The 72,089-nt window shown below is 39.7% G+C and overlaps 1 long non-coding RNA gene across 1 annotated transcript; it reads right to left on the bottom strand.

Moving 5' to 3' along the window:
- Positions 1 to 17,243: 17,243 nt before the first annotated feature.
- LOC118914917 (uncharacterized) lies at positions 17,244 to 61,880 on the bottom strand. The gene is made up of 3 exons (XR_005025800.2): positions 61,563 to 61,880; positions 35,999 to 36,199; positions 17,244 to 17,422 (listed from the first exon to the last, which is right to left on the bottom strand). It is a non-coding gene; the product is annotated as an uncharacterized LOC118914917 (long non-coding RNA).
- Between the last annotated feature and the right edge of the window lie 10,209 nt (positions 61,881 to 72,089).

Here is a 72,089-nt window from a genome sequence, read left to right as displayed (position 1 = left end):
TTCAGGGACATCCCCAGGTGTTGTATTGTTCCAACCCAACCTGTATACTATCTATATGGCCTTTATTTTCTATAGAAAGTATAAAAGATGGGGTGAAAATATTTGCAAACTATTTATCTGATAAAAGATTAATCTCCAAAATATATAAGGAAACCCTACACTTCAGTAGCACCAAAACTAATAATCCAATTTTAAAATGGGCTAAGGAATTGAAGAGCCATTTCTCCAAAGAAGATACACAAATGGTATACACAGGTGTATGAAGAAATGTTCAATGTTAATTACAGAGGAAGTCAAAACCACAATGAAATATCACCTCACACCTGTAAGGATAGCTATAATCAAAAAAACAAAAGATAACAAATGAGGAGGTAGAGAAACTGGAACCCTTGCACACAATTGGCAAGAATGTAAAATGGTACAGCCACTATGTAAAGCAGTATGAATGTCCCTAAAAAAATTAAAAATAGAACTTCCATATGATCTAGATATCCCACCTCCAGATATCCATCCTAAAGAATTGAAATCAGACTCTCAAAGAGATATTAGTATTCTCATATTCATCACAGCACTGTTTGCAATAGCCAACATATGGAGACAACCTAAAGATTGACTGACAGATGAATGCATTAAAAAAGTATGATTTACACATACAATGGGATAGTATTCAGCCTTGAAAAAGAAGGAAATTATGCAATATGTGACAACATGGATGAATCATGAGGACACTATGCTAAGTGAAATTGGCCAGTCACAAAACAACAAAATACTCCATGAGTCCACTTACATGAGGTATCTAAAAATAGTCAAATTCATAGAATCAGAGAGCAAAATAGTGGTTGGGAGAAGGGAAAATGGGGGAGTTAATAATCAAAGGGCATAAAGTATCAGTTAAGAAAAATGAATAATCTCTAGATATCTGCCATACATTGTGGTGCCTATGGTCAATGATAATGTATTGTACAACTAAAAATTTGTTCAGAAGGTAGATCTTATGTTAAGTGTTATTAACACAATAATATAAAATGGAAAAAGGAAAAAGGAAAAGGAAAGTAACAACAAAAATCTTCCTGGGACCAGTGAGTTCTTTCAAACCTTTACAAAATCAGTCGCCTCTCTGCTATTTATACTGTTCTAGAGTTATAGAAGACAAGAGAAGTTTTATCAATTCATTTTATGAAGCTAGCATTCCTCCTAGGGTAGGAAGGAATCCTAAAATATGTAACATTAAAAACAGAAAAAAATATTAAATATTTAACCACTCAAATTTTTCAGCATGCTTAAAGCATAACCATAACCAAATTAATATCTATTTCCAAGAATAAAGATGGGTGCAAAAAATAACTCTATGATATTATAAATAATATATAATTTATCATCTTGAATATCCTAAGTCTTTTGCTTACTTGGTTGATTACGGGTCTGTTGATATCTCATTAAATTATAATCAGTACTGTGTTTTACATTGTGAAGTTACTAGGGCATAAATATTCATAACTGTCAAGCCTTTTTTTGGTGGCCTGTATCTTTGATCAGTATCTCATATATTGTATCAGTATCTTTGTCCCATTCATGATTTTACCTTTATTCTGTTTTATCCTTCATTAATATGTCATATAGCAACTAATCTAATTCAACATACATTCTACATTTTGATATAACTTTAAAAAGCTACAGCAAATAATACCCATCTAAAGATAAGAAATATATCTTACCTAACAAAAAATAAAGACATTCCCATCTAATATTGGTAATAAAAAGAGGGTATGTGTTATTACCGTTACTTTTAAATTCTGGAAATATTAGCTGACCATCAAAAAATAAACAAAAGATATAAATACTAGAAAAATAGATATAAAATTACAATTACTAGTAAATGCTATGACAGCAAATCAAATCCAGTTATACATTTGAAAAAATGACATCATGACCAACCATCGTTTTACTGCTAAATGAGAAGAAAATGTATGCAACTATTCTTAGAGGGAAAAGGTCTTTAAAGTCAAGCCAAAAGTTTTGAGGGTTTTTTTTTTATTAGAAAATCCTCACCTAAAATCAGTGTAAAACTTCTATACAATCAAAAACTCAATTAATATTGTGAGGGAGGGGGAGGAGGCAGGAATGAGAGAACCAAATATATATATCACCCAGAAATTCTTTTAAAATTTAAACAAAGCAGAACAAAAAATATATATACAAACAAGCCATCAGAAAAATTAAGGATGCTCATAGACAGGAAGCCTTTTGTCAAGAGGTCAGTTCTTACCAACTTTATCCATAGATTCAATGCAATCCCAATTAAAACTGTAGCAAGTTATTTTGTGGCTATTGACAAACCAATGTTAGAGTTTATATGGAGAAGGAAAAGATGCATAATAGCCAAACAATGTTGAAGGAGAAGAACTAAGACTGATGTTATCCAACTTCAAGATTTACTATAATGCCATAGTAATTAAGACGTGTGGTACTGGTGAACGAATAAACATATAGATCAATAGAACAGAATAGACAGCCCAGAGATAGACCCCTGTAAGTATAGCTAAGTGATATTTGACCAAGGAACAAAGACAATACAAAGGAGCAAAGATAGTGTCTTCAACAAATGGTGCTGGAATAACTGAACAACCACATGCAAAAAAAAAAAATGAATCTAGCCACAGACCTTACATCCTTCACAAAAATTAACTCAAAATAGATTACAGACCTAAATGTAAAGTAAAAAATGATAAAATTCCTAGAAGATAACATAGAAAACCTAGATGACCTTGGATATGGTGATGACTTTTTAGATAAAATACCAAAAACATGACCTATGAAAGAAGGTTTTTTTTTTATTAGAAAGCTGAACTCATTAAAATTAAAAACTTCTGCTCGACAAAAGACAAGTTATTAGAAGTAGAGATACAAGCTACAGACTGGAAGAAAATAGTCATAAAAGATACATTTGATAAAGGTCTGTTATCCAAAATATATAAAGATCTCTTAAAACTCAACAATAAGAAAATAACCCCATAAAAAATGGGTCAAAAACTTTAACAGATACCTCATCAAAGAAGATGTACAGATGGCAAATAAGCATGTAAAGATGTTTCACATCACATATCATCAGGAAAATGCAAATTCCACAGCGAGATTTAACTACATACCTATCAGAATAGCTGAAATGTAGACTACTGACAACACCAAATGCTGGTGAGGATGTGGAGCAACAGGAACTGCCATGCATTGCTTGTGGGATTGCAAAATGGGACAGCCCCTTTGGAAGACAGTTTGCTGGTTTCTTACAAAAATAAACATACTCTTAACCATACAATCCAGCAATTATCCTCCTTGAAATTTACCCACAGGAACTGAAAACATATTTACACAAAAACCTGAACACAGATGTTTATAGCAACTCCATTTATAATTGCCAAAACTTGGAAGCAACCAATAAATCCTTCAGTAGTGAATGAATAAACTGTGGTATATCTAAACAATGGAATATTATTCAGTGCTAAAAAGAAATAATCTATGAAGCAATGAAAAGACATAGAAGAATTTTAAACATGTTAGTAAGTGAAAGAAGCCAATCTGGAAAGTCTAGGTACTGTATGATTACATTTACATAACATCCTGAAATGGCAAATCTCTGGAGACAGTAAAAAAATAATCAGTGGTTGCCAGCAGTCAGAAGGAAGGAATGGATGAGTAGATGGAGTACAGAGGATTTTAGGGTAATAAAAATACTCTGTACAGTATTATAATGATGGTTATATGTCATTAGAAATTTGCCCAAATATATAGATGTACAACACCAAGAGTGAACTGTAAATTAAACTATGGACTTTGGTTGAACTTGATGTGCCATGTAGGTTAATCAGTTATAACAAATGTTCTAATCTGATGATTGATATTGATAACAGGGGAAGCTATGCATGTGTGAGGGCATGGGATTTGGAAAATCTCTGCACAAAAAAAAACTTAATTTTGTTGTGAACCTAAAATTACTAAAAAATTAAGTCTTTAAAAATATTTTTAAAACAATTCAAAAAATGAAAAAATGCAATACAAAAGATCAATAAGACAAAGTTTAATCTATTTTTTAATACAAAGTCAAATAACATTCCACTTTTGCCTCCAAGAGATTGAAAAGGTAAGGGAAGTGTACTGATGCAATATTCTTGGTGAGTGTATTGATGTAATATTTGGCAAGACATTAAGCAAGTTCTATAAAAAACCTGAAAAAGTTACACAATTTTTGACCCAGTGATTCTATTTCTAGGAATTTATCCTAAGTAAATAACTATACATATGCACAAAAATGCATATTCAAGGATGTTTGAATAACAATATATGTATATATACACACATACACAATGTAAAATGAAATAAATGAATTAAGCAGATCATACTACACCCATACAGTACTATGCAATCCTTAAAACTGATGTACTAGAAGAAAACTTAATTATTAAAATATTTATACTGATGTGTACTGAATATATAAATGAGAAAAATATCTACTAAAAGATTAACAATGTTGGGACTATGGAGATTTTTTTTTACTGAAGTATAATTGGTATACAATCTTACATTGGTTTTAAACATACAACACAGAGGTTCAACAGTTAGCTATATTATTAAATCCTCACCTCTCCTAGTGCAGTTACTGTCAACACAGAAAGATGTTACAGAATCACTGACTATATTCTCCATGCTGTACTACTATTCCTGTGACCAACATATATTGAGTGAGAATTTTTGTACCTTTTTATCCCCTTTGCCCTCCTCACATACCCACCCCAACCTCTTCCCCATGGTAACCACTAGTTCCTCTGAATCTACTGCTATTTTGTTCATTCTGTTTTGCTTTGTCTTCACATTCCACAAATAAATGAAATAATATGGTATTTTTCTTTCTCCACCTGGCTTATTTCACTGAGATATAATCCATGTTGTTGCAAATGGCAGGATTTCTTTTTTTATGGCTGAACAGTAGTCCACTTGTATGTGCACCACCTCTTCTTTATCCATTCATCTACTGATGGACACTCTGGTTGCTTCCATATCTTGGGTATTATAAATAATGTGGTGATGAACATAAGGGTGCATATATCTTTTTGAAACAGATATTTTGTTCCCTTTGGGTGAATTCCTAGCAGTGGAATTACTGGGTTGAATGTATTTCTATTTTCAGTTTTTTGAGGAACCTCCATACTGCTTTTCACAGTGGCTGCACCAGTTGACATTCCCACCAAGAGTGCACAAGGGTTAATGTGGTATATGATACTGATTGATTGATGAATATTATACCATCCTTGCATCCCTGGAATAAATCCCATTTGGTCATTACGGATGATCCTTTTGATGTAATTTTTAATTCTGTTTGCTAATATTTTGCTGAGAATTTCTGCATCTATGTTCATCAGGGATATTGGTCTATAATTTTTTTTTGTAGTGTCTTTGCCTGGTTTTGGTATTAGAGTGATGCTGGAAGGCCTCATATGAGTTTGGAAATATTACCTCCTCTTCTACCTTTTGTAATACTTTAAGAAGGATGTGTAATAGTGCTTCTTTAAATGTTTGTTAGAATTCAGCTATGAAGCCATCAGGTCCTGGAATTTGTTTTTTGGGAGCTTTCTGATTACCAGTTCAGTTTCTTTGCTGGTCATTGGTCTGTTAAGATTTTCTCTTTTTTAGATGCTCCACATCACTTGTCATCAGGGAAATGCAAATTAAAACCACAATGAGATATCACCTCACACCAGTAAGGATCACTACCATCCAAAGACAAACAACAACAAATGTTGGCAAGGTTGTGAAGAAAGGGGAACCCTCCTACACTGCTGGTGGGAATGTAAATTAGTTCAACCATTGTGGAAAGCATTATGGAGGTTCCTCAAAATGCTCAAAATAGAAATACCATTTGACCCAGGAATTCCACTTCTAGTAATTTACCCTAAGAATGCAGCACTCCAGTTTGAAAAAGACAGATCACCCCTATGTTTATCGCAGCACTATTTACAATAGCCAAGATATGGAAGCAACCTAAGCGTCCATCAGTAGATGAATGGATAAAGATGATGTGGTACATACAGAATGGAATATTATTCAGTCATAAGAAAAAAACAGATCCTACCATTTGCAACAACATGGATGGAGCTAGAGAGTATTATGCTCAGTGAAATAAGCCAGGCAGAGAAGGACAAGTACCAAATGATTTCACTCATATGTGGAGTATAAGAACAAAGGAAAACTGAAGGAACAAAATAGCAACAGAATCACAGAACCCAATAATGGACTAACAGTTACCAAAGGGAAAGGGACTGGGGAGGATGGGTGGGAAGGGAGGGATAAGGGCAGGGAAAAAGAAAGGGGGCATTACAATTAGCATGTATAATGTGGGGGGTGGGGCACGGGGAGGGCTGTGCAACACAGAGAAGACAAGTAGTGATTTTACAGCATCTTACAACACTGATGGACAGTGACTGTGAAGGGGTATGTGGGGGGAACTTGGTGAAGGGGGGAGCCTAGTAAACACAATGTCCTTCATGTAATTATAGATTAGTGATACCAAAATTAAAAAAAGATTTTCTCTTTTTTTTCCTGGGTCAGTTTTGGAAAGTGGTATTTTTCTAGGAATTTGCTTCTAGGTTGTCCAATTTATTGGCATATAATTTTTCATAGTATTCTCTAATGATACTTTGTATTTCTGTGGTATCTATTGTGACTAATGCTTCTCTGTTTCTGATTTTGTTTATTTGTGTATTCTATCATTTTTTCTTGGTTAGTCTGGCTAGGGGTTTATCTATTTTGTTTATATTCTCAAAGAACCAGCTCTTGGTTTCATTGATTTTTTTCTATTGTTTTATTCTTCTCTATCTTATTTATTTCTGCTCTTATCTTTATTATGTCCCTCCTACTACTAACTTTGGGTTTCATTTGTCCTTCTTTTCCAGTTTCTTTAATTGTGAGTTTAAACTTTTTATTGAGATTGTTCTTATTTTTTGAGGTAGGCCTGTATTGCTATGTACTTCCCTCTTGGTACCATTTTTGCAGTGTGCCAAAAATTTTGGACTGTTGAATTTTTGTTTTCAGTTTTCATTTGCCTCCATGTTTTGTCTGATTTCTGTTTTAATTTGGCCATTGATCCATTGATTATTTAGAAGCATGCAGTTTAGCCTCCGTGTGTTTATAGGATTTTTGTTTTCCCTGTGTAATTTATTTCTAGTATCATACCATTGTCATCTGAAAAGCTGCTTGTACAATTTCAATCTTTTTTAATTTATTGAGGCTCTTTTTTGTGGCCCAGTATGTGATCTACTATAGAGAACATTCCATGTGCACTTGAGAAAAATGTGTATCCTGCTGCTTTTGGGTGGGATGTTCTGTAAATATCTGTTAAGTCCATCTGATCTAATGTATTGTTCAGCGCATCTGTTCCCTTATTTATTTTCTGCCTGGTTGATCTGTTTATTGATATGAATCATGTGTTAAAGTCTCCTAAAATTAAGGTGTTGCAATCTTTTTCCCCCTTTAATTCTGTTAGTATTTGTTTTATGTATTTAAGTGCTCCTTTGTTGGGTGCATAGATATTTATATTAGTTATATCCTCTTGTTGGAGAGACCCCTTTATCATTACATAATGTCCTTCTTTGTCACTTGATACTTTTTTTGTCTTGAAATCTGTTTTGTCTGATATAAGTACTGCTACTCCTGTTTTTTTCTCCCTATTTTTTGCATGACATATTTTCCATCCCTTCACTTTTAGTCTGCATATGTCTTTGGGTCCAAAATGAGTCTCTTGTAAGCAGCATAAGTGGGCCTTATTTCTTTATCCATTCTGCCAGTCTGTGTCTTTTAATTGGTGCATTCAGTCCATTTACATTTAAAGTAATTATTAATAGGTACATACTAATTGCCATTTTATTATTTTCTGGTTGTTTTTATAGTTCCTCTCTGTTGCTTTCTTCCTCTCTTATACTCTACTCTTGTTATTTGATAGTTTTCTTTAGTGTTATGATTGGATTCCTCTTTTTAATTTTTTGTGTATCTAATGTAGGCTTTAGGTTTGTGGTTAACTTAAGGTTCAAGGATAGCTTCCTGACTATATAACAGCCTATATTAAGTTGCTTATTGCTCTATTTCAAACACAATTTAAAAATACTTCTTTTTTATTCTTCCTCCTCCACACTTTATGTATGAGATGTCATCATCTGCACTTTTTTGTGTATCCCTTGACTAATTTTGTATATTGTTGGTTTTACTACTTTTGTTTTGTGTTAATTTTGTACTTACTTGGTAATTAATTGGTCTACTACATTTACTGTGAGTTTATTTTCACTGGTGAAAACTCTTTAGCCTTAGGAATATTTTCATCTACAACAGTGTCTTTAACATAACATATCTTGGTTTAGAGGTTATAAATTCCATGAGCTTTCATTTATCTGGGAATTATTTCATCTCTGCTTCAAATGTGAATGATAATCTTGCTGGGTAGAGGATTCTTGGTTGAAGGCCCTTCTGTCTCAATATATTAAATATTTCATGCCACTCCCTTCTGGCCTGTAAAGTTTCTGCTCAGAAATCTGCTGATAGCCTGATGGGGTTTCCCTTATAAGTAATATTTTGTCTCTCTCTGGCTGCTTTCAATATTATATCCTGATCCTTAATCTTTGTCATTTTAATTATTATATGTCTTGGTGTTGTCTTGGGATTCCTTTTGTTAGGGCTTTCTGTGCTTCTATGACCTGAGTGTCTATTTCCTTCCCCAAATTGGAGACGTTTTCAACAATTATTTCCTCAAAGAGACTTTCTATCCCTCTGTCTCTCTCATCTCCTTCCAGTACCCCATTATGTGAATATTGTTCCATTTGGATTGGTATCACAGCTCTTTTTTCATTATTTCATTCCTAGAAATTCCTTTTCCTTTCTGTTCTTCAGCTTCATTGTGTTCCTGTTCTCTAATTTCCATCTCATTATCTCCTCTACTTGCAACAATATATTATTCAATCCCTCCATTGTATATTTCATTTCAATTACTGTATTCTTCAGCTTTGAGTAGCTCTATTTCAGCTGTTGTGCCTCTTTGTTGAAGTCCTTCCTGAGATCTTCAATACTTTTCTGGAAATCAATGAGCATATATATGACTTTTACTTTGAAATTTTTATCTATAAGATTGGTAATCTCCATTTCATTTAGCACTCTTTCTGGTGTCTTATCCTATAGTTTTATTTGCACATGGAAATTGTAAGTCTCTATGGCCAGGATATTCACCTGACCCTAATCTACTTGATGATATGTAAGTTAACACTTACACACCCATTGGCAATCAGCCATTATTGCCTGTGTTGCTATATAAAGACCTCCACCCAGTGCCAGGCACAGAACCTGGAGCAGAGGCAGAGACGGAGATGGACTTTCTGCATGCAGACTTGCCAGAGGTAGACGTGATTCTAGCATTCAACCTGCCATCATGAGAATAAAGCTTTGTATAAGACCTTTTACCCATACCACAATGTTGCATTGTCTTTATTCACTCTCCCCAAATCCAGAGTGAACTTTCCCAGAGCTAGGAACTCCTTCAGCCCTGAGTTACAGTTTGGAACAAATTTCTCTGCCTCTTCATTTTGTTCAGATTTCTCTTTCTTCCTTTGTATTAGATGTATCTGCTATGCTTCCTGGTGTAGAGAGTAATGACTTTATGAAGAAGGCATCCTGTGGTGCCCCAGACTCTTTACTGGTTCTCCTTTGAAGTGGAGACCCAGGTGTTGTTGGTGGGCAATGGGAAAGTCTTCTGCCTTTCTGTCTGCCAGCAGTGGTCTCAGTCCACTGAAGCTGGCAGTTTGCCTGAGCTGGCCCTTTGTAAGCAGAGCAGTGGCTTCTGCTGGGATCATTGTGGACAAGGCCACCCTCTGTCTGCCCTGATGCAATGGTGGGAATATGCTGTAGCAAGGTTGAGTTGGTTACATGGCTCTGAGACAGGGCAGGTCATGGCAAGTCACCAGGTGGCAGGGTCACTGGGGCAGCCAGTCACACGGGTGCCCCCTGGCAGAGCGAGAAACTGCAGCACCAGGCTTGATCACCCAAGAAAGGAAGGAGCTCTCATAGCTGGCTCCTGCAGGCACATCCCCAGTTGGGCTGAGACAGGGCCAAGAAAGCCGACAGACCCTCCCTCTGCCTGCCAGGCAGCAAAGCCTGACACTTCTGGGAGAATTAGGCTGGTGCACCCACAGCACACAGGGAAGAACCTCAGGGCTGAGCCACCAGTGGGGGGGATGGAACATCTGGGGCTCCTGAGAGTTCCTGAACTGTTGAGCCAAGGGAGGGATGGGAAGGTCTGTTCACCTGCACTTTCTCCTGCAGACAGAGCTCCATCAAGCCCTCGCCCCTCTGGCACCTCTCCCATCGTTAGCAAGTCTTTCAAACTGCCACCTCTGCTTTGGGTCTCAGTGGGACCAGAAGAGTATGCCTGTCCTCCACAAGGGGCAAGAGTCTCAGCCTCCCAGAGTGTCTCTAGTGTCCAGCCCTGCTAATCATGTTCCCAGAGCAGATCTCCAGGGCCAGGAAAATTCCCTGGTGGGTAAGACCAGTGGTCTGCCCTGCAAGTCTGCTGACAGTGAAACCTGTCCTCTGTAGGTCATCCTTCACATTACCACCTTCGGAAGCTTTGGGACTTAGCTCAAATCGTCAGCTTTCCTCAATAATTTCATTAGGGCATCTTAACTGTATTCATATATTCAACTTTGAAGTAATGAGTTCCATAAGTTATCACCTGCTGAGAAGGCAGAATTAGCCTGAAATATTTTTTTTCAAGCTATAATAAAGGGTTTCCTTTTATTCCAGTGTAGACAGAATTGTAGGAAAAGTCTTTATTTTGTGTTATCCTTTACTTCAAACTTCATTTATCCTTAGCTTTATTCTTTATAGATTCCTCAACCAAAAGAAATTCTCATTACAATACAACCTGGCAGGCAATCTATGTTGCTTCTTAAACTGCTCTCAGCAAATGGCATACAGATACATCATCTCATCAACTTGACATCAGAAGCCTAAAAAATGTTACAAGAAAATATGTAAATGAGAAAGAGGAACACAAAAGCAAGTATCCTCAGATGAATTTCCCAAAAATCATGTAAGTTGTTCCATATCTCTATAAAACCTTTCTCAAAAACATCTACCAAATCTCACTGCAAGAGATTCCAAATTTGAGATGATTTTCTATCTCCTTCTAATTTGATGTAGAGAAAAGAATAGAGAAATTAAATAAAAATATATGTAAACTAGACTATAATCCTGCATTATATTAAATCAACTCCTTTAAGACTGGTTATAGAGAATGCCTAGTCTACTTGGTTTACTTAGAGCTTAGAAAACTCCACAAAGTAAAAGTGTATGTCTCATTTCACATGGATTAGATATGGCATAAAATTTGTGGTCATCTGATACTGGAAGCAAGTCCATTGTCAGGATGCTAACCTTCTGTTGTAAAATATGCATATTTCAACATTTTGGTTTTCATCCTCATTTTACCAGGACAGCAATCTATACCAGCAGTATCACGTATACTAGTTCCACTTCCATTTTCTCTTTCCTATCCTTCAGTTCATAAAAGTTAACTAGGTTCCCCTTCAAAGAGAAGAGATTCTAACACAAGAAAAAAATGATCTCACCCTGTAAAAACCCTCATATTAAAAAAAGTTAAAGAACTTTCCATTGTAAAAGATACCCACAGCTGCTCTGTTTCTTAACACAGGACGCTGTTCTTGTGTAAAAGCCTGGATGAGAGTCCAGGAAGCATCTATGGTGATAAACATCTGTGTTGATGGGAAATTAAGACATATACACACAGCTGTATTCAAAAGCTTCATAATTCCCAAGTGAAGCCTTGGAATTCCATTGGCTTTTATGAAAAAAAAAAAATCTCCTAAACTTTGTAAAATACTGGATAACAGTAGCCAAATTCAACTATTCCAGACTATGTCTTCTGCATGTTTTGGGAAACAGGAAAATTAGAACATCTTTTTTTAGGTTTTCTTTTAAATGAGCATCTTCAACAGTCCCTACATCAAACCTGTGTGCCACTGATGCCAGCAGTGGTGTTTGTCCATGATGAAGGACAAATAGACCTCTTTCCTAGTCACTGATTTTTCCATTCTACAAAACACTTAGTCATAAATGTTGTGTTCATATGCCCTGTTATAGAAACATTCCTGTACACCACGAGAAGCAGGGCTGTCAGTCATGTGCCACTACCTTGAAAAAATACATTTTCCTCTCTCCCATTCCCATTCTCCCTTCCAAGGATGGCTCACAATGGAAAGATTACTTCACTAGTCTTATAAAAGGCACTAGAGCAATCCCACTTCCTAAAAGAACCACACCCTTGTCATCGGAAAAAAAATACTACAGAAACACAAAAATAAGAAAACGATGTATGTGAGCCCATCCTGTCCCCTTTTCAATGTCAACCCCTTGAAAGCAGGGAACGTTTTTAGTGTTCCTTAGAGTACCAAGGGTCCTCTACAGACAAATGAATTTATAAAAGAAACTAATGATGAAATCCAAAAAGCTTTTCTCACTGTTTCCTTTGTTTATTTTTAGTGTCTTTCTGCAAAACTACATTTTACAAAGGAAAGGAGCAAGGATAAATGGAGAGAATATGAATAAGTAGAGTAACACTATATATATCCCATCTCCAAGCCCCCGAGACCTATTATGCCCCTTTTGAAAATGAAGAACTTGACGTACATATGGTGGTAAGTTGTCTGTGGCACATAACTAATAAATTTTTTGATGAGTACCTAGAATTCAGTGTTTCTATATTGCCAGGTAAGTGCAAGGCTTTTGACAAATCAATTGAGCTACAAGCCTGAATGAAGAAAACATACTACTGTGATCTTGAAATCTGATTAAGCTGGTGTAGTCAAAAGCTCCTCTTGGCCAGGAAGCAATCTTAGAAAAGCATCCATAAAATTTCTAGTTTTAAGCAATGTAACTTCCTGATGAGTCCTCTGTAATAAAGTAGCTACAAAATGTTTATATAATGAGGCAACTTGTTTTATGGGATTACTGTCTACAAACTAGCAAAGAGTTGGGGGACTGTATTACTCTTCTGTTGCTAAGTAACAAATTACCACAAATTTAGCAGCTTAAAAAAACACCACTACTAAATGCACAGTTTTGTAGCTCAGAAGGCCAGCAAGGCATGCCTGGGTTCTCTGTCCCTGACTTAAGGCTGAAATCAAGATGTTGGTCACCTTGTCTGGGGCTTAAGGGGAAAATCCACCTCCAAGTTCATTTTTATTGTTGGCGGAATTCAGTTCCTTGCAGTTGTAGGACTGAGTTTCCCATTTTTAGATAGCTTGTGCCACCCAGGGAAGACTCTCCATTTAACGGTGTGGTGTGATTAGGTCAGGCCACCTGGATACTCCCTGTCTAAAGTCTCCTGTGCCATATAATGTAATGTAATCACAGGAGTAAAACCCATCAAACTCCCAGTCTGGGGAATCAGGCAGAACATGTGCAGCAGAGGAGGGGGCTGAGAAACGCTGGGAGTTGTTCGAGAATTCTGGTAGGAAATAACATAGTATACATGATATGTTGAACAAGAGCCAAAATACAAAAGAATACTTACTGTTTGATTCCATTTACATGAAGCTCAAAATAGACAAAACTAATCAGTGCTGACAGAAGTCAAGACTCTCCTTCGGGTCAAGGAGAGATAGAAGCAATAGCATACAGAGGAAAGGATTTATTCATTCAACAAGTACACACTGAATTCCTACAGATGCTAAATAAAGGTGATCCCATGGCATTCTCATGGAGATCAAAAGTCTACCAGAGAAGACAGACTAGTAAATAAACATCTACTCTAAACTCTGATAAGCATCACACTTGGGAAAGCAGAAGGTGCTCTGAGAACATACAGTGGGGGAACTTAAATGGGGGATTAGGGAGCCAAAAGTGATATTTAAACTGAGACCTGAAAGAATAATAGGCAGGCAAAGGGATACTAGTTGACTTAGGGGCATTGGTTGATTGTGAGCTGATTATTACTTGCTGGTGAGACATGAGTACATAAAGGCCATGTGGTTCTGTCCCCATCCTTGTGAGAATGGCCTCTGGAACAATGCAGACACTAGTCTTCTTCTAAACTGCACTGGCCAAACCCCTTTGATGCTGTCATTATTAATTCTGGACATTCTTCAACAAAATGTATATTGTGGAAGCAAGAGAGTAACCTGAAGTCACCAGGACGGTGGCACAGGGGCCTGAATCTATGTAAAAGGAACGGCCGAATGTCACACAGGTCTCACCCCCAGGCTCTGGAATCAGAAGGCCTGGCCTGCAATCCTGACTCTACCATTTGCTGTGTGTCCTTGGTCATTTACCTTTGGTAAGTCTCAGTCTCCTTATCTCTAAAATAGGGGCAATAATGCTATACTGCTAAGTCATTAAAGGGGAGCTTCTTTTAGTAAACAGAGGGAACAATACAAATATCTTCAGGTAGAAGGCACATTTTCAGTGCAGGTATGGTGTGGATAGATTTTGAATGCAGTGCATCTCCTGTCACTCTCTCAGATTCAGTCATATACCAAATTGTCATTGCCCAAAGACAGCAAATTTTCTTAAATGCCTGTGCATTTGCCCACCCAGTCCTCTCCTCTACTACATTCTGCACACCCTTGCCTGCCTAGAGTTCCTACATCCTCCAGCTCTCCACTCGTGCATTGCTCACTGGGAAAGATTTTCCTGTCTACACAAGACAGAGTTGGGTGATCTTGGCTGTACTCTCATAACATTGTGAATAGTAAAACATATCATGTACCAAAGTAATGTGTAACAACGTTACTAAAGTAAAGCATATCACATACCAAAATTGCTTATTCACACATTTATCCCCTCGTTGTTATGAGCCTGTTGAGAAGTGAGACCATACACAGCACTTGGCAAATGGTAGGTAGCAAAAATGTTCACTGAATGAATGGATATTGATGCCTTAAGAGGCAGTGAATACCTGCCACCAGAAATATTTAAACAAAGACTAGCAGATTGTTTCACAGACATGTACAGAGAGCACTGTGCATCTGATACTGAACTACTTAATCACTAAATAGGACCCACTAACCCTTGAGGCTACATGGAGAAAACCAGCAGTCACAGAGGCCCAGAGAAGGAAAAGTTTTATGTCTGGGGAACAGCAGTGCCTCTGTTTGCCTGAGCAAGAGAGGTCAGGACAGAGCTAGGACTGCAGCAAGAAAGAGGGCACACTCAAAAGAGCAAACGAAAAGCATTTAATAAAGACACTATTTTAGAGGAGTGGGCAAGGTAAGGTATCCATCATGGGATGGGGAAGCCTGCAGGGCCTAGAAATGGCAGGCAGCCATTCCCCGCTGTGGTTCCAGAGAGGCCGGCGAAAGCAAGTGGAGTTACCACAACCCTGTGAAAGAGGAATGGCTTGATATGAGCCATGGCCTGTGTAGAGCAATAGGACTTAGCCACTGTACAGTCACAGTCAGGGACCTACAGGAAGAGAGGGCATTGCATCCCCCTCTGCTGTCACCCTCCAAGAGCCTGCGGGTGCAGGTGCCAAACCCTGTGAAAAGCCAGGCAGCACGGGAGCCTGGGGGAGCACCTGAGGAAGTCAGCCTCCTGAACCCCAGCACAGGGCAGACAATGAGTGGCAGACTAATTGCTCTGTGTAGGCTTCTCTTTCTGCAGGAACAGATTCGGGTTCCTTGCTCCATTCACATAACACCCTGTCTCACCAGCATGCATCCCACCGGGTCAGCTGCCCCACCTTCAGGCAGGGCCAGAGTGGCTGCCTGATATTTCCTTTTACCAGATGGATGGGAAATAGCTCTGGCTGTATTTCTTGTTTTCTGTTCAATACGAAACTTTGTTTTCATTACTATTGTAATGTGAAGTTCCCTGAAATAAAAAGAGCAGCCACTGTTTGAGTCCTTAGCTGTTTGCTTACATTATGCAACAAGGCCTCACTGGACTGGGATTTAGTTCTTTTTCCAGAGCCTCATCAGAAGCTTCCCACGAAAAAGAGGATTACTTACAATATAGTATCACTGAGCACAAGGAGAGCCTTTAAAGATTTGTCTCTCAACAAACTCCTTGTCAGGCTTTTCAAAACCAAGGTGGAGGGAAAGAATGTCTGAAAAAGAAAAAGGCTGAGCAACCACACACTGAGAAGCTTTCCCCTCCCTGAGGCAATACCATGTATCATCAGCAACAGGAGTCAACAAATCCTGATAGATTTCTGTTTTCTTACTGAAGGGTGAAAAATGATGCAGAGCAGCAGCACCACGTGTGTGTGCATATGAACGCCACACACTAACACACACGTGTGCATATGACACGCTAACACACGTGTGTGATCCACACTAACACATGTGTGCATGATCCACACTAACACACATGTGTGCATATGATCTCCACACTAACACATGTGCACATGTGATCCCACACACTAACACACATGTGTGCATGATTCCCATGCTGACGCACATGTGTGCATATGATCCACACTAACACACGTGTGTGCGTATGACCCACACACACTAACACACGTGCCAACACACACTGACACATGTGTGTGTGCATATGATCCACACACACACTAACACATGCCATCATTCTTGCTGACCTGTCCTAAAGCAATCCCATTTTCATGATTAGAGGTTGAAGTTCCTATAGAAACTGAAGTGCTGATGGACATCTTCCCCACGGCCTCTGGCCCACCAGTGCGTCTACTCCCGAGAAGAGCAAGAGCTTCAGTTGGTCATCCATGGGCTTTTGCATAGACTCAGGGCTTTGATGGAGACAGTCAGGCGCTCCTTGTGGAAAAGGGCAAGGCCAACTGAAGGCCAGCGTGGCAAGAAACCATTTGGAAACCCCCTGAGCCTCTGAAGCAGTAAATAATTGTGTGGATTTAACAACTCACTCTGTTGATGAAGCCAGCACATAATTATCTACCTTGCTACAAATTCTTTTTCTGACATTTTTAAAACCAATTTTGATGGCAAAAAACACTTTCTTTAATCTTTTTTGTACCCAGATCTGTTTTCTATACTAAGCACTGCACAAATAAACTACCCAAATCATTATTCTGATGCATTCTAAGTATTTTATGAAACTGCGCTGTTTTCTGGTCTTTCAATTAGACATACTCTAGCTGCCTTCCTTGTGGAGCCCAGTGTGAAAGGGGGAGTTGTGGCCCAAAGAGGGCCGCTGGGGGGAAGCTGCCTCGGTGTGGGTAAGAGAACTCACCAAAAGCAGGAGAGTGGCAGTGAGGGCCACATGCATCTGCACAGCTGCGTTTTCCTTTATCTTCAGAGAGGTGGCTCTTAGCTGCTGGCTCAACTTTCAGAAAGCTCCCCACTTTCCCAAGCCACCTGGATCAGCTCCTATTTCTGCATCTTGTTTCCTTTAGCAAAAAGGAAAGGAATCAATGTTGAAAAGCTGAAAATCAGGGTGAGTTGTTTTTTATCCTCAATGGAACATATCCTTCTGCTTTTGAGGGCAGAAGCAGAGGCTCTTAGATGCTTCATTATGAACCATTAATTTACTAAATTAAGCCAAAGGAGTGTTTGGGCTTCTTTCCAAATCAGACCCTGGCTCTGTTGAGGAGGAGGAAGATATGTGGGGTCTGGACTTTTTTGGCTTTTCAACAAAACATTGTTTTGTTTTTCAAAGAAATATCATTTTCCTGGCTATGATACAGAACACCTTATTTTATCAGTCTGGGTCAAGCAGCTCACCTTATGACCATTAATGGTCTCTGGCTTTTGCCATTAGAATGAATTGTTCAAGCAACAGTACTCAAAGATGAGGTCCTCAAACTATCACGAGCAACATTCTTTCATTCTTATTCAAAGAAACATGTCTTAAGTCTAGCATGAGCAAGGGTATTCTCTTAGGGTGATTTTCCAAATAGAAATCCATAGTTCTCTCTTTGTCTTACCCTAACAGTTCATAATGGCCTGTGCTTGAGAGGAGGCCAGCCACACTCTGCATCAGGAAAAGCTAATGGGGATTAAGGCAAGTGGGGGAAGCCATGTAGCTCAGTAGTTATTTCACACTGGCCCTGAAGTTTGCCCGTTCCCACATCTGCCAGTTTTGAGGTCAAGGAAGACAAATAATTTAACCTCAGAGTAATAAATACAAAGGATTTAGATATATATATATTTAGATATATAGTAATAAATACAAAGGACTTAGAACACAGTAAATGCTATAATAAGTATTAGTTTATTATTATTACAACCCTGGCTTTAACATGGATCTAAGCCAACATCAAGAGGAATAAACAGAGATCCAAGATCTAGCCTTCCTCCAGCTGAAGTGGCTGAGTCATTCCCCACACTGTTCACAGCCCACAATGCTGCTGCCTTCTTGCCAGCAATGCCACCACAGCAACATGAACACCCTTCGCCACCGCCCCCTCCAGCCTCTCTCCGTGTGCCCTCCATTGTCCTGGGGGGATCTGTTGCTCTCACAAATCAAAGGGAGGATTCTCTTTCCATCATTGTTGCCAAGTGTGGCCTTGCCCTCATCATTCTTTAGTAAATTTCCCATAAGTTTAGTCAAATAACTTGATAAAAGCTACCACCTGGCAGTCAGAAAACATTTGAGTGGCAGCACAAATAGACTGCTAAAAAGTCCTTTCCCACTGATTATAAATTACTGTTTCAGGAAAGGAATCAAGGCATCTTTTTATAAAATAGAAGCATGGTTGATATACAATATTATATTGGTTTCAAGTGTACAATATAGTGACTCAACAATCATATGCATTGTGAAATTCTCACCATTCGTTACCATCTGCCACCATACAAAGGTAACAATATTACTGACTATATTCACTATGCTGTACTCTTCATCTCTGTGACTTTGTTTTGTTATTAGAAGTTTGGACCTCTTAGTTCCCTTCACCCATGTAAGATAAATTCTAACCGAAATGAGCAGGCGACGAGAGGCAACAAAAGGCCAGGCAGTTTATTTGAGCACAATCCCAGGCAAGGTTCACCGGTCTGCACAGACACAGGTTGGAGAAGTTGTGCCCAGCAGGGCAGGCAGTGAGTTTTTAAAAACAGTAGGGGGAGGCAGAGCATAGATTTACAGCAGCATGAGGATTGGCTAGCCTAAGGCACCTTTTTCAGGTTGGGAAGGGGCAGCAGCCAGGGACTTTGGCACGTCATCAGTGTCCAACATGCTCACCCCTCCCTCTGGTGCCTCCAACCTTACCTTCCAGCCTTTTGGTTATAATGGGTGCCAACTCGATCTGGCTACTTCCAGCTGAGGAGGGGCAGCGTGGGTAGGGTTGAGGTTGGTGGGAGGCCAGAGAAGGCTTGGAAGGAATGGGTGAGTACTGATGTACCCACATGGTCTTGTGCACTTCTGTCCTACCTCTCTATTGGTGGCTGCAGGTTCTAGCAGATATGTTGTCTTCATCTCTCTGGACAGATATATCTAGCATGATCACCTAGGTTTTTCCCTGACTAGTACTGTTGTCCAGACGATGAGAGACAGACTGAGGCTTGTTTGTAGCAGGCAGCCTGGAGGAAAGAATGGAAAGATGAGCATTGGGCAGGACAAGGGGGTATCTTTCTTAGGAGTGAGAAGGTAGGTAGGTAGGAGAGGTGTCCAGGGGAACTTGAGATAAGAGAGTATAAGGGTTAGGGATGACCGGTTGAAGAGGGACTACAACTTTGTTGATTATCCACAGGTCTTGAACAAGCTGGTAGGCCCCCGATGGCTTCTTGACTGGAAGGATTGGAGTGTTACAGGGAGAATTAGTTGGTACCAGAAGCCTTTGGGAAAGAAGATGGTTAATGATAGGTTGGATGCTCTTGTGATGGACATGGGAAATAGGAAATTGGGGTCTAGAAGGAGAGGAGGATGGGTCCTTGAGGCAGATGAGGACTGGAGCATGATGGCTCGATACTACAGGAGTAGAGGTGTCTCAGTCTACCAGGTTAACGCCAGTCGACTGTACAGGAGGGTCTGTGGAGGCCTCAGGGCTACAAGTTATATTGGCTAAGACGATGAGTGAGCTTGGTTGGGGATGACTAAGAGGCAGGGAGATAGAGGCACCAAGCTTGGAGAGGAGATCTCTCTCTAACAAAGGGATGGGACATGACGGGATGACTATAAATGAGTGGGTAAGAGGTTGGCTCTCAAAAGTGTAGGATACCGGACCTGTTTCTAGAGGCTTAGAGGGGGTTCCTGTGACACTCACAACCAAGACCTGGGAAGGATATAAACGCCTGTGAAAGGAAAGTAAAACAGAGTAGGCAGCCTCCATGTCTACCATAAAGGAGATGGACTTACCGGCTACCCACAGCATGGCCCTGGGCTCAGCAAGGGTGATAGGGGTGTTTGAGTCTAGGCACCTTCAGTCTTCAAGTAGGCCCAGCAGGTCCAGAGGGGAGTCCTTCAGGGGCCTGCCTCCCACAAGACTCTGTCACAGGGGGATGACCTTCCCCAACTGGGCACTCTACTTTCCAATGACTTCTCTTACCACAAACTGGGCAGGGTTTAGTCAGCTTGTTGGTTGGGTTGGGGCATCTCTTTGCCCAGTGGCCTTCTTGGCCACACCGGAAGCAGGGTTACGAGCTCCGGACCGGTCTTTGGTGTGATGAGACCCCTGTCCTGCCGGCCGCAGGGCCACCGCAAAGGCTCGGGTTCAGGACACTGTCCTCTTCTCATGTTCTTTATCACAGGTATTAAAGACTTTAAAGGCCATGGTTACGAGGTCACAGAGTGGAGTCTGGCGTCCCTCTTCTGCCTTTTTAACTTACATCTTATGTAATTAATGCTTGTTCTGGTGAAATCTAGTTCTTTACTAGTTTAGGAGTAATAAAACAGTGACTATAAATGACAAAAGACTTACAAATGACAATAGGTAAAGATCTGATGAGAGCTTACTGTAAGACAGTTGACATAAGGAAATTCAGATATTTCTGTAACATAAAACATTCAGTAACAAAGTTTAGCATCATTCCCTTTGACAGTGCTTTTTAGGTAATTAAGCAGGTAATTTTATTTCAGATAAATAAGCCAAATTGGCCAAATATTTTCTCTAATGAGAAGAAATTCCTCTGCCATGTTCCAGGGCTCTCTGGAAAATATCAGAGCTGACTAGAGGTAAAAGCACCTTTTTGAATTTGATTTTGGGAAGCTGTTAAAGTTTTCTAAGGCATTTGCTAAATAGAATCATAAGTCACTATGAAACAATACTTATCTATTTAACTAGAATGACAATTAAAGATTTTAAAAGCAAATACAGAAGGTTACGCAGTTACTATCAAAGCTTAGCTTTTAGTTTTTTCATATTAAGATTTCATTATCTTAAATATTCAGACAACTCATTGAGATTTTAAGCATGAGAAACTGTTTTGACAAAACAATTAGAGAACACCTTGCAATCTTTCAACATTAAGAGCAGATGAACAATTAAGAAAACTTTGTCTTTTTAACTGAAAACAAAATTTTAATTTTGCTGTGTACTTGATACTGAGACTTATTTGCTTTAATTTTATATAGCATGACCATATTAAATTTTTCCACAACCTTTCTACAACTTTCTTTTTACATTGTGTTCTCCCTCTTAAATAAATAGCTGTACTTTAGAGCAATTTCTTTCTTTTACCCTCAACCAAATGAATTTCTATTCTTTATACTTTCTCTTATTAAAACACATCTTTTTAGCAAGTAGAGATGTTTTCTTCTTTAAGTAGCTTTAATTAGACCTCAAAACCATTAGGAACTTTAATTTTCAGTGAACACTGAGAAGTGGGCTATTGTAAACTATTGCACTAGCATTTTGTAGATTAACAAATTCATGAACACACTTTATAATTCCTGATACCATGTGCTTTACAGCATAATCTCTAAGCAAAAAATATGTCTACTTAACTTAGCAAGATTTCAAGATCCTAGGTCACTACAAAAATTTTCAGGCTGCAGGCAGGCACACACACTACAATACACAATTACTAAGATGTTCACTTGCTACGCCCAGCTCATCCACTCCCAACAACCATGCCAGACCACTTACAAAATGGCAGGTGTGGGGAGGGGTGTAGGGTTGGGAGAGAAAGGAGGCAGATCTGTGCTGGGAGGAGTCTTGTCCGTGGCTTCCAGAACCAGAGGGTGGAAGGAGCCTGTTCCAGTGAGGGAAGAGGGCAGTGAAGGCGGAAGGAGAGGGAGAGGGGGAGGGGGAGGTGCAGACACCGGAAGAGGAGAGGGGCAGGAAGGCGGCATGGCTGGGAACAAAAGACCTGAAGATGGCAGCGACACGGGGAGGACAAAGAACTTAAAGATGGTGGTGGAGAGGGGTGGGGGTAGTGAGCTGAGAGAGGTGGGAGGAGAAGGGGAACAAGATGGTGGAGAGACTGGAAGAGAAGGGGAACAAGATGGACATTGAGGAAGGGAGCTGGCCCCTGTGGTGGGCCTGGAAGAGCGGGAAGGGGGGTAGCCGAGATCCTCCGCCAAGTCCGTCAGAGAAGAGCCTCCCAGTAATAGGAGGGGTAGAGATCGGTGGTCCTTGGCGGAGGCCTGGGCTAACAAAACTTGGGAAGGAGTACACTTAACACACAGATCTGGGCAGGCACGCAAAGTCCAAAAAGCCTGCACATACGGGATTTCACTTCACTTTCCACTTCAATGGCAATAATTAGTTAAGTCAGCGAGGAGGCCAAAATCGAAAGTTCCCTCAGGGAGCCAGCAAGATTGGTTGTCCAAGGGATACTGAGGCCCAGCCTCAGAGCAAAGGAAGACTAGCTTCCATTTGCAAACTTCCCGGGACAAATATAGAGTAGCCATATTAGAAATGAGACACCGCAGCAGGGTCTGGGCCTCTGCTTTCAAGGGCTGGTTCCCCATGTCTGCATCACCCCCCAACTAATCCCACTGAGAGGAGCGCCCAGCAACCCAAGCCCACCAAGTCAGGGGAGACGTCCTGGGGCCTGGGTTAGAGATGTCTCCCCCACCACAGGGCCAGGGGCGGGCCGGATGCCCACAGAGGGTGGGCCAGATGCCCCAACCTGGATGTAGCTACGATTTCGGACAGACCAGGTGAAATGGAGTTAGGAAGGAAGACAGACCAGGGGAAACTGAGGGACTCACCAGAAAATAGTCCATGCAGCAGAGAGCAGGCTGAGGTCCTGGGTCGGGGAAGGAGGGGGCGGGGCTGCCAATGGCTGGTCAGGGCCCAGTGCTCATGCTCTTTCCCGGATTTTTCGGCACCAAATATAAGATAAATTCTAACCGAAATGAGCAGGCAATGAGAGGCAACAAAAGGCCAGGCAATTTATTTGAGCGCAATCCCGGGCACGGTTCACCAGTCTGCACAGACACAGGCCGGAGAAATCGCACCCAGCAGGGCAGGCAGTGAGTTTTTAAAGACAGTAGGGGTAGGCAGAGCATAGATTTAAAGCGGCGCGAGGATTGGCTAGCCCAAGGCACCTTTCTCAGGTTAGGAGGGGGCAGCAGCCAGAGACTTTGACACGTCATCAGTGTCCAACATTCTCACCCCTCCCTCCAGTGCCTCCAGCCTTACAACCCACTTTCCTCTCTCACCCACCTTCCCCATGGTAACCACCAGTTTGTTCTCTGTATCTTGATTTCTTGCTACACATCAGTATCATTAGGATTTATGTCTGCCCCCTAACATCACCACACTTTCATAAGTGTACACATGCACATACACACAGTCTTGAACACCTTACTAGAATTTTGGTCTCCTTAAGGACCAGTCAACAATTCCAAATTCTCTTTATGATATTCTCAGGGCACCTATCTAGTTCACAATGCAGAGAGCTCTGGAAACTGTTTGAGACATGCTAAGACTCTTGAGGTTGATGTTATAAATTATCCCCTTTCAGGAGCTACATGTAGATTTACTCAATTCTGAATTTTTTCTGATGTTTCCATGTTAGTTTCTTAAATTGTGGTCAAGGACCATTGGTATCAAAATCACCTGACTTGTTAAAAATTCACATTCCCCACATCAGCAGAGTCAGAATCTCTGGGAGTAAGGCTCAAATTTTTGAATTTTTATGAGCTCTTCTTTCTACAGACTGAAGTTTGAGAGCTAATGTTCTGCATCATTTTGAAATAAACATTAACTACATTACCAAGCATTATGTCTCTATCTGACCATTTAAATTGTTGGAAGCTATTACAGGGATCTTTAACATAAAATCCCATATACTATACTTTATTATTTAAAATATGCTCTTGTTATCCCTAGGGTAAAAAATGCCTGCAAGCAATGATGCTGGTCTCATCAGTCAATGAAAGTAAGTCTGTTTGCCTCCTCTAAGACCAAAGAATTGGTACAAATACACAACTGAAGCCCCTAACAGCAAGCCCAAACAGCCCATAGGGGTAGCCTAGTGGTTGGTTCATGAACCTTGCAGTCAGCAAAACTGGGATTCAAATCCCAGTATGGATGCTAATTAGCCTTATGACCTTCAATTTTCTTAATCTATGCCTCCATTTTCCCACCTGTAAGATGTAGATGCTAAAACTGACCTTACAGATTTCTTGTAAGAATTAAGTGATAAAATGTACATAAGTCATTTGATATAGTACATAGTGAGCACGTGTTAAAAAGCTGTTATTTCCAGATAAGGAACATTCCTGATGGATTCTGAAATAAACCAAACAGCTCTCACATGAACAAAGTCTTCAAAATAGTTAGTGAGTTACTTGGCCAGATGTTACTTTGCCTTCTTTCCAAAGAGGGTTATTTGCAAAGCACCATGGAACAAGGCAACATAAACCAAAATATCCAGATATTTTACCAAACAGCTCTAGCCCTAGGGAAGAGTCGAAGGTAAGGATGGCAAAGCCAAGGTATGAGATGGAACCTTCAAGGATGGGGTAGATTCATTCAACAAATAGTTATTGTCCAGTGCCAGTGACTTTTCAGAGATGGAAGTACAGCACAGAGCAAAATGGACAAAAATGTTTCCCTTATGGGGCTCCTACTCTAATGCAGGGAAGCAGACAATAAAGTTAAATGAAGTATAAAATATGTCTGATGGTGAAATGTGCTATAGAGAAGAATCAAGCAAGGAATGAGAAGAAACAGATTAGCTAATAAGCAGGTGGTTTGTCAAGGTAAAGCAGAAAAACCTATGCATTACTCCATCAAGAGCACCTCCCCTTGCCTAGATCCACAAATGAAAACAGGCAACACCACCGTTAATTCTCCATGACTATTTCTTGAATGAATGACATGCCTCAAAAGAAAACTAAAATCTCAGAAAATAAAGCACATTTTCCACAACTGTTTCAACTGGGTAAAGTCAGTATCTGGTCCATTTAAACTCAAAAGTCATTTTTGCATAATTCAGTGGCTCAGTGAGTGAAAGGATTAGAGCCTTTCAGGAAGAATGAATACCGCTCCATCCACAAAAGCTGACTACTCTAACACCTGCACCCTCTATAACAAGAGTCACAGTAGTGCCTGATTGCTCACCCATACCCAGCATTCTCCTGTGCACTTTATACTCATTTGAACCTTTTGGCAATACTGGAGATCCAGGAGATGAACTGCCCAGTAATGGGCCTTCTCTTTTAAATAGTGCCCTTCTCTGTTGAGAAGTCCATCCTTATCACAATTGCTGGGTCCTAAGTAGACTTCGGAGCAGTGACTCTGATTACCAATCAATCAGGTGCTCTTCAAATTGTCAAACACGGATGTTCACATCTTTCCACCCAGCTGCCAGTCTTTCCTCAGCAAAGCACTGTTTCTGAAAAACCCCCATCCAGATCCAGGACTTTTTATATCTTTCTCTGTCAGTCATTCTACCGATGTTTTCCAACATTCACTGTGTCCAAAAGTCTACATGCTATAAGAGGCCTCTATCCTCCAGGAGTTTATGGTCAGACCCTGAAAGAAGGCTCAACCCTTTAGAGTGAAACAAAGCAAGCACTGTGCTGCCACGTGCCCTGGGGTGCAAACAACAGGTGCAAGAGGGGACTGCAGCCCCAGGCACACATTTAAAGGCTGACTTTGGTTTCCAGCTTGGAGAACCTTCAAAAGGAGTGAGGACAGAGAAACCTGTGGTCAGGTGGGCAGCTGCTCGCCTCCGAGAAGAGTGAGGGGGAACTGTGCTCTGGCTACACAAACAGACACAAGAGGCAAGGGCCCAGAGTGAGCCCCGTCAGCAGCTGCTCGCCACAGGAAAACCCGTCACACACAAGGCCTGTTGGGCCCATGTTTACCCTACTGGATCTCCTTTTGGAGATTGTGGGTAAATTTGGGTTCCTATGGCCAGGATCCTCACTGAACTTAAACCACCTGATAATGTAACTGGCCTGTTGCTACGCTACCACTTCCACACCTTTAGGCGAAAAGCTATTTTTGCACTGTATAGAGAGAGAGCTCAGCCCAGTGCTCTGGGCAGAGGCAGAGACGCTAGTGCTCAACCTACCACCAGGAGAACAAGCCAGGTAATAAACCCTTTCACCCCAAAGAACACTTTACTGTCATTTTCTTTGGTCACACTGAATCCACAGTGAACTTGGTGGGGGCTGAAACCTATTGGTAAAACAAAATTTAAGAGCTGGAAATCAGTGATTCCAGAAAGTCATAACTAATGAAAACCCAAACCATAATTAAGAAAAATGATTAGATTTACCAGGAAAAACAAATTTCTGCAAAAGTAGTACTGTAGGGGTGGAGCCAAGATGGTGGCGTGAGTAAAGCAGCAGAAATCTCCTCCCAAAACCATATATATCTATGAAAATATAACAAAGACAACTCTTCCTAGAATAGAGACCAGAGGACACAGGACAACATCCAGACCACATCCACACCTGCGAGAACCCAGCGCCTAGCTAAGGGGGGAAGATACAAGCCCCAGCCCAACGGGACCCAAACTCCCCTCCCCCCAGCTCCCAGTAGGAGAAGAGAAGTCAGAGCGGGGAGGGAGAGGGAGCCCAGGACTGCTGAACACACAGCCCCAGCCATCCAGACCAGAGCGCAGACACAGTGCATGTGTGAGGTGCTGGATACTAGGGAAACAGGGCAGCAAGACCGGTGAGCGAGTGCCTGAGGCCGGCGCCGGAGAACAAACAAAAACGAGCAGCCATTTTTTTGTTGTTGTTCTTCGCGAGTGCTTTCTGGAAGTCTTAAAAGGACAGGGACCCCAATACTAGGGAAACAGGGCAGCAAGACCGGTGAGCGGGTGCCTGAGGCCGGTGCCAGAGGACAAAGAAAAGTGAGCGGTGTTTTTTTTTTTAATTATTTATTTAATTTACTTTTTGTTGTTGTTGTTGTTGTTCTTGTTCATGTTTTGTTTTGGCGAGTGCTTTTTGGAAGTGTTAAAGGGGCAGGGCAGGACACTTAGTCCAGAGGTAGGGAATCGGGGGATCTCTGGGCACTCTAACCCCCTGGGCAGCAGGTAGCACGGAGGCCCCTTACGGAGATAAATAGCCTCCCGGCTGCTCCACCTCCAAAAGGGCTCCACCATTTTGGAGCAACTGCCCAAGTCACACCACACCCACAGCAACAGTGGAGATAAACTCCATAGCAGCTGGGCAGGAATCAGAAGCCCTGTCTGCACGCAGCTGCCCAGCACAAGCCACTAGAGGTCGCTGTTCTCCCAGGAGAGGAAGGCCACAAACCAACAAGAAGGAAAGCTTTTCCAGCCGTCACTCGTCCCAGCTCTGCAAACTATTTCTATCACTGTGAAAAGGCAAAATTACAGGCAAACCAAGATCACAGAGGCAACGCCAGAGAAGGAGACAGACTTCACCAGTCTTCCTGAAAAAGAATTCAAAATAAAAATCATAAACATGCTGACAGAGATGCAGAGAAAAATGCAAGAGCAACGGGATGAAGTCCGGAGGGAGATCACAGATGCCAGGAAGGAGATTACAGAAGTGAAACAAATTCTGGAAGGATTTGTCAGCAGAATGGATAAGATGCAAGAGGACATTGAAGGAATTGAAACCAGAGAACAGGAACGCATAGAAGCTGACATAGAGAGAGATAAAAGGATCTCCAGGAATGAAACAATATTAAGAGAACTGTGTGACCAATCCAAAAGGAACAATACCTGTATTATAGGGGTACCAGAAGAAGAAGAGAGAGGAAAAGGGATAGAAAGTGTCTTTGAAGAAATAATTGGTGAACATTTCCCCAAACTGGGGGAGGAAATAATTGAACAGACCACAGAAATACACAGAACCCCCAAGAGAAAGGATTCAAGGAGAACAACACCAAGACATAATAATTAAAATGGCAAAGATCAAGGACAAGGAAAGAGTTCTAAAGGCAGCTAGGGAGAAAAAGGTCACCTATAAAGGAAAACCCAACAGGCTATCATCAGACTTCTCGATAGAAACCCTACAGGCCAGAAGAGAATAGCATGATACATTTAATGCAATGACACAGAAGGGCCTTGAACCAAGGATACTGTATCCAGCTTGATTATCATTTAAATATGATGGAGGGATTAAACAATTCCAAGACAAGCGAAAGCTGACGGAATTTGCTTCCCACAAACCACCTCTACAGGGTATCTTACAGGGACTGCTCTAGATGGGAGCACTCCTAAAAAGAGCACAGAACAAAACACCCAACATATGAAGAATGGAAGAGGAGGAATAAGAAGGGAGAGAAGAAAAGAATCTCTAGACAGTGTATATAACAGCTCAATAAGCGAGCTAAGTTAGGCAGTAAGGTACTAAAGAGGCTAACCTTGAACCTTTGGTAACCACGAATTTAAAGCCTGCAATGGCAATAAGTACATATCTCTCAATAGTCACCGTAAATGTGAATGGACTTAATGCACCAATCAAAAGACACAGAGTAATAGAATGGATAAAAAAGTAAGACCCATCTATATGCTGCTTACAAGAAACTCACCTCAAACCCAAAGACATGCAAGGACTAAAGGTCAAGGGATGGAAAAACATATTTCAGGCAAACAACAGTGAGAAGAAAGCAGGTGTTGCAGTACTAATATCTGACAAAATAGACTTCAAAACAAAGAAAGTAACAAGAGATAAAGAAGGACACTACATAATGATAAAGGGCTCAGTCCAACAAGAGGATATAACCATTATAAACATATATGCACCCAAGAGAGGAGCACAAGCATATGTGAAACAAATACTAACAGAACTAAAGGGGGAAATAGACTGCAATGCATTCATTTTAGGAGACTTCAACACACCACTCACACCAAAGGATAGATCCACCGGGCAGAAAATAAGTAAGGACACGGAGGCACTGAACAACACAGTAGAACAGATGGACCTAAAAGACATCTATGGAACTCTACATCCAAAAGGAACAGGATATACATTCTTCTCAAGTGCACATGGAACATTCTCCAGAATAGACCACATACTAGCCCACAAAAAAGAGCCTCAGTAAATTCCAAAATATTGAAATTCTACCAACCAATTTTTCAGACCACAAAGGTATAAATCTAGAAATAAATTCTACAAAGAAAACAGAAAGGCTCACAAATACATGGAGGCTTAACAACATGTTCCTAAATAATCAATGGATCAACGAACAAATTAAAATAGAGATCAAAGAATATATAGAAACAAATGACAACAATAACACAAAGCCCCAACTTCTGTGGGACGCAGCGAAAGCAGTCTTAAGAGGAAAGTATATAGCGATCCAGGTACACTTGAAGAAGTGAGAACAATCTCAAATGAATAGTCTAACATCACAATTATGGAAACTGAAAAAAGAAGAACAAATGAGGCCTAATGTCAGCAGAAGGAGGGACATAATAAAGATCAGAGAAGAAATAAACAAAATTGAGAAGAATAAAACAATAGCAAAAATCAACAAAACCAAGAGCTGATTCTTTGAGAAAATAAACAAAATAGGTAAGCCTCTAGCCAAACTTATTAAAAGAATCAACAAAAATCAACAGAATCACAAATGAGAACAGAAAAATCATGACAGACTCCACAGAAATACAAAGAATTATTGAAGACTACTATGAAAACCTATATGCTAACAAGCTGGAAAACCTAGAAGAAATGCACAACTTCCTAGAAAAATACAACCTTCCAAGACTGACCAATGAAGAAACACAAAAGTTAAACAAACCAATGCGATCAAAGAAATTGAAACAGTAATCAAAAAACTACCCAAGAACAAACCCCCGGGGCCAGACGGATTTACCTCAGAATTTTATCAGACACACAGAGAAGACATAATACCCATTCTTCTTAAGGTTTTCCAAAAAATAGAAAAGGAGGGGATACTCCCAAACTCATTCTATGAAGCTAACATCACCCTAATACCAAAAACAGGCAAAGACCCCACCAAAAAAGAAAACTACAGACCAATATCCCTGATGAACGTAGATGCAAAAATACTCAACAAAATATTAGCAACCCGAATTCAAAAATACATCAAAAGGATCATATACCATGATCAAGTGGGATTCATCTCAGGAATGCAAGGATGGTACAACATTAGAAAATCCATCAACATCATCCACCACATCAACAAAAAGAAAGACAAAAACCACATGATCATCTCCATAGACGCTGAAAAAGCATTTGACAAAATTCAACAACCATTCATGATAAAAACTCTCAGCAAAATGGGAATAGAGGGCAAGTACCTCAACATAATAAAGGTATATGATAAACCCAAAGCCAACATTATACTGAACAGTGAGAAGCTGAAAGCTTTTCCTCTGAGATCGGGAACTAGACAGGGATGCCCACTCTCCCCACTGTTATTTAACATAGTACTGGAGGTCCTAGCCATGGCAATCAGACAAAACAAAGAAATACAAGGAATCCAGATTGGTAAAGAAGAAGTTAAACTGTCACTATTTGCAGATGACATGATATTGTACATAAAAAACCCTAAAGACTCCACTCTAAAACTACTAGAACTGATATTGGAATACAGCAAAGTGGCAGGATACAAAATTAACACACAGAATCTGTAGCTTTCCTATACACTAACAATGAACCAGTAGAAAGAGAAATCAGGAAAACAATTCCATTCACAATTGCATCAAAAAGAATAAAATACCTAGGAATAAACCTAACCAAAGAAGTGAAAGACCTATACCCTGAAAACTACAAGTCACTCTTAAGAGAAATTAAAGGGGACACTAACAGATGGAAACGCATCCCATGCTTGTGGTTAGGAAGAATTAATATAGTCAAAATGGCCACTCTGCCCAAAGCAATATACAGATTTGATGCAATCCCTATGAAACTACCAGCAACATTCTTCAATGAACTGGAACAAATAATTCAAAAATTCATATGGAAACACCAAAGACCCCAAATAGTCAAAGCAATTCTGAGAAAGAAGAATAAAGTAGGGGGGATCTCACTCCCCAATTTCAAGCTCTACTGTAAAGCCATAGTAATCAAAACAGTTTGGTACTGGCACAAGAACAGAGCCACAGACCAGTGGAACAGACTAGAGACTCCAGACATTAACCCAAATATATATGGTCAATTAATATTTGATAAAGGAGCCATGGACATACAATGGTGAAATGACAGTCTCTTCAACAGATGGTGCTGGCAAAACTGGACAGCTACATGTAGGAGAATGAAACTGGACCATTGTCTAACCCCATATACAAAAGTAAACTCAAAATGGATCAAAGACCTGAATGTAAGTCACGAAACCATTAAACTCTTGGAAGAAAACAGGCAAAAGCTTCTTAGACATAAACATGAGTGACCTCTTCTTGAACATATCTCCCCGGGCAAGGAAAACAACAGCAAAAATGAACAAGTGGGACTATAATAAGCTGAAAAGCTTCTGTACAGCAAAAGACACCATCAATAGAACAAAAAGGAACCCTACAGTATGGGAGAATATACTTGAAAATGACAGATCCGATAAAGGCTTGACGTCCAAAATATATAAAGAGCTCACCCACCTCAACAAACAAAAAACAAACAATCCACTTAAAAAATGGGCAGAGGAACTGAACAGACAGTTCTCCAAAAAAGAAATACAGATGGCCAACAGACACATGAAAAGATGCTCCACATCGCTAATTATCAGAGAAATGCAAATTAAAACTACAATGAGGTATCACCTCACACCAGTAAGGATGGCTGCCATCCAAAAGACAAACAACAACAAATGTTGGCGAGGCTGTGGAGAAAGGGGAACCCTCCTACACTGCTGATGGGAATGTAAATTAGTTCAACCATTGTGGAAAGCATTATGGAGGTTCCTCAAAATGCTCAAAATAAACTTACCATTTGACCCAGGAATTCCACTCCTAGGAATTTACCCTAAGAATGCAGCACTCAAGTTTGAAAAAGACAGATGCACCCCTATGTTTATTGCAGCACTATTTACAATAGACAAGAATTGGAAGCAACCTAAGTGTCCATCAGTAGATGATTGGATAAAGAAGATGTGGTACATATACACAATGGAATATTATTCAGCCATAAGAAGAAAACAAACCCTACCATTTGCAACAATATGGATGGAGCTAGAGGATATTATGCTCAGTGAAATAAACCAAGAGGAGAAAGAGAAATACCAAATGATTTCACTCATCTGAGGAGTATAAGAACAAAGGAAAAACTGAAGGAACAAAACAGCAGCAGAATCACAGAACCCAAGAATTGTCTAACAGGTACCAAAGGGAAAGGGACTGGGGAGGATGGGTGGGTATGGAGGGATAACGGGGTGGGAAGACGAAGGGGGGTATTAAGATTAGCGTGCATAAAGGGGGGGTGGGAGAAAGGGGAGGGCTGTGCAACACAGAGAAGACAAGTAGTAATTCTACAGCATTTTGCTATGCTGATGGACAGTGACTGTAAAGGGGTTTATATGGGGGACCTGGTATAGGGGAGAGCCTAGTAAACATAATATTCTTCATGTAATTGTAGATTAATGATAAAAAAAAAAAGCAGTTCCTGTGTGGTGACCTCCACTAAGTTCTTAACAGTGGTATGAAGGGCATATCAAAGTGTGGGCAAAGGGTCTGTTTGTGTTTATACAGAAGGTCAAAGCCTAATTTGGCTACCCAGAAAATGAACTAAGATACGATATGAAGAAGAAGTTCCAACATCAACATACTCTGGAAGAGTCATTCCAGAAGATGATCATCAAAAAACGTCAACAAAGATCCTGGTGCTCTTGCAGTTGTAGCTGTATTCATCCCACTGGTTCCTGGAATTGCCATTGGAATGAAGAAGGAGATATCTAAGCTGGCCTGTGCATACAGTAAAGCAACAAATTTGACTGCATCTATACTGTTGGAACTCAACCAAAAATTAGGAGAAGTGCAAGTTGCAGCGCTCCAAAATCTTGAGACTACAGACTATCTGCTGTTAAAAGAACATATGGGATGTGAACAGTTCCCAGGAATGTGTTGTTTTAAATTGTCTGATTTTTCTCAAACTATTCAAATTCAGTTAGACAATATCCATCATATCATAGATAAGTTTTCACAAATGCTTAGGGTGCCTAACTGGTTTTCTTGGTTTCACTGGAGATGCCTGGTAATTGTAGGTCTGCTTTGGTTATGTAACTGTATTCCTATTATGTTAATGTGGGTGCGCAATTTAATTAGTAGTTTAAAACCTATACATGCTTAAGTTACTCTATAAGAAGTTATGTCAAAGAAATAACCAATCTTCCCATGTTTTCTTCCGTCTGCTACCTCTATAGCTTTTCTTCTTCCTTCCTAATTACAACCCTTAAATAGAATTCGTGCCTCATATCCAATTTACCGAGTATCATAATTCTTCCAAGTGGTAGAGATACCTCAAGACAAATGTTGGGCATAAAACCCACAAGGCATAAATCTGCAAAGAAATAAAAAGCTAACCTTTTCAAACAATATTGCTTCTCTCTCACTTACCAACTTTACATCTCCCTGTATGGCCCCGGAAGATGACTGGTTAGCCAGAGACGGGTAAGATTCCTCAAGGGAGAAACAACCTAAGATAGGCACAGTTGCAGGGGGGCCATCAGGTGAGAAATTGGGGATCAACAGAGGTGAGGCTTAGAACCTCACCCCCCCCCCTGTTTTGAGAGAAATCTTCTGCATCTGTGGATGTTTTGTTGCCCTTGTCTAGCTTGGATTAATACTTAGCCTATAGGCACACACCTGATCATCTACATTTGCTTTCTTACAGCACTAAACTATGTTTTCTACCTTTATCTTACATCTACCTACCACTTCAGCATTTTATTGAAGAAGAAGAACGAAGAAAAAAAGAAGGAAGAAGGAGGAAGGAGGAAGGAAGAAGAAGGAAGGAAGAAGAAGGAAGGAAGGAAGAAGAAGGAAGAAGAAGGGAGAAGAAGGGAGAAATGTGGGATTCACATATAAATCAAGTATAAAAATCAAACAAATATTCATATTTGACCTGATTGTTTATAGTTCATAATGCATGATCAAAACTGAAAGTTTCTGTGATGACTGCCCTTGTACTATTCACCATGTAAGAACTTATTCACTATGTAAGAATTTGTTCACCATGTAAGAACTTGTTCTTTGTGCTTCAGAAGATCGGAGACTGATGAGAATTAGGATTGGGGTAGATTAATGATTGTGCATCGAGTCCCCTGTACAGAATTTTATTGTTGTTAACTGTTAACAATCATTGGATCAATAAATATGAGAGATGCCCTCTCAAAAAAAAAAAGTAGTACTGTAACCAGTTCTGGGAACAAACAGTGCCTGTGTCATATTTTTTTCAGTGTTTTAAAAGGAAAGCAGCAGCAGTTAGTGAGGGAATGGAGACACAATGCAAACGCAGAGAGCAAAACTTCAGGCAGGGGCCTCAGGTATGGGCCCAGTTGCTGATCTGTGTTGCTCCCTGGCTTAAACCCTGCTGTGGGCTCCCCATTTTCCCTTAAATAAAGTAGGAAGTCCTTCACCTGGCCTATAAAGACTTGCAAAATCTGGTCCTCTCCTTGGCTTTATCTCATCATTCACCTACTCCCTTCATCCCTTCTGAGCTTCTCTCAGGTCCTCACAGATGCCTTATCCCCACGGCCAAATGGGTCATTGCGTGGAAAGCACTTCTCCCCCACTCTATCTTCATCTGACTGGTACCTACTCATTCTTCAGATCTCAGCTTAAATATCTGGCCCTCTAAGAGGCTTTCCTTACCCTGGTCTAGATTAGAGCTGCTTGCTCTGGTCTCATAACTCCCACATTCCTTCTCTCATAATACTCATCAGCTTTGTAATTAGTATTGATTTATTTATCAGTCTTTCCTCTTAAATAGAGACCTTTGTAGGTACTCATAAATACCTGTTAATCAGTTGAAGCAATACTTATTTTGTTACCTTGGTTCCTTCTTTCTTTCTGAATTATAAATTGCAAGAAAAATAACATTAGGCAACACATGAAGAGGGAAGAGAAAGGTCAGTTCTCGCCAGTGGTAGCCCAGCAACTGAGGCTTTATGATCACTCCATACCTTTCCTCTTTACTGTGTGCCCCTCCCAAAAAAATCTATATAACTATTTTCCTCCTCACATACTCCTACACCCAGGAAACATTATCTTTCCCTTTTTAAATTTATTCTCACTTTATTCATTTGACAAACATTTATAAAGCAACTTCTGTGTGCCAGGCACTGACTCTTTCAAATGTTTGTCATTTTCAACATCTTAAAACTGATGATTTGGGAGCTGACTATACTAAAAATGCAGAAATAAGCAAGAATTTTATTTCAGGAGGTACAAACATTGTTAAGTCTATAAAAATATATTTAGTGAAACCTTAAAAGAAAGTTAGAAATCCTTGAGTTGATGGCAACGGAAAAACCAATTCAAATTGACTTAAGCCCATGACTTCACTGGCTCATAAATGTCTTAAAGGCCAGAGGTTGTTTCAGGTGTGGTTTATTCCAGAGCTTCATAGGTCACCAGGCTCCAGCTCCTGTGGGATTCTCTGGGCTCTGTACAGCTTCCCTAGTGGAGGCAGGAATTCCAGATCTCATTCTCCCACCATTCCAGAACAGGAGAAGCTCTTTACTCACCTCTCATAAAAGAGAAAGGAAGGCTTCTTCCCAGGACCCAGGGCTAAAGGAGTCTTCTCCCCTCGTGGCCTGAATGGAGCCAGATGCCCATCCTGAAGCAGTTGCCTCATCAAGGGAAGGGTTCAGCCAGTCAGGATCCACCTCTGGAGCCAGAAATGGTGTCCATTCCAGCTGCAGAGCTGAGCAAAGTAGAACCTATCCCTAGAGGAAAAAAACAAAGGCTGTTGGAGAAATGAAAAAAGTAGAAACCAAATGTCTCGCCTGAGGGTTTCAGCTCCGGGCAAGTTCACTATGGATTCAGTGAGACCAAGAAATGACAATAGAATGTTTTTGGGGTGAAAGGGTTTATACCTGGCTTTATTCTCCCAGCAGTAGGTTGAGCAACTAGAATTATGCCTGCATTCAGCAGTTTGCAGCTCTGCAATCCTCCTTGCTCTCTGCCTCTGCTCAGAGTACTGGGGAGATCTCTTTATATAGTGACTCGGTCAGTAATAGCTTATTGCCTACCGGTGTGTAAGCATTAGCCTAGGAGTAAGCCAATTACATTATCAAGTAGTTTAGGGTCAGGTGAGGGTCCTGGCCATAGAACTTCTATTTTCCCCACACCAAAGAAAAAATCAGCAAGTGCCTGTTACACAGCTGAATAGACTTTTCCAAAGCAACACACAAGTTTTTCTACCACTATAGAATCCCCAATTCTTAGAGAGGAGGAATTAGAGAGCCCAGTCCAAGTCCCTCATATTGTAGCAATTAAGGCTGGGAAAAATGAAGTAACCTAACTCAGTTTACAAAAAGTTAATGCCATGGAAAACAATATAACCCAGGTGTTTTCATTTTTTATCTAAGATTTCTTCTCGCATGTCAGTACTATACAATCAGGGAAAAATCGGACTATATGATGTGTCATTTCTGTTTCAGAAACCTCAACTCTCTTTCCAGAATGAGACCTTGCAATCCTACTGCCAGGACAAAAGCCTGTTCCAAGAATTCTTTTCTACGTAACCAGACCTTCTGCAAACCACTCTCCATACAGTGAAGAGAAGCTAACTTCTTCACAGAGTCACTGATCCTTCATTTCAGGACTCTGACCTGCCTCTCAAGTCTGGCATCAATATGAATTATCCAGTGTTCTTTAATTTTAAAGTATGTAAGATTCTCAGTGTATCGTATTTAAAAATGAATATCCCTGGGATCCATCCCCCAGATATACTGATTATCTTTATTTATTATGAGCCTCTTGAGTGATTTTGAAACAGAAGATACAGGGACTTTGAGAAGCACTCTCCTAAGATCCACATGTTCATTTAAGTGTTAGAACTATCTACACTGTCTATATCTCACCTCAGCACCAGTTTTGGACTCTACAAACCTTCATGCTTGGGCTAATTCCTCAAGCCTCCTGACAAAGGAAGTTGGAATTCAGACAGCAGAGGATCTACTGTGCATGATTGTTCGCTTTAACTTTTGAATGTGCCATCCCCAGAGGCCCCATCCCTGGGTACTGCATACCTAGTGGAACATCTTAGATGCTTTACCTTGGCCTTTTGGCCAACTACTTGCTCAGACTCTGATTTATTTACATTACCACTGGGACACCATGTTTGCCCACCAATATCTGGAATTCAATCATTCTGTTATCCTCCTATTTAATGTCCCTACTCAGCCAGGTTTGGCTCCCAGTTCAATCCCTCCTCACCTAGTCCATCCAAGTATAAATTACTGACTGGGTCTCCTCCAGTCCTCTGAAATCCCAGTCCATGGCCATATTTTCTTTATCTAAAATCCTATAGCACCAAGTGTCCACATTACTCATTGACACTTGCTATGTGTAGCCCTGTTACCAATATCCTATTGCCCCAGCAAGATTGTAAATTAATATTACTGAGTATCTGTGGGTTAAATAATCATATAGACCCTAACTTTGGGAGCACAAAACAAGAAATTTATAGTAGTAAAGGTGAAGGTCCAGAGAAACCAGTATTGCCAGAAACATCAGGCTTGGAAGAGATGCTAGAATTTGCATTGAGTTCTCAAAAAGAAAGAGGTATTAACCATCAAAATAGTATTTCCCATTTATTAAGGACCAATTATGTGCCAGACACCAAAATGTCTATATTATGTCTGTCCTGCCAACGGGTTTCAGCCCCTGGCAAGTTCACTATGGATTCAATGAGACCAAAGAAATGACAATGAAACGTTCTTGGGGTGAAAGGGTTATACTCAACTTTATTCCCATGGTGGCAGGTCAATCACTAGAATCCCGTCCATTCGGAGTCTACATGCAGCAAGCTAGTGTCTGCGTCTGGGCTTCTCTGTCCCCACAGCAGTCTCAGTCTCTGTCCTCGGTGCTGCCACCATTCCAGCCTCATCTTTTCTCTGCTCTCCCACAGCCTTGCAGCCATACCACCATGTCGCCCAGAGCACTGGATGGAGCTCTTTTTATAGAGTCAGTAAAAAAGTATTGCCCACGCGTGTATAGTGAATTAGCCAACCAGGGCCAGGTGAGAATCCTGGCCACAGGAACCTTCACTTTATCCACAATGTCTTTCTTCTAATCTTCACAACCATCCTTTGAAGAAACTGAGGCTCAAGGAAGTCCAGAAACTTTTCCAAATTGAAAATAGCTAGAAAGTGAAAGAGTTGAGATAATAATTCAGGCTGACTCCAAAGCCCATGGTCTTTCTACTAAGTCAAAAATTGAGGAAATAATTATCACCACCTCCTTAATTTTAAAAGAGCTATTAATGGAGCACACTATCCCCTCAAAATCTTTATCACTTGGAAATTTCCAACAGGTTCAAAAATTTGTAAGAAAGGTGAAGTTTCTCGGGAATCATCTGTAGAGTTGGGTATACAGAGCAATAAGGGAAAAATTTCTTCCCAACAGCAGTGTTCATTCCTCTGTTCAACTCAGTGGTACTAAACATAGATCCAAATGAACTCTAGACATTTTTATGTTGTTTTCTCTTTGGAGAATCTGACTTATGCTTAATAGGACAGGAAAACAGACCACTGAACAGACTGCTGCATGGAGGTTCATCCTAATAAGGATTTATGGTTGAGCTTCTGTAGTTTCTGTGTCTGCTTAAAAGATTCCCGCAGCCCCTTTCCTAATTGCAGGGATTGTTCCCAGCATGAACACAGGATGACCAGCCCTAGTTAAAGAGTACTTAAGGTCATGCTGGCCAGAATGCTCACTTGGCATCCAGGCAGCTTCAATGGATGCCAAGCATAATTAATTGATGCCAATGGGAGTTGTGAGCTTGTGGTAAGGGCACCACAAAGGCTGGAAATGGACCCAGCATAGCTGCAGACCTCACACTCTCTGGTGCTCCAGCTGCTACATGGAACTGTGAAGAAAGCTTTGGGTTTGGTCTCACAAGCCCAGGTCCACGTCTATGGGCACTTGGGTCTTGCTAATCTTTCTGAGACCAATCCCTTATCTGTAATTGAGAAGAATAATCCCAATACTCATTATAGAGGGTTTTGTGAGGCTCAAATGAGGCAGTAGTATGGGCACACTCCATAAAGACTGGAACTAGGTTAAACACCCCCTCATGCCCTCCTGTAGCCATCTGCACTTGCCCTACAAGCATCTAGCATATTTTAGTTATTAGCTCTTCATCTGTCTTTCTTTCCTGGGCTGTACTTACCCTAAGAACAGGGACTACTATCAATATTGCTTACCACTGTTTCTTAATATCTACCACAGTTCTGGGCACATGGTTGGTGCTCAATAAATACATGTGAGATGAGTGGATAGAGGAGAAACAGTCCTATCTAGTGTTCATTTCTTTTGTGAAAATTTTATACCACAAATCCCATATCATCATTGCTGTCTTAATTTATGTCAGCTATTGGCAACTTTGTTTCACTTTATAACTGTTATTTCAGACACAGAGGTGGCCCTCAAGAAGTGTATAGTCCAAAGAAAATAAGACATCTATAAATGAAAATTCAAATAACAACAAACACAGTAAATACCATGTCTAACAAATTCTCCTTCTAATTTCAGCTTTCTCAAAGAATTAACCTCTGGGGTAATTCCCAATATCTTAAAACTGCCAGTTTCAATATTTGTAGACTATGAGCTGCTTATATGACCTGATGGACTATTTTAAAAGAAAATTCAATTGTGTAGAAATCCCAGACTTTTCTTCTCAGAGGAGTAACTATTTCCTGATAGCTCTAAGAACTAGAAGTAAACATGTCTGGGAAGGTATGGAGGAGGGGGCAGAAGTTGGTCAGAGGATGCTTCTGTAGTTCCCAATGAAATATCTCATGGAAATAAAGATCCATAGTCAAAACTTAAACGTAGGCTCTATCACAACTGATCTGGACACAGTGAAAATAAATTGGGAAGTATAGGTTCAATGCACCACATTTTTAGTACTTTGAAATTTCAAGTGTTCTGTCATCTACTTTTTTTTTTATGTGGAACAAATATGCAGACTAACCTAATAATGTAAGCAAGCCAGCAGGGGTTTCTTTTGAAAGGTATTTTTCTCTGTGATAGGTCTACAGGGTAGACCTGAGGACAAGGGCAACATGTGGCTCATGGAAGCTTGGGGACACTTCTGGCAGAAAAGAGTTGAATAGAATCTTTGTCACTATTGGGAAGGGTAAGCAAGAAAAGTTGAATGGTGAAAACAAGAGCTAGGAGGTCTAATAAAAAAGGATTTAAAAGTTCACCTGCATTCATTATCCAAAAAATAATTTGGAGATTGGAGTTCAGTATTGCCTACCTGCTAAAAGTTAATTTTAAGCCTTTAGGAATTAGTGCCTATGGCAGACACCTTGCGGAGTATACCAGATGCTGAAACTTGTCCCTCAATGGTTAGTCTCCCCTTTGTCCACAGTGGAGCACAAGACCACCAAATATAAAGACTACATTTCCCAGGCTTCCCTGTAGCTATATGCTCACATGACTAAGTTCTATCAATGGGGTATAAATAGAAGAGCCACCTTAGCAGCTTCTAGGAACCTTCCTTAAGAAAGACCTGGTGCGTATTGTTAGCCTCGTCATCTTTGTTTCTCCCTCCTTTCTTCCTCCTGAAACAAAGATGCTTCCATCTGGAGGCTGTGGACCACATTCTTGGAAGGGAGGAGCAGTGAGCTAAAAAGAGCCTGCAGCTCTAAAGACTTAAAATCAGTACTCCAGCCCTGGACTGCCCACCTTCTGACTTATCTGAGAAACAACACACTTCGATCTCAATGAAACCAGTATTATTTAGAGGTTTTCTGTCATTGCTGAACCGAAGCATCATTTATATTCAAGGTTAATAAGAAACAGTTCCCAACTTTAAGAAGTTTCATAAGCTTTGAGAAAGATATGCATGGTATTTACATAACTAAATTTGTGTAAAGCATAAAATTATGAGTGTCACAAGATCAAAATATTGTCAGTAAGTATAGGAACAATAAAGAAGATAAATCACACTGAAGAGAATGAGAGAAGGAATCACGGTTCAAGTGACACTTGAGATGGGCCCTGAGAAAAAGAATAGTATTTTTATAAATGAAAATGGGGAGAAAAACAAAACAGACAAAAAGAAGAGCATTACAAAGGCATGGATGTAGAAAACCATGGACTTTATTCAAGCAAGTTTAGGTGATTCAGTGTCATGAGAGCACAGGCTGTAGATAGTGCTCCTTACTGACCACCTAAATGCTCTCTTTCTTTTTCCTACTTCATTTTTTCCATGACATTTGTCACTATCTTATTAACACTCTATTATTATATTGACTCTACATTATCTGCTGATTTCACTATCTTATTAACACTGTATTACTATACTGACTATGTTATCTGTTGATTTTCTAGAAGTAGAATTGCAATTCTCAAACTTTTTGGTCTCAGGACCCATTTACATTCTCAAAAATTAAGGGCCTCAAAGAGCTTTACTTTACATAGGATAAATCTATAAGTATTTATTGAAATGGGTATAAAGTTTCAGTTATGTAAGATGAATAAGATCTAGACATCTGCTATACAACATAGTGCCAATGGTTAAGAACATTATATTGTGCACTTAAAATTTTTGTGAAGAAAGTAGATTTCATGTTAAGTGTTCTTACCATAAAAAAGGGGGCAGGAGGACATTAGAAACTTTTGGAAGTGATAGATATGTTTATTACCTTGATTGTGGTGCTGGTTTCATGGGTGTATGCATGTATCCAAACTCATTATATACATTAAACATATGAACTATATTTTATATCAGTTATACCTCCACAAAGCTGTTTTTTTTAAAACCAAAAAATTTTAAGTTGATAAGTGTTTAAATATTTATTAACTTATTTTAAAATAACAAAAGTAAACCCATTACATGTTAATGTAAGTAACATTCTTATGGATAAAACTTTTTCAAACAAAATAATGAAAAGTGTAGCTTATCTTTATATTTTTGCAGTCCTCCTTAAACCTGGCCCAGTAGAGGTCAGCTGGATTCCCACATCTGTTTTCACATTCAATCTGTTCTGATATCACATGTCAGGTAGCCTCTGGAAAACTTCACTGTACACACATAAGAAAAGAAAGTGAGTATGAAAATGACAACATCTTAGTATTATTATGAAAATAAATTTTACTTTGCAGTCACCCTGAGAGGTTTTGGGAGCTCCTTAGTGTTGCCTGATTACATTTTGAGAACCACTGAACTAGAATGTAAACACAGTGAGAGCAGATACTATGTTTATTTCACTGTTATATTCATAGCACCTAGACCTGGCACATAGGAAGCACTCAATACTACTCGTGGAATAAATGTATGAACATAAGGACATATTGTGAAAGACACTTAGTGCCAAGAATTGACTTAGTAGACAGTGGAGAACCAGTAGAAGTATTTGGGCAGGAGAACGCAACAACTGATTAACTGGCCACACCAAGGAGGAAGGGTTGGAAAGCAGGGCAACTCAGAGCCAGAGGAACCAAATAGGACACTCTTGACCCTACTTGTGGCCAGAAATAGTGGAGTTCTGAAGTAGGGTGGAAACTGTACAAGTGGAAAGAAAACAGAAGTGAGAAATCACTGGATGCAGTGTACTAGCCCTCAACTAGAAATCCATGAATCTAACCAGACTTAACTGTCCATGTGATGTTCACTAAGTCAGTCAACTACTTGTACTATTATACTTTCCTCATCTGTAAATAGAATATTGTATTAAATGTGAATTTAATACAATAAGTTTAATAACTATCTTTCCAATGACTCTTAAAGTAATTTGCAGATGACAGTTATGTCACCAAAATATTAATTTTAAATGTTACAAAATCTTAATTCTCTATTGTTAATTATTCCTGCATTTACTGGTGCTAAAACTAGTCATTAACTTTTTTTTAAGTAATATTAGAGAATCAGTATTAAATTTCAGTGTTAGAGTACTTGCTTCAGGGTAAAAATATTATTTATTAAGGAGACCTTTTAACTTATTTATATCTCAAGCAATTCCTATGATGTAGTTGTTGTTTTCCATAATTTGCCAATCAGGAGATATTAAGAAATACACTCAAGGTTGCACATCTTGGAGTAAATAACAAAGTCAGGAGTCAAACTGATACCTGATTCTAAGACCTAATACATATGGTCTTCCCAATGTATAAACACTACCTCAAAGAAATTGAGATACCATTCAAATCTGAGTATGTTATCAGTTTGGAAGTCTAGACTGACAAGAAGAAAAACATGGCACATGTAGATCGATACCCAAAATATATAAAGACCTCATAAAACTGAACACCAAAAAAAATAATAATCTGACCTAAAAATGTGCAGAGGACCTGAATAGACATTTTTTCAAGACCCACTGATGGCCAACAGGCACATGAAAAGATGCTCAACATCACTAATCATCAGGGAAATGCAAAATCAAAACCACAATGAGATACCATCTCATACCTGTCAGAATGGCTAATACCAAAAAAACAAGAAATAACAATATAGGTGAGGATGTGAGGAAACCCATGTGCACTGTTGGGGGGACTGTAAGCTGGTATAGCCACTAAGGAAGACTGTGGAGTTTCCTTAAAAAATTAAAAATAAAAATACCATACACTTTAGTAACTCCACTTTTAGGTCATTTCCCTGAAGAAAACAAAAACCTTAATTCAAAAAGATACATGCACCCCTATGTTTATGGCCACATTATTTATAATAGCCAAGTTATGGAAGCAAACTAAGTGTCCATCAGTAGATAAATGAATTAAGAAGATGTGAAACATATACATAATGGACTATTATTCAGCCATAAAAAAAGAATGAAATCCGCCATTTGTGACAACATGGATGGACCCAGAGGGTATTATGCTAAGTGAAATAAGACAGAGAAAAACAACTACAATTTGATTTCAATTATTGTGGTATCTAAACAACAAATCAAATGAACAAATAAACAACCCAGAAACAAAGACTCATAAATACGAGAACAAACTAGTGGTTGCCAGAGGGGAAAGAAAAGTGGGTGGGTGAAACAGGTGAAGGGGATTAAGAAGTACAGACTTTCATTTATAAAATAAATAAGTCATGGGGATGAAAGGTACAACATGGGGAATATAGTCATTAATATTGTAATAATATGTAATAATATGTAATAATATGGTGCTAAATGGTAACTACACTTATAATGGTAAGTATTTTGTAATGTATATAAATGCCAAATCAATTTTTAAAAAAAGAAAAATGGGGCATACATTGAATCAAACTAATTACACCTTAGTTAATTTAGAAATATCACAGAAAATTAGATTCTGTAAGGTTAACGTCAGGAAAAATGACAATATCCAAATAATTAAAATATATAGGACTCTATAGTCAAAGGTGGAGGAAAGAGTAAAGAGCTTGGAAAATTTGGAGGAAAACACAGAAAGAAGATCATATTACTTTCAAACCTGAGCATACTCCTGAGAAAAAGTCTCTGTTTTTCATCATTTCTTTACTCACTTTTGGCTGAAGCAAATCAAGGTCATCCACTCAGGGAATAAATGGATGTGCTCTGAGGTATTTACCAAATCTTCAGTAGCACAAGTGGTACTGCTAAGGAAAATTATTCCAACTGTCTGACTCAGACATCAGCCTGCATTTTGACTCCCTGTGGCCATCTGGTTGAAATGATTTTATAATGATTTTTCAAGAGAGCATTTAAAGTCTGTATCTCATCTCAAGGAAAAAGAGGATGTATTTGTTTTCTGCCTTGAATCAGTAATGTGCTTGACTTTGTAAAGATTGCATAAAGAGAACACTTACCTATAGTCTCTTAAAAATTAATCCTCATTGCATCCCTGTTCTGTCCAAATTCCCAGTGATTGTTTGAAGACCAATTTGGCATCCTTTCCTTACCTACTTCTACCATAGTACATTCTGAAATTATAATATCAGAGCTCATTATGCTTTTGCAGTATAATGAGATACATCAGTAAACCCCTGGTTATTACCCATTTATTCAATAAACTTTGCTTGAGGACCTACCATGTGCCAGGTAATGTGTTGGGTTCTAGGTGAGACAGCGACCTTGGGTTTAGTCAGAGTAGGGTGAGGGCCTCCGGTGGGGGGGAAAGCTGGGCGGAATATTTACAGTCAGAGCAATGTAACAATGGGCAAAGAAGTCCCTATTGAAACTCTGTGCTAAGCATTATGCAAAGTCAAGGTCATACTAATTCTCTAGGGAAAGATACCAGACTAAGAATACAGACATCTTCAGTGAGATCAGTTAAAGGTCAAAAGGCCAGGAGCAACTTGGCCTGGAATGTTTGAGTGTTCTGCAAGGGTATCAGCATAACCTGTGACTTCACTGTCAGCCCTGGCAATCAGACTATGACCCAGCCCACCTTGAGGACAGGGCAGGTGATACCCTAAGCCTTTTTTGATGTTCTTGAAAAATCCTCAACTGCCTATAAAACCCCCTAGACAACACACCACTACGGGCTCTCTTGTCCCCTCCTGGCTTGAGCCAGGAGCTCTTTCCTCTTACTTTATTTCTAAATAAAAGCCTGTACCTTGCTCTCCTACCTTGAATGTTTGTGAAGCTCATTCTTCGACTTTGTGAACAAGAACCCCGGCATGACAGGGATCCAAAAACGGATAAAAGAGGTCGTTATCTTTGAAGTGGTCACTGCTAGAGAGGATATAGATAGATAGGTAAGCAGATAAATAGTTCATTGATGTACTCATATCATCAACAATATCAGTAGCTACTATGCTCCAGGTATTCATGTTGGATGCTAGGCATATGAGGATAAAAATGAGCTCTTCACCAAAAAAGTAATACTATCCAGGTAAAGCAAAGATAAACATTTTTTTTAAGTAGTTTAAAAATAAGGAGGAAATGAGCATTCTGAAATGAGCTATGTGGCGGTGAGATCATCTGGAAAAAACCTATGTCTTTGGATATGGGACAAAAGAACATGAAGGCAGCAATCAGCAAGATAGAAAATGGGAAGAGAAGAAGAAAAATACCCAGCTCTGCCGGGTGAATTAGCCCCCTAACAATGTCCCCATATGGCTTTGAGGAAGCAGGCCAATCAAGGTCACTGTGTTCTCTTTTGAAATGTTTCCATGAGTTGCATTAATGCTACAAGATTACCAAATCATTTATGTGATAATCAAGACTGGGTATTGAGGGATGAGAATGGGGAGAAATGGTGGTTAATAGCTGATCGTAAAATCATCCTAACATAATTGTTCTGGCAAGAAATACCAACTGCTTTTTCAACATATCCTTATACTTATGTACTTTTTTCTTTGTTATCATTAATATACAATTACATGAGCACCATTGTGGTTATAGATTCCCCCATTATCAAGTCCCCACCATATACCCCATTACAGTCACTGTCCATCAGTGTAGTAAAATGCAATAGAGTCACTACTTGTCTTCTCTGTGCTATACTGCCTTCCCTGTGCCCCTATACATTAGGTGTGCTAATTGTAATGCCCCTTATTCCCCTTATCCTGGTATACCCATGTACTTTTATGCCAACCCAGTACCATCCTTCATATTTACTAAACTTTGGGGTTTACATTGACTTCCAATTATTTCACATGAATAACACTCTTAATTAGTATAAGCACAAGTCCTTTGTTTCCTCTGAAACACTGCCAAGTTCAGCTTTCCCCTCAGCAAGGGGAAACTTAATTAACATTTTGTTAATTTCTAGAACTGTTTCAACTTGCCCTTCTCTGGGGTTTCCACCTGCTCAGAAAAGGAGGAAAGAGTTCATAAATAAAGAATACAGTAGATGAGTATAAAAAAAAATTAACACAGAACTAATCCGATTCTCAGGATGATTCAGAAAACCTAGACATTTTTGGAAACTACTCTGGCAAGTTGTAGATGAAGTATTAAGCCATACATAACAGGGAAAGGGGAGCTGTGAGATAGCCTGCAATCCCTCTGTTACCCCGTAGCTCCCATGCCTCTTTAAGCCAGTCCTGGCCTCTGCTGCTCTAGGAAAGCTAGATGTAGTTGAAATGCAAATAGGAACAAAAAAGTTAATTTTTAGCTTTTAAGCTTACAGGGCTGAAGTCCTGCCATTTACGCAATAGATTTGGATTTACCTTGCGCTAAACCAAGAGGAATTTTTATCTGGGGTGGGCTAACCTAAACAGGTTAGCCCCTTAAAAGGCCTTTGCAGTAGGGAGAGATTAGAAGCAAAAGAGATCACTATTGGAGGAAGCAAATGGCCATGTTGTGAGGAGGGCCTTTGAAGGGACCATATGGCAAGGATCTGAGGGCAGCACTAGCTGAGAGTGACCCTGGGCTAGCAGCCAGCAAGAAAATAAGGACATCAGTCATAGAAACACAAGGAAATGAATTCTGCCAAAAGCCTGAGTGAGCTGAGAAGCAGATGCTTCCCCAGAACCTCCAGGTGAGAATACCACCTGGCCAACCTCTTGATTTCAGCCTTGTAAGACAGTGGGCAGTGGGCCCAGCTAAACTGTGCCCAGACTTCTGACCCATATAAATTGAGGAATAACATAGGGGTGTTGTTTTATGCACCTAGGTTTGTGATTATTTGTTATGCAGCAATAGAAAACTAGCTCACACAGCCAGGACTGAGAGGACACAGTATTGGACCCTGAAGCTGAGCACTGGAGGGAACGTGGGAAACAAATCTGTGGATGCCAGCACAGAGGGGACACCGAAGGCTCAGCAGGACAAGCGCTTCCTCAGGGGACAGAAGCAAAGACCTGGACACAGTTCACTCGCACAGAAGCCTCCCACCTATTTGCGATGGCATTCACGCCTCTCCCTGAGCCAAGCTCAACAGCAACTCCAGGAGCAAGAAAGTTGTGGAGAGAGGTGTTGAAAACCTTAGATTTGATTGAGTTTAAACTTGAAATGTGTGAGAAAAATGTCAGAAGTGATTGAGTTCATTTCTCAATTATTGGGGTAAGATTTCTGCCTCAGACAGAATAGGGCCTCAGAGTACATCTTTCAGTTATGGGGGAAGGGAGAGGCTTCACTTTTACATGGTCCAGTCCGTGGTGTGTGAAATCCACCTCCACACCTCCACCCTACATCTTCAGACAGGGTTTTGCATTAATGGTCAGGATCACCCCAGAGAAACAGTCAGGCTAAAAATAATCTCTTCTCCCAATCATTGTTATCCTGAGAAATCAGTTTAAAATGGACATCAGGAGCAGCCTTAAAAAGTTGTCTCAACGAAGGGAGCCAAGATGGTGGTGTGAGTAGAGCAGCAGAAATCTCCTCCCAAAACCACATATATCTATGAAAATATAACAAAGACAACTCTTCCTAGAATAGAGACCAGACGACACAGGATAACAGCCAGACCACATCCACACCTGCGAGAACCCAGCGCCTCCCAAAGGGGGTAAGATACAAGCCCCGGCCCCGCGGGAGCCGAGCGCCCCTCCCCCCAGCTCCCAGCGGGAGAAGAGTAGGCAGAGCGGGAGGGAGACGGAGCCCAGGACTGCCGAACACCCAGCCCCAGCCATCCGGACCAGAGCGCAGACACAGTGTGTGCGCGGGGCCCTGGATTCTAGGGAAACAGGGCAGCAAGAATGGTGAGCGGGTACCGGAGGCCTGGAGCCGGAGGACATAAGAAAAGCGAGCGGCCATTTCTTTTTTTTTCTTTTTTTCTTTTGTTGTTTTGTTTTGGCGAGCACTTTTTGGAAGTCTTAAGGCGACAGGGACCCCAATACTAGGGAAACAGGGCAGCAAGACCAGCGAGCGGGTATCGGAGGCTGGCGCTGGAAAACAAAAGAAAAGTGAGCAGCCATTTTTTTTTTTGGCCAGCGCTTTTTGGAAGTCTTAAAGGGATAGGGACCCCAATACTAAGGAAACAGGGCACCTAGACCAGTGAGCAGATGCCTGAGGCTGGCACCAGGGAAGAAAGAAAAACGAGTGGCGATTTTTTGTTTTTTTTTTTTATTTAAAAAAAATTTTTTTTTTTTTTTGTGATTGTTGTTTTGTTTTGGCAGGTGCTTTTTGGAAGTCTTAAAGGGATAGGGACCCCAATACTAGGGAAACAGGGCACCTAGACTGGTGAGCAGATGCCTGAGGCTGGCACCAGGGAATAAAGAAAAACGAGTGGCGATTTTTTGTTTTTTTTTTTATTTAAAAAAAATTTTTTTTTTTTTTGAGATTGTTGTTTTGTTTTGGCGGGTGCTTTTTGGAAGTCTTAAAGGGGCAGGGCAAGACACTTAATCCAGAGGTAGGGAATCCGGGGATCTCTGGGCACCCTGATCAACTGGGCTGCAGGGAGCACAGAGGCCCCTTAAGGAGATAAATAGCCTCCCGGCCACTCCCCCTCCAACACGACTCCACCACTTTGGAGCAGTAGCCCAAGTCAGGCCATGCCCACAGCAACAGCGGAGATTAACTCCATAGCAGCCGGGCAGGAAGCAGAAGCCCTGTCTGCCCGCAGCTGCCCAGCACAAGCCACTAGAGGCCGCTGTTCTCCCAGGAGAGGAGGACCACAAACCAACAAGAAGGGAAGTTCTTCCAGCCGTCACTTGTCCCAGCTCTGCAAACTATTCCTCTCACCATGAAAAGACAAAATTACAGGCACACCAAGATAACAGAGACTCCAGAGAAGGAGAAAGACCTAACCAGTCTTCCTGAAAAAGAATTCAAAATAAAAATCATAAACATGCTGACAGAGATGCAGAGAAATAAGCAAGAGATATGGGATGAAGTCAGGAGGGAGATCACAGATGCCAGAAAGGAGATTACAGAAATGAAACAAACTCTGGAAGAGTTTATAAGCAGAATGGATAGGATGCAAGATGCCATTGATGGAATTGAAACCAGAGAACAGGAACGCATAGAAGCTGACATAGAGAGAGACAAAAGGATCTCCAGGAATGAAACAATACTAAGAGAACTGTGTGACCAATCCAAAAGGAACAATATCTGTATTATAGGGGTACCAGAAGAAGAAAAGAGAGGAAGAGGAAAAGGGATGGAAAGTATCTTGGAAGAAATAATTGCTGAAAACTTCCCCAAACTGGGGGAGGAAATAATCGAACAGACCACGGAAATACACAGAACCCCCAACAGAAAGGATCCAAGGAGGACAACACCAAGACACATAATAATTAAAATGGCAAAGATCAAGCACAAAGAAAGAGTTTTAAAGGCAGCTAGAGAGAAAAAGGTCACCTATAAAGGAAAACCCATCAGGCTAACGTCAGACTTCTCGACAGAAACCCTACAGGCCAGAAGAGAATGGCATGATATATTTAATGCAATGGAACAGAACGGCCTTGAACCAAGAATACTGTATCCAGCACGACTATCATTTAAATATGATGGCGGGATTAAACAATTCCAAGACAAGCAAAAGCTGACGGAATTTGCTTCCCACAAACCACCTCTACAGGACATCTTACAGGGACTGCTCTAGATGGGAGCACTCCTAGAAAGAGCACAGAACAAAACACCCAACATATGAAAAATGGAGGAGGAGGAATAAGAAGGGAGAGAAGAAAAGAATCTCCAGACAGTGTATACAGCATCTCAATTAGCGAGCTAAGTTAGGCAGTAAGATACTAAAGAGGCTAACCTTGAACCTTTGGTAACCACGAATTTAAAGCCTGCAATGGCAATAAGTACATATCTTTCAATACTCACCCTTAATGTAAATGGACTGAATGCACCAATCAAAAGACACAGAGTAATAGAATGGATTAAAAAGCAAGACCCATCTATATGCTGCTTACAAGAAACTCACCTCAAACCCAAAGACATGCAAAGACTAAAAGTCAAGGGATGGAAAAACATATTTCAGGCAAACAACAGCGAGATGAAAGCAGGTGTTGCAGTACTAATATCTGACAAAATAGATTTCAAAACAAAGAAAGTAACAAGAGATAAAGAAGGACACTACATAATGATAAAGGGCTTCGTCCAACAAGAGGATATAACCATTCTAAATATATATGCACCCAACACAGGAGCACCAGCATATGTGAAACAAATACTAACAGAACTAAAGGGGGAAATAGACTGCAGTGCATTCATTCTAGGAGGCTTCAACACACCACTCACCCCAAAGGATAGATCCACCAGGCAGAAAATAAGTAAGGACACGGAAGCACTGAACAACACAGTAGAGCAGATGGACCTAAAAGACATCTATGGAACTCTACATCCAAAAGCAACAGGATATACATTCTTCTCAAGTGCACATGGAACATTCTCCAGAATAGACCACATACTAGGCCACAAAAAGAGCCTCAGCAAAATCCAAAATATTGAAATTCTACCAACCAACTTTTCAGACCACAAAGGTATAAAACTAGAAATAAATTCTACAAAGAAAACAAAAAGGCTCACAAACACATGGAGGCTTAATAATATGCTCCTAAAAAATCAATGGATCAACGAACAAATTAAAATAGAGATAAGGGAATATATAGAAACAAATGACAACAATAACACAAAGCCCCAACTTCTGTGGGACGCAGCAAAAGCAGTCTTAAGAGGAAAGTATATAGCGATCCAGGCACACTTGAAGATATAAGAACAATCCCAAATGAATAGTCTAACATCTCAATTATCAAGATTGGAAAAAGAAGAACAAATAAGGCCTAAAGTCAGCAGAAGGAGGGACATAATAAAGATCAGAGAAGAAATAAATAAAATTGAAAAGAATAAAACAATAGCAAAAATCAATGAAACCAAGAGCTGGTTCTTTGAGAAAATAAACAAAATAGACAAGCCTCTAGCCAAACTTATTAAGAGAAAAAGAGAATCAACACAAATCAACAGAACCACAAATGAGAACAGAAAAATCACGACAGACTCCACAGAAATACAAAGAATTACTAAAGACTACTATGAAAACCTGTATGCCAACAAGCTGGATAACCTAGAAGAAATGGACAACTTCCTAAAAAAATACAACCTTCCAAGACTGACCAATGAAGAAACACAAAAGTTAAACAAACCAATTACGAGCAAAGAAATTGAAATGGTAATCAAAAAACGACCCAAGAACAAAACACACAGGCCGGACGGATTTACCTCGGAATTTCATCAGACACACAGAGAAGACATAATACCCATTCTTCTTAAAGTTTTCCAAAAAATAGAAGAGGAGGGAATACTCCCAAAGTCATTCTATGAAGCCAACATCACCCTAATACCAAAACCAGGCAAAAACCCCACCAAAAAAGAAAATTACAGACCAATATCCCTGATGAACGTAGATGCAAAAATACTCAACAAAATATTAGCAAACCGAATTCAAAAATACATCAAAAGGATCATATACCATGATCAAGTGGGATTCATCTCAGGAATGCAAGGATGGTACAACATTACAAAATCCATCAACATCATCCACCACATCAACAAAAAGAAAGACAAAAACCACATGATCATCTCCATAGATGCTGAAAAAGCATTTGACAAAATTCAACAACCATTCATGATAAAAACTCTCAGCAAAATGGGAATAGAGGGCAAGTACCTCAACATAATAAAGGTATATGATAAACCCAAAGCCAACATTATACTGAACAGCAAGAAGCTGAAAGCTTTTCTTCTGAGATCGGGAACTAGACAGGGATGCCGACTCTCCCCACTGTTATTTAACATAGTACTGGAGGTCCTAGCCATGGCAATCAGACAAAACAAAGAAATACAAGGAATCCAGATTGGTAAAGAAGAAGTTAAACTGTCACTATTTGCAGATGACATGATATTGTACATAAAAAACCCTAAAGACTCCACCCCAAAACTACTAGAACTGATATCGGAATACAGCAAGGTTGCAGGATACAAAATTAACACACAGAAATCTATAGCTTTCCTATACACTAACAATGAACCAATAGAAAGAGAAATCAGGAAAACAATTCCATTCAGAATTGCATCAAAAAGAATAAAATACCTGGGAATAAATCTAACCAAAGAAGTGAATGACCTATACTCTGAAAACTACAAGCCACTCTTAAGAGAAATTAAAGGGGACACTAACAAATGGAAACTCATCCCATACTCGTGGCTAGGAAGAAATAATATCGTCAAAATGGCCATCCTGCCCAAAGCAATATACAGATTTGATGCAATCCCTATGAAACTACCAGCAACATTCTTCAATGAACTGGAACAAATAATTCAAAAATTCATATGGAAACACCAAAGACCCCGAATAGCCAAAGCAATCCTGAGAAAGAAGAATAAAGTAGGGGGGATCTCACTCCCCAATTTCAAGCTCTACTGTAAAGCCATAGTAATCAAAACAGTTTGGTACTGGCACAAGAACAGAGCCACAGACCAGTGGAACAGACTAGAGACTCCAGACATTAACCCAAATATATATGGTCAATTAATATTTGATAAAGGAGCCATGGACATACAATGGCGAAATGACAGTCTCTTCAACAGATGGTACTGGCAAAACTGGACAGCTACATGTAGGAGAATGAAACTGGACCATTGTCTAACCCCATATACAAAAGTAAATTCAAAATGGATCAAAGACCTGAATGTAAGCCATGAAACCATTAAACTCGTGGAAAAAAACATAGGCAAAAACCTCCTAGACATAAACATGAGTGACCTCTTCTTGAACATATCTCCCCAGGCAAGGAAAACAACAGCAAGAATGAAGAAGTGGGACTATATTAAGCTGAAAAGTTTCTATACAGCAAAAGACACCATCAATAGAACAAAAAGGAATCCTACAGTCTGGGAGAATATATTTGAAAATGACAGATCCGATAAAGGCTTGACGTCCAAAATATATAAAGAGCTCACCCACCTCAACAAACAAAAAACAAACAATCCACTTAAAAAATGGGCAGAGGAACTGAACAGACAGTTCTCCAAAAAAGAAATACAGATGGCCAACAGACACATGAAAAGATGCTCCACATCGCTAATTATCAGAGAAATGCAAATTAAAACTACAATGAGGTATCACCTCACACCAGTAAGGATGGCTGCCATCCAAAAGACAAACAACAACAAATGTTGGCGAGGCTGTGGAGAAAGGGGAACTCTCCTACACTGCTGGTGGGAATGTAAGTTAGTTCAACCATTGTGGAAAGCAGTATGGAGGTACATCAAAATGCTCAAAACAGACTTACCATTTGACCCAGGAATTCCACTCCTAGGAATTTACCCTAAGAACGCAGCAATCAAGTTTGAGAAAGACAGATGCACCCCTATGTTTATTGCAGCACTATTTACAATAGCCAAGAATTGGAAGCAACCTAAATGTCCATCAATAGATGAATGGATAAAGAAGATGTGGTACATATACACAATGGAATACTACTCAGCCATAAGAAGAGGGCAAATCCTACCATTTGCAGCAACATGGATGGAGCTGGAGGGTATTATGCTCAGTGAAATAAGCCAAGCAGAGAAAGAGAAATACCAAATGATTTCACTCATCTGTGGAGTATAAGAACAAAGGAAAAACTGAAGGAACAAAACAGCAGCGGAATCACAGAACCCAAGAATGGACTAACAGGTACCAAAGGGAAAGGGACTGGGGAGGATGGATGGGTAGGGAGGGATAAGGGGGGGAGGAATAAGGGGGGTATTAAGATCAGCATGCATAGGGTGGGGTGGGAGAAAGGGGAGGGGAGTACAACACAGAGAAGACAAGTAGTGATTCTACAACATTTAGCTATGCTGATGGACAGTGACTCTAAAGGGGTTTATTGCGGGGACCTGGTATAGGGGAGAGCCTAGTAAACATAATATTCTTCATGTTATATAGATTAAAGATAACAAAAAAAAAAAAAAGAAAACAGTGATTACTCCATGATAGGATAAAACTAACTGTAAATCAACGATTAATGCATGCTTTAAATATCCTTAACTTTGATCACTTAAAGTGTGTCAGATGATCGGCTATGGAGGTACACTTTTCTGATAATATTCCTTTCTCTCAGAAAAAAAAATAAAGTAGTTACTGTGTGGTGACCTCCAGTGAGTTCTACACAATGGTATAAAGGGCAGATCAAAGTGTGGGCAAAGGGTCTGTTTGTATTTATACAGAGGATCAAAGCCTAATTTGGCTACCCAGAAAATGAACTAAGATGAAGAAGAACTTCCAACATCAGCACTCTCTGGAAGAGTCATACCAGAAGATGATCATCAAAAAACCTCAACAAAGATCCAGGTGATGCTGCAGTTGTAGCTGCATTCACCCCACCGGTTCCTGGACTTGCCATTGGAATGAAGAAGGAGATATCTAAGCTGGCCTGTGCATACAGTAAAACAACAAATTTGACTGGATCTACACTGTTGGAACTCAACCAAGAATTAGGAGAAGTGCAAGTTCTAGCGCTCCAAAATCTTACAACTACAGACTATCTACTGTTAAAAGAACATATGGGATGTGAACAGTTCCCAGGAATAGGCTGTTTTAATTTGTCTGATTTCTCTCAGATTGTTCAAGTACAGTTGGACAACATCCATCATATCACAGACAAATTTTCACAAATGCCTAGGGTGCCTAAATGGTTTTCTTGGCCTCACTGGAGATGGCTGGTAATTATAGATCTGCTTTGGTTATGTAACTGTATTCCTATTATGTTAATGTGTGTGTGCAATTTAATTAGTAGTTTAAAAACTATACATGCTTAAGTTACTCTTCAAGAAGACATATCAAAGAAATAATCAATCTTCCCATGTTTTCTTCCATCTGCTACCTCTATAGCTTTTCTTCTTCCTTCCTAATTACAACCCTTAAATGGAATTCGTGCCTCATATTGAATTTACCAAGTATCATAATTCCTCCAAGTGCTAAAGATACCTCAAGACAAATGCTGGGCATAGAAGCCACAGGGCATAAATATGCAAAGAAGTAAAAAGCTAACCTTTTCAAACAATATTGCTTCTCTCTCACTTACCAACTTTACATCTCCCTGTATGGCCCCGGAAGATGACTGGTTAGCCAGAGACGGGTAAGATTCCTCAAGGGAGGAACAACCTAAGACAGGCACAGTCGCAGGGGGGCCATCAGGTGAGAAATTGGGGATCAACAGAGGTGAGGCTTAGAACCTCACCCCCCGTTCTGAGAGAAATCTTCTGCATCCGTGGATGTTTTATTGCCCTTGTATAGCTTGGATTAACACATAGTCTACAGGCACACACCTGATCATCTACATTTGCTCTCTTACAACACTAAATTAAGTTTTCTACCTTTATCTTACAGCTACCTATCACTTCAGCATTTTATTAAAAATAATAATAATAATAATAATAATAAAGGTATAAATGTGGGATACACATATAAATCAAGTATAAAAATCAAACGAATATTCATATTTGACCTGATTGTTTATAGTTCATAATGCGTGATCAAAACCGAATGTTTCTGTGATGACTGCCCTTGCACTGTTCACCATGTAAGAACTTATTCACTAAGTAAGAATTTGTTCACCATGTAAGAACTTGTTTGTTATACTTTGGAAGATTGGAGACTGTTGAGAAATAGGCATGGGGTTGAAAAATGATTGTGCATTGAGTCCCCTATACAGAATTTTATTGTTGTTAACAACCATTTGATCAATAAATATAAGATATGCCCTCTCAAAAAAAAAAGTTGTCTCAGTTGTAAATGGTGGAATAAAGCCAGGATGCAGAGCCGTGCCCATTCCAAACCTAACAAAATGAACACCAGATGAAAAAAAAAATCAGCGCTCAAAGGAAGGGCTACAACTTCAAGGCTATGTCTGAAATAGTGACTAGACAGAAATAGAAGATTCCAGGAATCAAAGTAGGTTTCCTCCTTGGGCACTCTCTCTTACCCTCAGTCATCCCCTGCCCGACTCCCCAGGCAATCCACAGGACAAAAGGCAAGATGACAAAATCCTGGGAAAAGTGTACTGATATCTTCAATGAGTCAAGAAGCAAATAGAGAGGGAATACAGCAGCTTAGGAAATACCCAGAAGACAAGAGATTTTTTTTCACTGTAAACATTGCTTCTAGCCAAAAAAAGCAAGCAAATGAGAAGTCTACCCAAAATATGTAAATAACATCCAAAAAAAACCTAGAAGAAAAATAATGCAATAAAAAAATGAATAAAATACACATCTCAAAAGAGAAGAAAAAATTATAAATAGGTAAAAACATCCTTATGCTAATTAGCAAGATGCGTTATAACAGCACAATAAGCCTTTATTTTATATCCAATAGATTGGTAAACATTAAAAGGCATAGCAATAACACACATGGGTAAGGATGTGAAGGAATGAGGATTCTCATAAACTGCCGGTGAAGGTGTGAACTGTAAGCCCTGGAAAGCAATTCAGCATTTTTAGGTCTGAGGAACTGATACCACATCTGTGTGTGCTGTTTTGACCATTTTGCCAAGTGGGCCTAAGGCTATTAGTTTTGAGTGGGCCCAGAGCTTAAGAAATCTCTGCAGCAGTCACAATGGAAAACAGTATGGAGTTTCCTCAGAAAGTTAAAAACAAATCTACCATATGATCCAGCAATTCTGCTTTTTGGTACTTACTAGAAGAAAATGAAAACACTAACTCAAAAACATATATGCAATGGCCATTGCAGCATTATTTATAATAGCCAAGATAGGGAAACAACATAAGTATCCATCAATGGATGACTGGATAAAGAAAATATAATAAATATATGTATATATATGCAGTGGAATATTATTCAACCGTAAAAAAGAAGATGATCCCACCATTTGTGACATCATGGAAATAACCTGAAGGTATCATGCCAAGTGAAATAAGTAGACAAAGACAAATACTGCATGATCTCACTAACATGTGGAACCCTAAAAATCAACTCACACAGACACAGATTGGTGGTTGTCAGAAGTCAGGAAAGGAGTGGGCAAAACAGGTAAAAGTGGTCAAAGGGTACAAATATCCAGTTATGAAATAAATAAGTCCTGGGAAAGTAATTTACAGCATGGTGACTATATTTAAAGAAAAAGAAAAACAGGGAAGAAGTCTCTGCTGGAGGTCTAAGCTTTGCCAAACTCCACCTTTTCCACTTACTGCTTGTTACCAGAAAACCCAGGGGAGCTCCATTTGTCGGTGGTACATAAGATGTGGCATAGAGTGTCTGGCAAGCTCTAATGAAAGAACCACAGCAAAGACCCCCAGTGTCCTCCTCTGACGATAACTATTCACCTTTTAAGAAACAGCTCCTAGCTTGCTACTAGGCCCATAGAGACTAAATGTTTTAACAAGACCCCAGCTGCCCATCATGTGCTATCTGATTCACTGGTTCAGTTATCCATCACTGCATAACAAATCACCCCAACACATCAGATAACAGTGTTCTCTTTGCAACAATCAGAAAGGAAAGATATAATCAGATGGTGATTTTTAAATCCCCTGATGGTTTTTAAATTACATTCACAAACTTTAATAATTCAACCAGGGAGTGCCTTCTGCTTCAATCTGCAATTTCCAAATTTTTATTGATATAGTTATGCCTGAACCATAGAAACTATAGCAACAAACTATAGTAAGAAATAAAAATAATCTTTTATTTCCTATATAAATCCTCTTTCCCAGAATTCCAGTACTTGAGAAAATTTTCAAACAGTTATTCTGAAATCATCATGTAAATACAAATTAGTTTGCTGCTTATTCTCAAGTGAATCCTTACTAACAAATCAACCTGACAAACCTTGGCTGCAGAGAAAAATGGTAAATACCTCTAGTTTCTCCAGCATTTATCTCTCAGCTGCATTTTCCCCCAGACAATCACAAACATGGGCCTCTTGACAATGCATTTTAAACAAAAGGAGATAAATAGTTTGACAATAACCAGATCTGAACAAGTGACTGGTCTCCTGGTTCCCACAGTTGAGCTATGTACTCTCTTATATATCAGCATCTGGAGGCAACATTGATGCTACATCTGTACAGGCAGACATTGCTGAATAAGGTGAACAGAATAAACCAATTTATATATCCTCTGAGCAACCCCCAGTGACCAAAAAAAAATTTTTGATGAGATTTCCAGTTGAGATTTAGATTACTTAGCCAAGTTTAAAATGTTCCCAAACACAGCAGTCTACTAGAATTTCCAAGGTAAGAAGTAAGTAGTTCACTCCCATCCCATAATATCAGCAGAAATTTTAATTACTCTGTAGGCAAATCTTATCCTGGGCTTCATCCAACAGAAGTTACATATGAACCGTTATCAAGTCACTACCTCCGTTTAAATCATTTCCACTTCAAGGGGAATACAGCAAGGCAAAGGTTTCAGTCCTCTGGTGGGTCAGGCAATATCTCCCTGTTCTGTGAGCAGTCTTCAGCCCTCCAGAGACCATCGCACAGGTACCATCAGAACCAGTCTCATCACCTTGCTTCTTTGGTTCCTTGCATGGCCAGAAACACAGCAGTCCAGAACCCATTCTTCACTACTTGACCCACAACTTACCTTCCTATCCTTGTTGATTGTTAAATCATTGATTTCATTCTTGGCTCAGGCATGGGTTTCTTAAACCCCGGTCCCCCAGCCCTCTACCAGATACGTAAAATGGTCCTCTCTCCTTCACATGCTCAGATCCCCACACCCGATCCCTGCTTAGCACCACTCTGGCAGCATTTACACCCTGTAATGGAATTGTGGGGCTCCTCTTTTACATCATCAGCTCCCAGGACACTGTGCTTTGGTCACTTTGGTGAGCTCAGGGCTTAGCATAGGGCCTGACACATGACAGATTCTCAATGTGTTTGAATGCATAACTGGTTTCTTGGCCACAGCCCTGCATTTCATTTTTTAGTTAAGCTTCCCACCACACTTTCTTCCCCAAAGTTGGGACCTTTTACTTAAACACCGGCCTGGACTTCCCTTAGCAGCCCTACCTGGCCGAACAGCCACTGGGTCAAGACAGTGTGACATTCTGCTGCCCCCTCACCCCCATAGCCAGCTTTGTGCCTCCTTGGACCTTCCTCTTTGCCAAGCGAAAAACAAATGTGTCCCTGGACACACAGGGACCAGGTAGAAGAAGCAGTGCAAGTCTGTCGCACTGTTTGAACTGCAGCTCCAAGGAGTGCTGTCTGATCCGCCCAAGACCACGGGCGCAGTTGAACACCTGCCCAGTGGCAAGCATTATGCTATGCTTTACGTGCATCATCTCATTTAACCCTGTCAGCCCTGAGGAGGAGATCATCTCCACTCTCTAGATGAGAAAAGGAAGATTGGAATATTTCTGTAACTAACTAAAAATGGCATAGCTAAGAAAACACAGGGGTGGGGTTCACATCCATGTCTGTCCAACTTCAGCACCAATGCTAGTGCTGTTTCCACTACACCACTAAGCCCACCATAGTGGTCTTAAAAACTGGGCTTTACCAAGTATACCTAATACTCTTGAAACAATGAAAAACATATCTTCAAAACTGAAGACACTAAGACTAAGAAAAGGGTAAGGCTTGATAAATAAGGAAGAAAATCCTTTGGTCAAAGGAATTTAATAACAGTTAAGATAGGTATAATAAAGCGAAATGTAAATATGGATGAATTGGATTAATGGTGGTATAACACATTAATGAATCATAGTAAGATTTAAAATAATTAGGAAAATCAAACTGGTCTTCATGTATAAGAACCTCTGATTTTTTAAAAAACAACACTATTTGAACACAGAGAACACTACACAGGAACAGAGAGTTAACTAAAAAATTGTGGTAGTTTTTCCCACTCTGCTTTTTCAAGCACACAAACTGTCTCATTAGTTGTGAATATTAAATAACCCAGGCCAGAAGTGACTAGCACACAAATTACTGTGCAACACAAAATGTTCTCCTACAATCAGATGACTGAGCGAGATTAATCAGAGAAAGCATTTTCACTTTCAGATAATCTTCAAATACTTACCTAGAGAAAGTATTTAACTATTTCCTTGATCAATTCACAGATAATGGTACAGACAAAATTTACATGAGGGAAAGAGATGATGTTTTAAAAAGAGCTACTGTTCTAATATATAAATCTGGACTCCTTCATCTAACTCCAAGTCACCTCTGATTTACCTCCTCTCCCCAAGACCCTTCCCCAATTATCTGACTGCCTTGATTTATTGCCAGCATTTTTTTTTTTATTCACTTATTCAAACATTCCAGCCATACTGACCTTCTCAAACATGCTGCTCTTTCCCATGTCAAAGCCTTCATTCCTTCTGCTTCAGTCTCAGCAACACATCCCTCACTCGGCTGCCTCCTTATCCTTCAGGTCCCAGCCTGAGTGTTACTTCCTTGGTAGGGCCTTTCCTGAACACTTAAATGTGAAGTCCTCTCCCACGCTATTCTCTCCTGCTGCAACCATCTCTTTTCCATCAAAGTACTGGCCGCTCTAGAAAGATACACTCCTGGGTGAGTTTACTTGCTTACTCTCTCCTACATTAACTCTCTGAGAGGAATCTTGTTACTGTATTCACACTGTTTATCCCAGCATCTAGCATACTGCCCAGCAGTTAGTAGGAGCTCAGAAATATTTCCTAATAGTGAACATACAAGTGTCAAATTAAGGGGAGCCATTCAGGCTAGAGATTTAGATTTAGGAATCATTTGGATGGTATCAAAAGCCATGAGGCTTACATTACAGAAATGTTCCCGAAATGTGTGTAAATATTTGTATTTACGAATTGCCAATTTATGAAAGGCAACTGGAGAATGTGTTGTTTTCAGGTCTGTTGTGAAACGTTTTGTAAAGAAAATCACACTATATTTTATCTCTTAAGTAGTCTTCTTGGTCCTATATAAAATTACTTCATGTCAAGTGCAGTTATATCACAGGGGTAAAGTCAGACCTAAATTTGAAAAACATTATTTGCTAAGTGAATCAAAATATATGATATCCCTGTCTCTTACCAACTAAGTCCTCTATCAGAAAAAACATTATCCCCAAACACACCTTTTCCATTACGTGGTGACTGATTCCAAGCAAACCATCCTTTTCTAGTCCTGCACAGTGAGTTTCAATTAAGGTAGATTTTATTTAATGAAATATTTTCAGAAGTCTCACTTTAATTCATTTTCCCATCCATATAAATTATCTTTTTTGACAAAAATCTTAATAATCTTGATAATAAGAATTGACTTTAATCTACATGTCAATATATATACTCTGAAGCTAAGGCTTGATATACTTTTTTAAATTAATTTTTCAACAGTATCAGAAAACAATATATATATATGTTCGATTCATTCTTTTTTATAATTTATTATATGTTACATATATATCTATATGTGGATATATAATATCTATATGTAGGTACATAATATAATTTGGGTTTTGCAACCATGTCTGCCACTTTTCATTACACTGCTGCTTTAGAACCATCTGATTTACTCACTGCTGCCCCCTCATCCCTTCTATCCAATCCATCACCAACTCCCGAGATCTTAATTTGCTAAACGTCTCTGGAATCCATTCACTCCTCTCCATCTCTCTACCCCTTCCGCCAGGCCCCTTCCTCTCTGGCTGGAGAGTCCTGCAGAATCTCCTAGCTGGTCCCCCTACACCCATTCGGGCCTCCAGAGCGCGGCCAGAGTGCTCTTTCAGGTTCTGCTCATTCTGTCCCCACTGTGCCATGCCAGTCTGCTTCCCACACGTGCTCTGCTTGCTGCCCAACTATGCCGACTTCAGAGCTACCCAGACACCACACACTCCCTCGCTTCACACCTGCTCTTCCCTAGGCCAATCCATTCTTACTTACCTCTTTGTCTAATCCTTCTTTTTCCTTCATATTTCAGCTCAAGCATCACTACCTCAGGGAAGGTTCAACTAACTCAGTCAAATCCCTGTGTTTCAGACTTGCAGAAGACCATAAGCCTCTACTTCAGGGCATGCATTACAGTTGTACAGTTAATTATCTTTAACCCCCAACCAGCCTATAAACCCGAGAAAGGGACCATATCTGCATTTGTTTACCTTCCTATCCCCAGCATTTAGACCCTCAATAAAATATTGTGGGAGCTCTGATTATTTTACAAAAAAAAGTAAGTATTTAATGAAACGGTTTTTATTTTACAAAAAAGGAAGCAGAGGCTTGAAGAGGTTATGTAATTCATCCAGTGCAACATTGCTCCTAACTAATAGAGCTAAAAATTCAAACCCAGCTGAAACAAAAGGCAAAATGGCAAGAACAATATGATTACATCTTTATTAGGAATACATATGCAAGTGGCTCAGAACTGGAAGATAATATGAAAATACGAGAAAAGTTATGTTAAGGTGATAAGGATATAAGGGTTGTTTTGGTTGTTTTCTTTTCTTTCTCAAAAAAGTAAGTTTATCATTCTCTTACATTCATCCTATGTGCTGGAGCTTACCAATGTATAATGCCTAGGAAACAAAAGCCATTAAAAAGCCATTTATTCCATTTATTCCATGTCAGTACTCCTTAGCTAAACAAATCTCTGAGACAATGAAATTAAATTGTTAATTTAATTTGTGGATCAAGTTTTTGAGGCAGGCATTCTCCAACAGTCTGTTAAATTATAGTTTAGCTGATATACAGAATTCTAGGTTGGCATCTGTTGCTATCTTCCCCTCAGCATTTTCAATCCTATAACCCCAAGGAATTTAATTTTGCCAATGACAAGAATGAGCTTATTAAAACATTCTTCCCCAGAGTCTCCAGGAAAAAAAAAATACATCCTAGCCAACATCCAGATTTCTGCCTTAAGAGAACATGAGCAGAGAGCTGAGACCCATTATGACCAGGCTTCTGACCTATAGAACTGCGAGCTAATACATGAGTATTGTTTTGAGCTACTAAGTTTGTGGCAATTTACCAGGCAGCAAAGAAAACTAAGACACAATAGCTAAGTGAACCTCGATCCACTCCTTAACCTCTCTGAGCTTATATATCCTCATATGTAAACTGAACAAACAACTATATTGCAAGATTGGTGGTGGCAGTTAAAACAGGTAACATAAGTAAAATGTTTGCTGTGATTGCTGTAGCATATTGCAAATACACAACCATAAACTCCATGTTCTTTCATGTAAGAACAGTGAGGATCACCAATGTTGAACTGATAAGGAGAATCTCCTGGAATGGGAGAAAAGTGGCTATTCCACAAGACCCCAACAAGGATTCAACTTAAGGAAGAGTAATGGCCTTCCAAAAATGCCCACATCATAATTCTCGGAAATTGCAAATATGTTATGATACATGACAAATGGGAGTTAAAGTTGTTGAAGTCCTTAAGATTGCTAACCAGCTGGCTCTGAAATGACAAGATTATTTTAGATTATCTTGGTGGGCCTTATGTAGTCACAGGGTCCTTAGAGGTAGAAGAGGGAGGCAGATGAGAAGGAACCAGAGAGATGCAAGGATGAGAGTTACTCAGCCTGGCGTTCCTGGCTTTGAAGATGGAAGGGGGCCATGTGCCAAGGACTGCCGGCAGCTCCAGAAACTGGAAAAGGCAAGGAAAGTGATTCTCCCCTACAGTCTCCAGAAAGAACACTTGATTTTAACCCAGTGAAACCTACGTCAGATTTCTAACCTACAGAACTATATGGTAATAAATTTGTTATTTTAAGCCACTAAACTGGCAGTGATCTGTCACAGCAGCAACAGAAAGCCAGGGCACTTCCCCTGTGTTTCTTGTTCATTGTCACATCACCTCCACTCTGCCTGTGGGAGCAGATGCTCCTCCCGCACCCGCAGCCCCCTTTGACCACGGGCACAGTACATCTACACTGATATCCAGTAGCAAAGCTGTGACACGGCTAGAACACTTAAGCCTTCACCAAAACTGGGGGATGACAGTAGCATTGCCTCAACATGACACCATAAGTCACAAACTGACATCTACTACATCGATGTGCTGTGTACATTAATGACATAGTAGATATAAACTGGTATCCTACCTTGCCCAGAGAAAGCGGCCAACAAATGTCAGCTAACTGTAGTGTTATGGAATCCTCTAGTTACCAGGGAGGCTGAGGCTTTAGGCACCTGAGGAGCCTGTGGGAACTGACTGACCATGTTGAGACAAATGAGAGAGAAGCCTGGGCTTCGGGGGAGAGGGCACGGAGCAGGTAAGGAGAAAGGCTGCAACACTAACTAGAGCAACCCTGACACCAGCCTTCACACTAGAAAACAGATCAAATGGGGACGTGGTGCATGAAATAAGGAGCACATGTCAACTGTTCTGAATCTTCCTGGTAACTTCCATTTGCCTACAATGTGCTATCAAACCATCAGGAGAGAGAGAGACCGAGAGAAGAAAGATGCAAAGAAAAATACTTTCGCAACAGCAGCTGACATTTACTGAACACTCGCTCTGTGCCAGACTGTGTGCTAAGTGCTTTACAAATAATGTGAGTTAACTTGGGCCAATATGATTAAAATTAAGAAAATATTTAAATGCATAATACTCTTCAATGCCCACAGTTTTGGTCAAGACGTTATTTTAACTCCCTGTTGAGGTGTTTAGAATCAGAGGCTACTCCTGTCTACTAAGAGCAAATTTAGACTAGGGTTTATCCCACACGTCATTTTCACCATTTTTAAGTGGAAATAAAAATCCATAAGCCTAACCATGTGGCTTAGAAACTTCAAATCAGTGTAAAATAGCACTCCAAAAAGACAGTAAGACTACAACAATTTGACAAGTTCTGTCAAGACATAGTCAAGCACACTTGGGATATACACAGCAGGGCTAAAGACTTCTCAGCATTTCCCCTCTAAATGTCCTAACCCTTGGCTTCTTTTAGGTGGTGGAGCAGTCCCAAAATAACCATCTCCTAAAGTGAAATTTACAGTATAAACAGTCATGAAACCAGGAGTGCATATAATTTTGAGAAAGGCTGAGGACAACAAGGACTTTGTTAAGCTATGTTCATGGCAGGAAAAAGTGACAGGGCCCCTTGGGGACAGAGGGTACACTCATTTGTTCCACAAATACAAAAACAGATATTAAGTACTAGGCATTGTATTAGATGGTAAAGAACGCAATGATAGTTAGACCTTGTCACTGCACTCAAGGAGCTTGCACTCTAATATGGTAGAGGGGCATAAGATGTGACAAACGTAAATTGAATTATTCATCTACTTTTGTTTCTATAAAATAAAAATGGGCTTTGTTCTGCATAGGGCCCATCATATCCAATCGCTCTTCCTAAAAAAGACTGTTCAGCATCTGGCTGCAGACAAGGCAAGCACATTCACTCTTGCTTTGTACCACAGAACCTGTTTTACAGTGTCCAGGTAGCTCATTCAGAGGAGGGTGCTTAACACAAGGGTAACTTATGTGTAGGTTGTCTGCAAAATCTGAAGCTGAAAAGATGCATACAGAAGGTAAAAAGAGCAATGGGAAGTCACAGTCTCAAGGAAACTGAAACAGTCGGTCAGCAGAAGCAATGGGTACATATCAATCTAGTGCAAAATGAGAGGAAGCCAGATGGGTAAGAGAAGAAGATGTAAGAAAACGCACCCAAGAATTTTAACTCCTGGTCAAGATGGAGTAATAGGGACCAGATTCAGCCCATGTAATACAACTAATAAGTAAACTAAACCATGCTGTTCAAGATACTGGACATCAGGCAATGAGGGACACTGATCCAGGAAATATGGGAAACAAACAAGGTGAGCCCACCAATCACTCCAGCTTCCTGCCTCAAAAGAGTGTCCAGGCACTCGGGGGCCGGGAGCCCAGGGGGAGCCTGGCAGGCTGCCTGAACTGACGGACAGAGCTGGGAGCATAGGTGGACCAAGTCAGCGAGGCTCACAAAAGATGGGACCAGAGAAAGGAAAGCCACACAGACCGATGACTCTGGACACCTGAAGAGCATTCTCCTCGAGTCTTCAGCTGAGTACTGATCAGAGCATGTGTGTGAGGAAGCTACCTGACGCTGAGAAAACAGCCACTAGGAATTATCAGAGGGAACTATGTTAGTCAGCATTCTCCAGAGAAACAGAACCAATAGGACATGACTGTAAAGACAGAGAGAGATTTATTTCAAGGAACTGGCCCCTGGGATTGTGGAGGGTTGGTAAATCCAAAATCAGCAGGGTAGGCCAACAGGCTGGAGACCCGGGAAGTTGCATTTCAAGGCTCAAGGCAGTCTGCTGGCAGAATACTTTCTTTCTTGCTTCAAAGAAGTCAATCTTTGTTCTATTAAGGTCTTCACCTGACTGGATGAGTCCTATCCACATTATGAAGGATAATCTGCTTTACTCAAACTCTACCAATTTAAATGCTAATTTCATCCAAAAACACATTCACAGAAACAACCAGAATAATCTTAGATCAAATCTGTGGACACATAAAATTAACCATCACAGTAACAGTGCATGGTGTTCACATCTGTCCCAGAATAGTGCCTATTTCTACCAGCCAGATGAAAAAATACCCTCATAATTCATAGGGCATCAGGTAGAGTATTAGGAAGGGACTTGTCTCAGCGGTGGGAAAAATTTAGCCCTAGACTGAACTCTACTCTGGTCCTAACAAGGATTTAAAACCGGACCCACAACGATCAAGTGCTTCCAAGTAACTTAACTGCAAAGTTAAGTTCCAGAATATTGATAGGAATACAAAAATACCCCACACCCAAGAAGGCAAAATTCACAGTATCTGACATCCAATCCATAATTACTTGGCATGCCAAATAAAGTAGGAAAATATAGGCTATAAAAAAGAGAAAAAAATAATCAAAACTAATGTAGAACTGACACACATGATAAAATTTGTAGACAAATATATTTTACAAGTTTTTATGACTGTATTCCATATGTTGGAAATTTTAGAGGAAAGACTGAACATATTAAATACAGACAAGGAAGTTATATTTTTTAAAAGATGCAAATTGAACTCAAGAGATGAAAATTACAATATGTGAGAAGAAAAATACACTAGATGAGATTAATAACAGGTTATACATTCCGAAAGAAAAGATACTTAAACCAGAAGATTGGATAAAAAAGTAAGACCCAATTATAGACTGCCTACTAGATACTCACTTTAAATATAAAGGCATAAATAGGTTAAAAGTAAAGGATGAAGAAAATATGCAATGTTAACACTAATCAAAAGAAGTCTTCACTGCTTGTATTAACATCAAACAAAGTACAATTCAGAGCAAAGAACATTTCCAGGGACAAAGAGAGTCATTTCATAATGGTAAGTGGGTCCGTTTATCAAAGGACATAACAGTCATAAAAGTTTAGGCACCTTATTAATAACATAACAGAATTCACGAAACAAAACCACTAGAATTGCAAGGAGAAATAAGCCAATCCACAGATTTTAGTTAGGGATTCTGATATCACTCTCTCAAGAACTGAAAAACAGGGACTCAGAAAAATTAGTAACAAGATGAAAGACTTAAAGAACACTATTGTTGTGGGTTAAATTGTGTCCCCTGAAAAGATATGTTCAAGTCATAACTTCTGGTACCAATGAATATGACCTTATTTGGAAATAGAGTTTTTGCAGATGTACTCAAGTTAAGATGAGGCAGTATTAGATTGGGGTTGGGAGGGCAGTCCATCCTAACCTAATAACCAGGTATCCTTATATGAAGAGAGAAATTTGAACACAGGGAGAATGCCATGCCACCATGGCAGCAAAGATTGGAGTGATACATCTTCAAGCCAAGGAACACCAGAGATTGTCAACAGCCACCAGAAGCTAGGAAGAGACAAAAGATCCTCCCACCAGAGCTTTCAGAGAGAGCATGGCCCTGCTAAAATCTATGTTTTTGATTTCTAGCCTCCAGAACTGTGAGAGAATATGTTTCTGTTGGTTAAAGCCACCCAGTTTGTGGCAGTTTGTTACAGTAGCCTAGGGAACTAATACAACTGTCAGTCTATTTGTCCTAATTGACATTTAATTAACACTTTATCTAACGACAGCAGGAAACATTTTCTTTTCCAGAACAAGGTATCAAGATGTGGTCGGTATTCTGGGCCATAAAACAAGCCTCAATAAATTGAAAAGTATTCAAGTCGTACAAAGCATGTTCTCTGATCACAAAGGAAGTAAATCACATACTGGTAACAGAAAGATAGCTGGAAAGTCCCCCAATTATTTGAAAACTAAATAACATTCTTCCAAATAACTGACAGATCAAATAAGACTGAGAGAAAATATTTGCAAATCACATATTTTATAAAGGTCTTGTATTTAGAATATATAAAGAATTCTCAAAACTCAGTAATAGGAAAATAAATACTCTTAAGAAAATATGGGCAAAAGATTTTAATAGATCCTCCAAGATCCATCAAAGATATATAAATGTCAAATAAACACATGAAAAGATGTTCGATATCATTAATCCTTAGAGAAATGCAAATTAAAATAACAATAAAACACTACCCTGGAATAACTAAAAATAAAATGACTGACCTCACCAAGAGACGGTGAGGATGTAAACTAACTGGAACTCTTATGTACGGCTGGTGAGAATGTTATATTGTACAACCACTCTGGGAACAGTTTGTCAGTTTCTTAAAAAGTCAAGTACACACCTACCATATGATACAACCATTCCACAGCTAGTTTATTTATCCAAGAGAAATAAAAGCCTATATCCATATACACAATGACTTGTACACAAATTTTCTTAATACCTTTATTTGTAATGGCCCAAATCTGAGACAGTCCAAATGTCCATCACCAGGTGAAAGGATATGCAAATTGGGGAATAACCATGCAGTGGAATCCTGCCTGACGAAATAAGGAGTAAACTGTTGATACACACAATAACACAGATGAATCTAAAAACCATTACCCTGAGTGATGACGGTCAGTCAAAAAAAGTATACACAATGATTCCATTTATATGAAAGTCTAGAAAATGCAAACCAATCTACAGTGACAGGGAACAGATGGGGACAAGGATGAGGAGTGAGGCAGAGAGGAGGAGGGAGGGGTCACAAAATGACATGAGGAGACTTTTGGGGGTTGGTCTTATGGGAATGATTTCATAGGTGTAACATGTAAAAGTTATTAAATTGTATACTTTAAATATGTAGAGCTTAATGTATGTCAGGTATACCTCAATAAAACTGTTTAGAAAAAAAAGACACCAAGAAAAACAGAGTCAAAAAGTGACAATCACAGACGACTGATTTAAAAACTGATGTGAAAGTAGTTAGAAGAGCCTCGAGTTCCTGCTGCTTGGGTCCTGCTTACAGACAGCAGCCTTCATGAAATCCAATTCCCTGTTCTTACGAGCTCCCTTTCTTCCTCACGGCTATATCATAACTTTATAATAAAGCTTTCTCCATAATCTAGAGTTAACCTTATTAACTCTCTGTTTCTTAAAACCAGGAATGCAAACTAAAAATGTCTTTGATGTGGAACTAGAAGGTAAAGACAGTTGAACAGATTATAAGAGGTATGATTTAAAGGGATTCAAGTTTCTATGTGAATTCTTGTCTCAGACACCAAGAACTTGCAAATATGAATGCAGAAAGTGCCATTATGTGGTTTTTCAATAAATGTTTGTTGAACTACTGTGTAGCTGTAAAGAATTAGAGTGAACTAGAAAGGATTCAAAAGATAAAAGACAGGGAAATGATATCTTAATTTCCCAAATGTGATAAGGATAGCTTCTACAACTTTCAAATCATGAGTTGGATGTCAATTCCAGACAAAATAAAGAGGCATTGTGAGTGCATCCAATAGAAAGTAGCTGTCACTAAAAGCCAGTATGGAGCCAGTAATAGCAAGTTATACTATTCTGAAATCATTTACTTTGTGGCAGAATTTACTAGAAGATTAGCAACATGTCTTTCTCTCCCATTAAATGTTGGTTTTTCTCCAGAATTCTGTCCTTAGCACTGAGTGGAGCTGCTAAATTGGTACTATATAAACCTGGAGTTTCTAAAAAGAAATACATGGACTTTGCTAGCATGGGAGTGAAGTATACACAAAGGAAAACAGGACTGAGCAATGAAAATAGTTTAGATGACCTTGAGCCTCTGGTTCTCCAGCTCCACCTAGAGGTGGACCTCTGACTCTTTAGGTTAGTCAAATTCCCTCTCCCCTTACATACTTACTTAATTTGTTTATTTACTCATTCCTTATTAATACAAACATTCAACATAATGTCTAGTTAAAAGTGATCACTCTGCGAAGACAAGCTGTGACTTTATAGTATCTTACCATGCTGATGGACACTGACTGCAATGGGGTGGGGGGGGACTTGATAATATGGGTGAATGTTGTAACCACAATGTTGCTCATATAAAACCTTCATAAGAGTGTATATCAGCAATACCTTAATTTAAAAAAAAGTGGTCTCTCTGCACCTCATCTTACCAAACTCAGTTAGGAGCACGGTGAACCACTTTGGTCACTAACTTTTTAAAACTATATTGTGAAGTTGCATTTCATCCAAAATAGGGTGACCAGGTTGGTGAAGATTCTCAAAACTAAGCTAAACAAGAAACTGAGGATATTTAGTCTTTGGAAGAGAAAAGACAAAGGCTGCCTTCAAACATTTGAGATCTCACATATGAAAGTGAACTGGTTTGTTCTGGAGCACCAAAGAGTAAAATTTAAAGTAAAATAATAAGTAAAATTAAAAGATTTCTATGATACATTCAATATAGTATATTATATATTCATCTGATTAGAATATTAGAATATCTTACCTGATTCCCCAGGCAAGAATAGCCCTGGGCTAAATTCA

Source organism: Manis pentadactyla, chromosome 4, assembly GCF_030020395.1.
Source record: "Manis pentadactyla isolate mManPen7 chromosome 4, mManPen7.hap1, whole genome shotgun sequence".
Taxonomy (NCBI): Eukaryota; Metazoa; Chordata; class Mammalia; order Pholidota; family Manidae; genus Manis; species Manis pentadactyla.
This window is presented reverse-complemented; position numbering and strand designations above follow the sequence as displayed.